Source organism: Varroa destructor, unplaced genomic scaffold (assembly GCF_002443255.2).
Source record: "Varroa destructor unplaced genomic scaffold, Vdes_3.0 BEIS01000001.1, whole genome shotgun sequence".
Lineage (NCBI taxonomy): Eukaryota > Metazoa > Arthropoda > Arachnida > Mesostigmata > Varroidae > Varroa > Varroa destructor.
Genome location: NW_019211454.1, coordinates 21,130,205 through 21,202,293, shown reverse-complemented (window position 1 = coordinate 21,202,293; position 72,089 = coordinate 21,130,205). Strand labels below are relative to the sequence as shown.

At 40.4% G+C, this 72,089-nt stretch overlaps 5 protein-coding genes across 10 annotated transcripts in view; 2 read left to right on the top strand and 3 right to left on the bottom strand.

Annotated features, from left to right (window-relative positions):
* Positions 1-28,094: 28,094 nt before the first annotated feature.
* LOC111243429 (uncharacterized) lies at positions 28,095-37,635 on the bottom strand. 5 transcript variants are annotated; one of them, XM_086992896.1, is made up of 7 exons: positions 37,212-37,484; positions 34,615-34,864; positions 32,765-32,842; positions 31,731-32,037; positions 31,125-31,528; positions 30,427-30,637; positions 28,095-29,503 (listed from the first exon to the last, which is right to left on the bottom strand). In XM_086992896.1, exons 3-7 carry the CDS (start codon positions 32,786-32,788, stop codon positions 29,262-29,264), a joined length of 1,188 nt encoding a protein of 395 aa, XP_086849022.1. In that variant the 5' UTR covers positions 32,789-32,842; positions 34,615-34,864; positions 37,212-37,484; the 3' UTR covers positions 28,095-29,261. The 5 variants fall into 5 exon arrangements, with proteins under 5 accessions (XP_086849022.1, XP_022644713.1, XP_022644714.1 ...); XM_022788978.2 differs by lacking the exons at positions 34,615-34,864; positions 37,212-37,484 and adding an exon at positions 37,495-37,635; XM_022788979.2 differs by lacking the exon at positions 34,615-34,864.
* A 97-nt stretch (positions 37,636-37,732) lies between these two features.
* timeout (circadian regulator timeout) lies at positions 37,733-43,905 on the top strand. 2 transcript variants are annotated; one of them, XM_022788968.2, is made up of 5 exons: positions 37,733-38,183; positions 38,672-38,886; positions 39,293-39,563; positions 39,828-40,088; positions 40,459-43,905. In XM_022788968.2, the coding sequence occupies exons 1-5, from the start codon at positions 38,067-38,069 to the stop codon at positions 43,672-43,674; spliced, it is 4,080 nt and encodes a 1,359-aa protein (XP_022644703.1). In that variant the 5' UTR covers positions 37,733-38,066; the 3' UTR covers positions 43,675-43,905. The 2 variants fall into 2 exon arrangements, with proteins under 2 accessions (XP_022644703.1, XP_022644704.1); XM_022788969.2 differs by lacking the exon at positions 37,733-38,183 and having other exon boundaries at positions 38,700-38,839.
* LOC111243425 (copper-transporting ATPase 2-like) lies at positions 43,888-66,676 on the bottom strand. Its single transcript, XM_086992820.1, has 22 exons — positions 66,661-66,676; positions 62,987-63,148; positions 62,218-62,349; positions 61,805-62,028; positions 61,275-61,486; positions 58,074-58,239; positions 57,556-57,838; positions 54,901-54,961; positions 52,452-52,594; positions 51,987-52,157; positions 51,119-51,280; positions 49,765-50,019; positions 49,282-49,493; positions 48,811-48,961; positions 48,126-48,335; positions 47,407-47,754; positions 46,314-46,611; positions 45,760-45,965; positions 45,244-45,426; positions 44,835-44,984; positions 44,360-44,580; positions 43,888-44,167 (listed from the first exon to the last, which is right to left on the bottom strand). Exons 2-22 carry the CDS (start codon positions 63,077-63,079, stop codon positions 44,122-44,124), a joined length of 3,927 nt encoding a protein of 1,308 aa, XP_086848946.1. The 5' UTR covers positions 63,080-63,148; positions 66,661-66,676; the 3' UTR covers positions 43,888-44,121.
* Positions 66,677-68,556: 1,880 nt separating this feature from the next.
* Positions 68,557-72,089, bottom strand: part of LOC111243572 (uncharacterized) — a 9,899-nt gene continuing 6,366 nt past the window's right edge. The window contains exon 3 of the mRNA XM_086992922.1: positions 68,557-70,539. Within this exon, the coding sequence (XP_086849048.1) occupies positions 70,353-70,539 (187 nt within the window). The 3' untranslated portion in view covers positions 68,557-70,352. The remainder of the gene's footprint in view (positions 70,540-72,089) is intronic.
* Positions 70,529-72,089, top strand: part of sdt (MAGUK p55 family member stardust) — a 38,247-nt gene continuing 36,686 nt past the window's right edge. The window contains exon 1 of the mRNA XM_022789382.2: positions 70,529-70,817. Coding sequence (XP_022645117.1) covers positions 70,751-70,817 — 67 coding nt within the window. The 5' untranslated portion in view covers positions 70,529-70,750. The remainder of the gene's footprint in view (positions 70,818-72,089) is intronic.

The window sequence follows — 72,089 nt, the reverse complement described above, 5'->3', positions numbered from 1 at the left end:
TTTGGTTTTATTACGTGCACATTAGTATATGCCTTCGAAAGAATTTTCAGTCGAGTCTATGGTAGGCTTGCTTGCAATAGATACGAGATTGTTTCAATAAAGGTTACTTGCAATGGAAAGGCGGAATCAGCTTAGGAATCTTGGATGACTATTAGAACGGTACTACTTTGTTCAAAGGAACTTTACGTGCAGTGGGTATGTAGGCCAAAAAATTCACAGAAACGAACATAGACGCAAAATAGTGATTCTAAAATGACCTTTTGTAAAGCGTTTTTAAATCATAACTCATGATTTTATGGGCTGTGTTTTATCTTATCTGCTTTTGATGTGGTCTATTTTGAGGTATTTTTCGTAAGATGCGTCCAAAGTAGCACACCCTATGCTCTGACCGTACATTAGCTTAGCACCATAAGTCAAGTAAATGCAGTGGATGTATCCTGAGTATAACTGAATGGGATCAAACTTACGTAAGCAACAAAGCGTGAAGAATAAACGTGGGCCGATCGTTTTTTTTTTTTATTGAATTCCCCTCATCTTTGATGGTCCTGAAAACAATTACTTCTATCGAATAGGACGATCACGCCGTGCGTTCAATAATGTCTAAGGAAATTTGTTGATTTACTTTTGCGAATAGCACACAATGATTTTATGGCATACAAAAGTTCGCTACTTTTTATCAATCAGACACTAAAGATAAATCTGACGATATTCTGCGGGGTGTACAGGAACGAAGACGCAATGACTCAGTATTTTGCGTCTATGTTTTTTTCTGTGAATTTTTTCGCCTACATAAGTCTTTGTAAGAACATAAGCGTTTATATTAGTTGGATTTCGAAGGGTGAGTGCACTGAGCATTTCGGCGTCAACGTAGAACGGCTCGACTGTGCACAATAAGTCCTGTTCGGAAAAAGCAAGGCCCCCTCCAGAGGAATCAGTGACGTCTAGAAACGATTTCGCTTACTGAAACAAAATTTAGACGAAAATATTTAACAGGAGCAATCAAAATCAAGATTCGATAGCACCTGCCTTCCTGGCTTCTTAACCTCGTGCAAATGTCTGCTCTTGTGTAGTTCTGCATACGCCCTTACGCGGGGACCCTGCAGGGTCACGGTGCTGACCATCATATCCATGACGGGTGTACAAAACGGAAAAAAATCACGCAGGAAGGAAGAGCTTAAACGGGGCCTTGCTGCTGCTGCTGCTGCTGTTACTTGTCGCCCGAACTGCACAAGCTTGATTAACGACGAAGGTAACGAAATGGTATTATTTTTCTAATCACTTCTATAGACCAATAGGTACGCTGATTGTTGCGTAATTTTCAACGGCAGCCACGATAACTGTTGCAGGTTACCATCGTATCGAAGGCGCTAAAAGCAATAGAGATAACAATTGAACCCACTCAGTCATTAGTTGAGTTATTCAGTTAATAGGAAGTAGAACAGTTATACTTATATTACACAATAAAATAATGACCGGAATAAAGTTACTATTCTACCAAAGCAGTTAATAGATAAAGTAAGAACAGCTCAAGATATGGATAGCTGCATATATATTGTTATTGTTCGGTATATATGTGGAGCTAATTTCTGGTACCGAAAATGGAACGGTATTTTAACGTTTCGCTGCCATCGGTCCAAAGCTGACAAACATCATTTTCACTAGGGCGGTCAGTGAAAACGAAGCTTGGTTGGATTATAACACATCCGGCGTTCAGAATACCATTATCACCGCCACCGTTCGTCTATTGTAGCGTAGAAATAATACAAACATGTCATCTGTATGTACACATATAAAACATGTATTTGTTATATGTCTTCCGATGTACGTTAGCCGTTCGCAAAAGCTTCGGCAATATCTTTTGTGCCATCGATTTGTGCTAGCAGGAGTTGTACAAAGGTATCAGGTTATGACAGCATATACAAATAGTTCGATAGAACTATTTATTATGGGAAGATAGACACTCCATAAAGAGAAATAACGCCCTGCAACACATTCCAACATGAAGGCAAATGTATGGGTCTGCGAGCGCTGCGTTACTGATCCGACGAGCTTCTGCAATATGTCAAACGAATCGATTAGATAATATTAAATAAGCTTCATTTGTTCCTAGACATGTGTTTTCTATGAGTTGAATAAGACCGTTTCGTGCACTATATAGTTCCCGCATGAAATATGTACGGGAAACACACTTTGTCTGGACTATTGTTTCAGTGGAAGCATAGCTAGCGTAAACGTCTAATAACAAGGGCAAGCCTCTTTAGATAGCCGACACCTTTTTCTAAGCCTGCAAATTATACTAAGCAACAATACCAAGGTTATGAAGCCGAGTCGTTGAGTTGATTTTTTTAAAATACATTTTCTAGTTTTATTTTTCTAAGATGCCACAATACTCACTATGTGTTCACTGTATAGTCATTGCTAGACGACCGAGAGGCGAGAAAGCAGCAACGGCCTTCGAGAAGAGTTACTCTATTCATGGCGACCACAAGCAAAACTATAACAGGAACGGCGGCAGCTTTAAAGCATCGCTGCAAATCAGGCCGGATGCAGTTTGGACTCGGAAGACTTCCGCAGCAGCCGACTTACGGCCTCTTGCGAGCCTTTTCCGTAGTCAAGCCGTTCCATTGTACTTTTAACATGGATTAAAGGCTAATAAGTGCCTATGTATGGTTGGGTCTGTGCAAAAACGGGCTGCCACTGGTATGTATGGGTCTGGGAAGAACCGGTTGTTCAATATGTGAAATAATGTGCATAAATAAAAGCAGCATGAAATCACATAACAGGCAAAGCTAGCGAAAAGCGTCGCGAGTACAGGAAAGTTCCTGGCAGCTGGATTTTATCTGCTTTTTTGGTTTTACTGAAGAGAGCGGGCGTCTTATGCATTGGAAATCACACAGCGAAGAAGTTACAATGCCCTTATTGTATGCCAGCTAAGTACAACATAACGCAATGGAACTTAAGGGTCTTTCGCTTACGCTTTTTGTTCCTTATTAGTTTCCGACAGAACCAAGGGCGACACAGTGCCACTGAACCACGTTACGTCGATCCAACGGTAAAAACAATGTCAACGATGGGTCGCATCAGCAGTCAAAGAGCTAGAACCATCGATTTTGTGTCCATTATTAGATTTGATTGGTAATACAAGGACCATTCATCTATCGCTGTTGTCACATTGAGAGTCAACAGTAGTCATATAAACAAATAACAACAATCAAATTTTGTGATGTTCCGCTCAGGCCGCAGCAAGGACTCTGGCTGTAGTTGCCGTGCGGGTACGCAGGCAAGGAAGTGTCGTCGGCGTAGTCTAACAATCCTTCCCTTACTTTTGCCAATTGAATCTAGGACGGTCACTACTCATTCCCCACACACCTCTCTGAATACCCCCACCCGCCCGTACTAGCGTTGTTAATGCCGTGTGCATCGGGTCAGACTCGGACCCAGTTGCTATGTAAGTAGCATCATTGCAGTATTTCCGCGGCATTAGTGGATATGTAAGAGCTTTGACAAATTCTGTAAGAGAATTTGTTCGATTGGCTTGGATAGCTGACACAAAGGCTAAGGTGCCGTTTACCTTACTCAAATATTTTGTTTGTCCGTCCGTTAATAACCGTTCTGATAAACAACGGAACTGGTTTTAATTAGCACTACGCATTGTTAATAAGTCAGAGATGCGCTGTACGATGGTCCGTCTCATTAGTCTTTATTCTAGGTTATAAGTAAGCGCATTAAACTGGGATAGAGGATGATGATGATGATACTCGAACGCCGTTTTGTAAATAAAAAAAAGGGGAGAGGGCGCTGGATTATGGCGCTGTCTGTCTGTCTATGCGCGAAAAAGCAAAAACTAGATTATGTGAAACGATCGGAAGAAGACAAATGATTGAACTATGGCAATGGCTTGAAACTTCGATCTGTTTGGTCGTAAAATGAAGGATAGCCCCCTTACACTGATCAAAGACATTAATTCCGCATCGACGACGTATCAGCTACCTTTTCGTTGTTGCGCGGACGGTAACCGGAAAACGAGTCATCTCTAATTCGATGTCCTTATCGACGGACCATCCGTCCGTTTGATCATTTAGTTAGCAGAGATAAATTATCCAACGAGACGAATCGAAGATGCTTCGAATACAAAGAGCTATTTTAACGTTTTTTACAATATTAAATTATATAAACTTGATCACAATCACTGAACTGTGAACGAGGAAAATAGATTAAGGTGCACACCATGGCAATGTACAACATTGTAACATAACAACAATTGTAATCTATCCTCTTTCAGAGTAGGGACCAGATAACATCGTCCGCGAAAACTTGCGTAGACAAAATAACATTTTATGCTATATTTTTATACAGGACTGAGATTAAATCAACAAAAATCCAGAAGACAACTGAGATTTGTATAACACCACATTACAGGCTAGATTATGTCTCTAACATTATGAGCTTCACACGGCGACATGGGAGGCTACGTTTCCTATGGGTCTACCCATACAACTGTTTATTGTCGACAGTTTAACGTGGCCATGCTGGATCTGGAGCGAGTCCGTCAAAAATGGCCTGGTTTTGCTAGTTTTCAATGAATCGTTCCTATACCATTGCCCTTTTGGAGCCCGAACGAGCGTCTTTCGCTATGTTGATCTTCTTGTATTTCGTTTATAATAGATAAATATTTATCGTTATATAAACGTTGCCACCGGCAACTAAATTGCGGATTTAATTGCTTTGCTCTACGTTTGATAAACGGTACTCTATGCTTTATTGCGCAATTTTCTACGTAATCATTGATGCTGTGTTATGTTAGGTAGGACCCCCGTGAACGCCCCTTTGAGAACTCTCGCAATATGCTTTACCTGTGTTTCATTATTTTATATATAATATATTTTATTATTTAGTTTTATTAATGTTATGTTAATTATATAAATTCTGCATACACACTCCTGCGCGTACAACAGATCAGCCGCTGTCCTGTTGTGTCAATTTCGAAAGAATTTGAGTAAATGATATTCCTTTGTCGAATATGCGCACAATATTAAGATCGTATATTTTGTTCTCATTTTTAAATGTTACATCGCTCAGGCGACCGTTTGTCATCGCTTTACATGCTCAAAAGGAAGCACCTAAACTTCAATAACCCTTCCACAGGAACTGGGCGTAATTGCCGGCATATTTTGTCGGACACGCTGTATCCCAGGGCCAGTAGCTTCGTCCATGGTAGGTCCTCTAACGTCACCTGTCTGGAACGATGACCACTACAGAACAGTTGAGTAAAAAAGAAAGGCCTGATATCCGACATGTCCTGCTTAGCAGCACGGACGTTATTCTGGCTCCATAAAACTTGTGAATGACACGAGGAGTCTCATAGGTCTTTATTTTTCAGTTTTGCTTGTTGGTCGGTCCCGTGAGGTCTTCGCGAATTGTGTTTTTTTTTTAGGAACATGATTTTCGATACAAAATTAGTATCGCACTCCTGCTATTCTTCGGCTAGTACGCTACAAGCAGACGACGCTGCGCATGCGCCTTCGCGGCACTGGCCTAAGCCTGAATTTGCGAACATTCAGCATTTTTCCGGCCGGACCCTTCATAAGCGCCTCAGACATAGGGCAACATATACAAATTCGGTCGCTTTAAACCCATTCACAGGACAGTGTGAAAAAAATCCTGGAAGGTACAGCTTATTCTCAAAACAACAATCGCTTTTGTAGGAAACCTGATGAGGCCTAGACGTCAAGTGCGGTCCTTGATAGAACGGTGCTCGTTGTCGATATTTGGGAACAGTATTCTGCTTCTATTTATTGCTCCGTTGTAGTTCAAACAGTTTAATCTAACCGGTAATATTAGAACTTCGGGTGGCCGCAAGTAAAACAAATTGCTAGTGTAATGCCATTCATTGCTTCTCACTACAGATTATGATATACGAATTTGGGTCCTATGGGTGGTGCCGATGTATTGCTCTTCAAGCGCCATTGCTGTTAACTATTGTAGCAGGAGTAGTAAGGATTTGTAGATGATTATAGATAGATAGATAGATAGATAGATAGGTATAATGGATCAATTCGATAGAAAATCGGATTTTTCGTTCGTAGCTTTTGGATCGGCTGGCTGACGAGCGGTCAGCGTCGATTATGGGCGGCTCCTCGAGGTTACTCCAGCGAAGAGTGCTTATTTAAAATCTACGTAGATAGGGGAATCCAAAGAGCAAACGAGATCGAAAGAAAGAGCATAGGAGGAAGTCAAGCATCACGAAATGCCCTACTGCTCTAGTGAAAATAAAGGGGACGCTGACAGCCGGGCAGACTGCGATCGATATAAACTGCGAGTTGTGTCTATTGCAGCGAGTTGCGGCAGCTGAATCAGCGGCGTTGTTACCGTAACAGATTGGAAAGAAAGTCACTATTCCATGTACTAGTATTACCATGGACAACTTAATGTATGTACGGATGTGCCTTTTTTTTTATCTGAGGCCCGCAGGAATCTTGAAGAACCGGAATGGCAATAGAAGGCAGCTTCCAGCACAGCCTCTCCTTCTCGAAAATCGATTAGTATGGTGACTGCTATTTATTATACGTCATCGATACGATGTTGCAGTGAATGCATCGGTATAACGGCTCAATCGGTTGAGCTGGGTCGTTACTCTGAATGAATATATCGAGCGTCATCACCACAAACTGAGTTTAGCCATAGAGCACATTTGACCGAAATCTTGGTTCGATCTTTCCGAATCGCCAAAAAAAAAACACACGTATCCCCTTTACGTACATTTTCACCCTTTTCTCATGCTTTCCAACGCACGTTCTGTCCCACTTCCTTTTTTTTTTTGCTTCGTTGTTTTCATGCTACGACTGCAAAAATAACAACAAAGGCTGTACTTGTCTCGATACGATTTTTTTCATCACAGACATTATCATTATAATTATTGTTGCTGCTTCCTTTCTTGTTACTATTACAAGCATGGTAACAATGATAACCTTCGACGCTTACGGATGGTAATCTGCCCGTTGTTGTTCAGTATGATGTGCTTTTATCGGCATGGACGCGACGACAAACGGGCCGAAAAAAGCTGGTCGAAGAGGAACAAAGAAGGTATAGAGAAATAGCAAATCGCATAAGACACCCAATTAGTTGGTCTGTCGAGAATGGTTCCGTCTGTCTTCTGATGCTGATAATCATCATCATATGTAAAATAACAACGTTGTTCGAACGCTGCGTAAGCGGCCCCCAACGCCAGACAAACTGAACTAACCACAAAGGAAGGTTGACGATGCCACGCTATGCGATCATACCCCGTGCGGTCGTCTATGACAATAATTACAAACATTTCCACACGGACAGACGTCCGCCAGTTTTTCTGTAGGACAGCGTCTTTGAATACCTGTCTATTTATTATTACGTGACAAGAACCGTGTCTTTTCTTGTCGAATAAACAAAAATAGCCCGCTATGCCACGTGGGCAACCGCGGACAGCCTGTGAAGTCTTCATAGTCTTTTCGGATGTCACAAGGTATCTGCATAGTGCCAACCCTTTATCCTGAGCAAATCAACAAGCACCCTTCTACGCCTTTCGAGAACAAACAGTGGACAGAACTGTATCAAAAAGAATTATATATACTCTATTCAAGCTTTTTGAGAAAGTTTTATCGAGTGATCATTGTTTTCCTATTTGAGCGATGTCGTTACTTCTACTAAATGAACGATTAAATAAACACCTTCGAAAGTTAGCGAGCCCACTAGAATGTCCAAAGCTACGAGAACAAGCCGATCTTCCTTTGAGGCTCATTAAATGAGGTCAATTAACCGGAGTTTGGTGAACTACTATAGTTTCAATTGGATAATATATAATAACAAGTACTGTTGACAGTAATGAAACTTCTAATTGGTTCAAACAGTTACTTGTAAAGCTTGTATATACACGGTCATCAATGCGTCAACTATCATGGTTTTTTCTGACAGAATCAAAATGGGCAAATATCCGTTAGGCAAGCTCAATGCGTCGAACACATTTGTTTGTTGTTTGCCTTTTGCGGCTACTCGATATCGGTCCTCGAGGTTTCCTGTTGAACGTAGTGTTTTGTCATCCGTTTTTGTTCGAAATACTATGATTACGGACCTCGTGTGCCGCCACTGGCTGAAGGTCCGGCCAACTCTTTAACTACATTTTAACTTACGATGCCCGAAATCAAAGCAGTTGCATCACAAAGCTTTACTAAAGAAACGAAAACTATGGAAATATCTTCGACGAGGAAAGGAGTACGGGAATGGACGGCGAGTGCTCGGAGTTGAAACACATCATAGAAACCATTGACCATTGCGACAGTCCTCATGGTAATACTGATAGGATTGATGATCTGGTTCCAACTAACGCCTAGCTACTTCCTGAGATTGACCCCACGAACTGAGACTATAAATTGCCTTGCCGGAGGTACAGCAAGGGGACGCTTGCATGCAATTGCTGACTCACGAATGGACACTTTGCAACATTGAGCGCAATTGTTCGCTCTGTTCTCTACCGAAGTCGAACGAAGACCGTATGGTAGCAAGGAGAAATCGATGGGTAAAAAAAAGATGATTGTTATCAGTGGGTATAGTACAGATAGGAACGCATTATGTGGGCCAAGTGAAATACAATAGACGACCTATGAAACGGTAATTGTTGAAAAGATTTCTATGACCGATCGCTTTTTCGAAACAAAAGATGGCTTCTTTACTACGATTTGACGCTAATTAAGTTGAAGCGACGCGTTCAGTTGTGAGCGATAATCCAGCTATTGTCTAGACAACTTCTGTTGTCGTTTTAGAACTTCTGGACATCCTCTCCGAATTAGCCGACGCCAGAAACATGTTTTTTTTTTTCGCACTATCGCCATTGTCATTAATGGCGTCTACTTATTTTCATTGTTTTAATTTGCATCACTTTGATAGCTGCCACGATGACGCTACCTTTGTCCTGTGATGACATATTTGCCGATGGCGAAGCTGTTCCAAAAAATATAATAGAATAGCAATAGATCAGATTTTGTGGACGTACCGACATATCGTTCACTCTCTATTTTTATTACTGGCGGGATTTTTTAAAGCAGCAACGCTAATGACACCAGCAGAACGGCAATTCAGATGCGACCATCAGAAACGGCAGCGTATTTGGAACTGTGGCGGAAGCTATGGGTCATCAGCAACAACCTGGAAATAAATGCACTTCGTCTCAGACCGCAATTAAAGGAAGAGACGTTGAGGTAAATACGATCTCAGTGGGAAGGCAGCAACTGAATTGGACCCGAAATTGGGTCATTCTACGGCCCTAAACAAGACTAGCTAAAGCGCTATTTACTTTATTACTCCAAGGTCAGTGAAAACAAGCCGAAATTGAATAGTGAATGAGACCATATCTTGAAAGTCTGCGAGGTAAGGCTAAAAAGTCACAAGCGCTCGACTATAGTTCGTTTACGGGACCGAACACCGGCAGGGGACGAGTAGTCGTATATCCAAGTAGTTATATGCAGATAGATAAGTAACCGGCGCCGATCCAACACAGCGGAAGGTATGAATTTGGCGAAGGATTTTGTTGCACAGTTAGAAGCCGCTAGCTGAAGCCCCGCACTATCGTGGCAAACATCAACCTAAAAGTGGGGCTCGGTGTCTGCGGGCGAGATTTGCATATGAACTTCTTATGAAAACAAAAACAAACGTTAGTTGAAACGATGTTTGACTTACTTGCAAAACACTAAAACGCACCGCCCGCAGCCTAGCAAGCATTACCTCTACTTTCCCGTAACGCTAACTCGCTTAATATTGCTCAGCGTATAATTTTATATTTGTTGGTGTTGCCTCGCTGATTTTGCATCACTTTATTCATCATTTGCATCATTAGAATAATATCATCTGGGCAGACGCAGGCACTGACACTTCGGTAGCGAATATAATTTAGAAAAAAATACGTATCAGACGTAAAAAGCCGGAAAAAGCTCATCAAAAGACCAAATATGATACAACGACAGAATGGATTTCCTTATTAGCTGCAACAGCAGTAGCAGGTGTCTGTATGGCTGCATAATTGTACGTACATACTGTTTTGACAGCTGTAACGGCTTGTGGCATACCCTGGTAATGGGAGAAAAGGCGCAGGCAAGATTTGAATGAGACGACAGTGAATAACTTTTGTGTCTCTATTCTCAGCCTGCGGATGAACAGACGCGAGAACTGTCGAATGTTCACGACATGGACAACAAAATACAGCCCTTCAAGTAACGCTTGACGTCGCCGTAAGAATCCGATATACGCTCCGTTATAGCTGAGTTTGATTCTTCGAATGAATGGATTTCAGCAAAGGATCAAACGACGTTACATTCCCTTTATTCTAGTGTCAAATTCAATTATGTAACACTAACGTATTTCTCTTAGGGGAAGTGGATAGAATTGAAACATATGTATTAAAATGGGAAATGGACGGTAAGGCTGTTGTTCGTCAGGGAATGGGCTAGTAGGCCCTTTTTGCGCAGAGGCTAATAACAGGCATCTGTGAAGGTACGTGGGGGGAATAGCCGAAAGAAAAACTGCACTGAAAACGATCGACGAAAGAAGCTTATTAAGCTGTGCAAGAATGCGTTTGTTTATTATTGAGTTGGGTCAGCCTCACGTCGAAGGCAATCGATTTGAGATCTTATATAAAACTGTTTAAGAAAAACCTAGCACTATGCCTAACACGCCTTGACCTACACTGTTCTGTGGATCAGTCGATGTGTTAATTCGATCTTATTCTGTTTCGACATCTTTTTCGAAATTGTGCAATGGTTTCGCAATTTTAAAAAAGAGCTTTGTTCATCCGCGTTGAACCATCCGCGTCATCTTGTCGTTTGAACCATAGCAGCAATGACTCGTTAGACGGAGGCCGATTCCAACATGGATGCTTGAAACTGGACATAAGTAACAATAATCCATTATTGCTAAATGGCCCTATATGTAGTTTATTTTGACTTGTTGCGCCTTTGTGAGCGTGCGTCACGCATAAATTTTCTTGAATTCCAAATTTGTAAAGTAACCACCTGTGTTGTCAGCGCACTTTTTTGCCAAGCTTTCTATGCAGCTACCTAAATGGAGCTATTCTGGGGATTCGTGCTCAGATCGATTCATCGAGAACAAACTCTAATCTATTTTCGCAAAGATACAACACTACGTGTACATCGACGATTTCATAATCACTAGAAGTTCTATGCGACGAGAACAAGAAATTGGAGTTGTAAAAGAATATTAGTTTTTTCAATATGGACAACACAAAAGATATATGCCGTTCCTGGATGTTCCGAACTTAAATTGATAGATGCAATGATGTGTTTTCAAACCGTCATGCAAGGTGTCGAAATGTGCTAATAGGAATAATAAAGAAGTTTCGCAGTTACATTGGAGCCTTCCATGAAGCTTACCACGCATCTCGTAGAAACAGCCGATACAGCAACCCGTGCGCGTAACTCAGTCTTCAAGATCCCTAAAGGCTACCTTGCAACCGAACAATCATTGACTATTTTATGACATGGCCTTATAATTTCCAGTATAAGAGCTCATTGAAGGTTTAAGAATAGCTTTCAATAGCATTACGAATAATGCTGCTGTTTGAGATTCAACCCGTCTCGCTTACGATTACGATCGTTATCTTCGTTGTTAAGTCCATCTTGTTAGCCCGTTTTGTTAAGAACCTGAAGCGGCGTTTCCTTTCTCTCGCCCGACATGCCACGCTGTTCTTTAGCATGTACGAGCTCCTCCCTTCGATTATCTTGTTTAGGCAAGGGTCCATTCTCTGCGGCCTGCAAACATTGTCCAGCACGAGGGTACCGGCGACACAGCCAGACGCGATACAGCACTCGCGCTGGCATTTGCGAAGCTCTTGTAATTGAGACAATCTCGAAAACGGACTTCGTAAATTTAAAGCTCATACGCTAGCTTTAAGAAAAAATTGTTTCCGCTTTAGGTACGTTAGCGCCATTCTGCTAGTAATGAGCTTAAAGTGTCGCCCATATGTGCCAGAATTTCTTGACGGCCCACAGTATCGCTAAGCGCTCAGTGTCGGAGGACTAGCGTATAGTTCCGGTGTCAGTCGAATGGTGGCTAACGTATGCAACAACCCCTCTGTTTGGGCCAGCATTGCCTCTAGCTCAGTTTCGCTAGGTCCGTTGGTGTTCTCTTTTTTAGATCCTGCTGAAAGTTGCACACGGGCTTCTCCGTGACCTTGGATTGCAGCAGTCGGCAGACCTTGTCGTCGTTGATGTTCCAAACAACGTCCTTCTTATTGACGACAACGTACGGCGGCCTTACGACCCACGCAAGAACACACATGAACTTCCGATAACAGGAAGCTGGACATAGCAAGCTGTTAAACTCATTAACTGAAGTGGGACTTAGACAGCTGTCCCTCTCATAAACTCTGCAGAGAAGACGGGTGCCTTGTTTTAGAAATATAAGTTCATCGCGCTCCTTCACACAAAATATAATTAAATCAATGTGGGTGGAAAGAGCAAGGGATTTTAGATATTTTTTTTAGATCTAAAAGCGAGAAACTGGACTACATAAAGAAGGGTCAATAATAAATACACTAACCTCAACTAGTTTGAAGTAAACTCTAAGACCAAATCTACGTAGAACAGACCTAAAATGAAGATAGAGATTTTTCAAAAAAAATTGGCAAGTTTATACTACCGATAAGTTTCAATCACCTGCCACACCTTTGTGGGACAAAACATCAAGTTATCCGTCATCGTCTTTTTTAAGAATGCAGCAATGATCGATGATTTAGTTGATGCTTCATGAGCGGAAGCCGCATTTGTGCCACAAAATTATTATTCAACAGACTACTACTATATAATACAAAGGTCAGACAATTCAGAACGTTTCTGATACACTACAAATACGATTATAATTACTAACAATTATCAAACGCTTACAACAACAACAACAACATTACAATATTAGTTTACCTATAGAAGTTTCTGCTGATAACCCTAGTCGCCGGACAACAGCAACATTGTCTCCTTCAGGGAAGCAGGACGATGCGATAAAAGGAGGCATATATCAACTTAAGGACGAACGAACAGACGGATAGAAACAGGGATAGACTGACAGAGAGGACACAAGCGAACAAACGACGCATAGAACAAAATAGAATGTTAAATAGGTCCGGATGCAGGAGCGACAAAAAAAAGAATATCGAACAGCTCGTTGAATCTGAGTTTCGGTTCGACTGGAATTTCGCCACCGTCTCCGTGGGCGAATGTATTAATTAACCTTAAGCTACGAGCATTTCTACAAGACTTTACAGCGGACGCTTACCGCATTGGCAGACAAAGTCCTGCACGTGCACGGACATGCATACCCATAAAACGTGTACTTATAGAATGTTAACAATAACAGTGTAACACGGAGACCACGCGTAATGACAGCAGTTCACTGGGAGAAGCATGTTCCTCCCAATGAATAAAAATGATGTTTCCGTACACATATACTGTGCATTAGAAGCGGTGTTCCACATCGGAATCGGTTCCATCAGTACTACCCGATGAATAGTAAAGTATGCAAACGGAGAGATAGACAGGAGCCGAGATATTGGAGGACGATGATTATGATGACAACAAGTACGAACACATTATCAGTTGTTGAACCATAATAATCGGAATAGTGCGGATCTTGGAACGCAATTGGAAAATAAAAACCACTAACTAGTAATGCTTCTTTTCAGCCAAGCCAAATCAAAGTAACTTGACGTTTCCTACCAAGTTGTCATATGTGTACTGCCAGTTAACAATGACTGCAATAGGCATGAAACTAATAAAAAGTACGAAATCTTCGGTGCTTACCCCTTTGTAAGGCTAGAATTTAGCATAAATGTCAGAGTTTTAAGGATTAGCAGAAGTAGATCTAAAAGATCCAAAAAAAAAGGCCATAACACATATTAGGGAGTGTCTGTGGATTAGAAACGGTGACTTTGCCCCCCCCCCCCCCTCAATGCCATTAGATTAGCGCGGGCAGAACGCCATCTGAATGACATGGCGAACCTGATGGATTCTTAGCTTTAGGTTGTCATATCCAAACTTTGTCCACTACTAGCCCAGTTATCTCTTAGTAAAGAAACTACCCAGAGGAAATGGTAGCACTAGTTCAGTAACTTAATGAAGGAACAATATTTTTTTTTATAAATATATAAACGGGAAGTCGATACGTGCTCAGCATTGGCGGTATTGTATTGGTAAAATTAAGAGAAAACAGTATCCGAATAATTTATGTCATTCTGAGGGTGACCGCTCGGCTGTGTGGGCAAAATGTTCATGTCCCAGTGTCTTCAACGCTCGCCTTTAAAGCAGCGTGCGTTCGTTCGGCCGTATGACAGTGGATATAAAGGTAGGAAGCCAATTCATAGATAGTAATTCTTGGCCATCTTCTTCCCTTCTCACCTGATTGCTTTGGCGGCATCTTACGGTTCGATTTATGCTTCCTGAGTGCTGCCTCATAAGCAGCACCCAATTCTACTAGAAGGATTGGCAGTATTAAGGCAAAAGATGAGCAGATAAATTAGTGGGTGGGACAATTTGACTGTTCGCAAGTACTTCAAATCTACAAGGGAAACGAAGTCACAGTCGGTTCGCTCACTCTGGCCGGACATAATGCTATATTGTATGTTACGCGGTGTGTGTTCAACTTAATGGTACTCTCTCTCGTCGTTTTCCTCTCCTGTCGTGCGTACAGCGCGCCTCCTGTCCCCTCTAAAGAAGACAGAAGGAACCGCCCCTACATCACGTTATCTACCTTCATGCTGACTAATCGCATGGCTATTGGCTTTTAGGGTCGCTGGCGGTTTTTCAAGTTTTCTTTCACTCCGTTGTCGTTTCCATTGTTGTTTATCAGAGATACTTCATATGCTTACGAGTGGCCCGGGAACCGCACCGCAAAGTCCAACGTTAGCGGTACCGAACGGCAGCTCATCTTCTTTAGCAACTCCTGTTCACGCTTACGACTAAAGTGGGGCCATTCCGGTATCTGTCGATTCCCCCACCATCACCCCTCCCCGTCAGCGACTCCCTCGCCTTTCTTTACGAATAGTTATTTGTGCTACTGGTTGTTCTAAAAAGCTATTCAAAAGGGCTGCTTGAAAAGTGCTGCCACTGCCACCGCTGCACTGTGAAGTAACGGCAACGAATCTTCGACTTATTAGTTATCGTCATGCTATATATATGTCGTCTTCTTCCAACGATGACGACAACATTGGCTAGGAGAGTGCCGAACCCAGTTCTGTTGTGTTATTGTTGGCAGTGGCATCCATTCGTGGCCCCTGTATCGACCCGAAGGGCCAAAATCCTGCTTTCCTGTTAAATTGAGTCTTAAGTGTGGTCTGCCTTTTGATAGGGTATGGTATTCACACGGCGATTAAATCGATAGAAGGAGTCGGCGAAAGACAAAATCCCCTTCATTTGGCCAGCTCAAACTGCTGGCAAAGGGAGACAAAGTCATGGCACGCACGATTATTGTGTGACACACACACACAGATATTAGCATTTTTATCGAGATAGATAGTCGTTTTTGAACGACTTTAAAATAAACCATAGTAACTTACTTTATTAACAATTTGCAAGTGTAAGACCGCATTACTTTGCATGCGTTCGACCAGATTAGAATCGGAGACCTTTTGGCCCCGAGTTTTCATTGCTAGCGCCTAGTCTACCCCACAGGCTTTTTTTGGATCTTGCATTCTCTGCCACTTCGATGGTGGCCATTGAATAGCAGATTTTACCCCCTTCAGCAACCCACTACAGGCGTGTTCAAAGGAAACTCGTCGTTTACAATACGTAGAGATGAGTAGATTTTGCACAAACGAGATTCCGTGCTCGACTGCAGGAACTAGTTGCACACGTTTATAACAAAGGTATAGGATATTGAAACCTATGAAATTAGCGCTCCTAAGCGAGGTATATTAGTTAGGTGTTAATGCCTGTCAACTAGCTGAATATTGTAGCTATGTTATATTTAACAGTAAAAACAAGCATCGGTTTTTACTATACTTCCTATAGTGCTCAAGGAACGAAGACAGAGCAATGGTTCGTATTGTCAAGCTGCTTTCATTCAGACTAAGCATAACTTCATTTTTATGAACTCTTCGAATGCAAACTGGCACTATACCCGATAGACCGCGATAGCAACATAATTAATTGCAGTGTTTTTGTATGCATGGCTTCAGTGTTCCATACGTATCGCAACAAGGTGACATATACAATTCAACCTAAACCTAAACTATGAAATGTAAAAAAAATCAAATGTCGGAAAGAGTTGATTAGTCAATTCTACCAGGCCAGATACGCTTGTTTGCAGGTTAGGTCTAAACATAGGAAGTTCTGTAAGGTAGCATCTTTACTGACTTTTGAAAAAATATTTCAAGTTAGGCAATGCTATATAACAGTAATACCGGCAGAGTATAATGTAAATAAAGCAAGGGGCATGAAATAGCGAATTTGCTGTTGATTACTAATTGCAAATCTAGCCTGGCTACAGAAGTATTCGAAGAAAATGCCTCTAACTCTGTTTTTGCAGTCAGCACACGTGAGTATACACTTAGACTGACGCACGAATGAGAACCTATAGCGATGCAAAGTCAGTAGAGTGCTCTGCCACCTGAATCAGCCTAGTACTGGCGTGGATTGGATGGCGTTGGCGCTGAGGGCCAAAGCGATCTTCTATATTATGACACTTGGTATGGTAGTGGCGCGAGCGTCACCATCATGAATCCATATATAATGACTGAAATGGGCTAGATAGCTAGCAATCGGTCGAGAGGAACGTGGCATATAGTATCTCACATTATAGCGAACACTCTGGTCGCTCTTCACGGTTGTCGAGGGAGCTGTTATGTTGTTCCGTGGACCCCTCCTGAATGATGCCCGTAGTAATATTTCATGATACGATCCGAAGTTAGTAACAAAAATAAAACTAAAAAAAAAATAAATAAATAAGTAGTAGAAACTGATTGTCAGCCACGGAATAGGTAGGAATTAGCAACGGGAAACAACATAGCTTTGCTACCGACGACCAGCAAAGAGTTCAGGAGCGGAACGTTAACGTACATCTCCACATCAGTAGGTAGATAATGGGTCTTCGGTTTGAGGGTGCTATTGTGTATTCTACTCTACGAACAGGTGTTCTTCGTTTTTAAAGACCGTCTGTATTATCTTAACCAAGGTCCTTTTTTCATCAAGAGTTCTTTTCTTTTCAAGAGTTCTTCCAGACATGCAATGCGCTTCATTAACGGGAACGGAAAGATTTCTAAAAATTGTCACCTTTTACCATTTGGGCACCATTATCTCAAACCAAAAAAAAGGGCGGCAGTGATACAGCCGTTCCCGGCTAAGCAGGTCTCGGAAATTCACAGATACCGCTTAACCACTTCAATGAATGATAAAGTCGACGAAACGTGACGTGTGTAAGATACAGTTGAAATCCAATGTAGCTAGACCAGGCCTCGTTGATGACATTATCTTGGTGCCAGACGCAGAATATTTCTAACTAACGGAATAACTTTGTACCGCATTTTATGCCGTTTTTCGATCAACAGCTCGAAGCTCGATGTGGTACATCATTTCTATTTCTGTAACCTTATGTATAGAACCGATGTACATAGCTTAACTATTAAACAGGTAATTTTGAATAACCAAATAAACACGACCTCGGCTGCTAAAACTGAACGGATGAATATTCACAAACGAACGATAGAAATATTCATCACATCAAAATATCAATAACTATCTTTTTTTATCAGTGAACCTTGGTGGTGTCCCGTAAAAGCAAAGCACGATGTTTTAGTTGGAATCATATTTTTCTTTAAGAAATTAGACCTATTTAATCAGGGCTGGAAAAGGCTAATAAAATGTAATTTAAGTCCTTTTCCATATTTGCCCCTGCTAACCTATAGTGGGGTTTTTAAGTTCGTTTAGAAATTCCGAGCTAATTATACATAAAGTAACATAATAATACTATACACTAGTAGACTGGCCGCTGGTTTAGGATCTATGTAGCCTAGACGTTATCGTCACCCGCTACATAAGCCCTCAAAGCAGGTGATTCGAAAGTACTTTCCGAGCCGTCGTTTGCGTCGATACGTGTTTCGCAATGGCGGAGGTCCTTAATTAGGACAAGTAATAGGAATGACGCATATTTCAGGTAGCATTGACCTCTGGCTATTCTGCATCCTTAAGTAAATCGTTCGACCTAAGGACATACCATCGTTAAGAGTCAGTTAAGCCAGGCTCTGAAAGCGGGTGATGGCTGCATCACATTGAACTGCTGCACCGGCCACCATCGTAACCGTCTGCAACAGTTGCCATCGTTGATATTTTAATTTTGTAAAACGCGGCCAAGATTAGCCGAAAAGTTAGCCTGGAAAGTCTCAAACTGCTCCTTAATTGCCTTTTCCCATATGCCAATTGTTTAATCAACATTCTGATGTCTTATAAAATCTGTGGATTTAATAACCTGGGCCACTATTATGGTCAGGCCCAAGCTACCAGGCTGAATGTGTAGTAGCTAACTTTGACAATAGTTCGAGCGCGTACTTACTGATGTTTAAAATGGCTAAACATAACTGTACGGTAAACTTGAATCAGAGCATTTGAACGAGAGAATAGCTGAGTAGCTTATGAGTTACTTGTAGAAGCTACGGTTGCGGATTCGGTGTCTTATTGATCGGGCCAACCAATGCTGGATCTGAAAACTTATCACGAGAGCACATTTGAGATTTGATAGAAATGGTATGGAGATTCTTTATGTCTGGGGCTAATAGAAGGGCTAATAAAAGTAAGCCAGCCCGATGTTCACAGCCACTAATATTCAACATACATAGGAGTAAATACCAGTGCCTAGATAATTGGCTCCATCTCTATATAAATCATTATGCTAGCTATGAGGCAATTGTGGCCTGCTCTCAGTTGGAGGGCCTTTATGAAGCTCGGGACCAAGTGAACCTGTGCAGTATAACATTACTTATACGTGTTTATTGTACATGTCTCATTTTCACTATACAATCGAGTACAAATTTTACTTCACGAAGATAATCGGCATCGTAAGTTCTGTGTCATTCAAAATGTTGGGGTTTCGTATGACTATATTTCGATTTATTATGTTTTAATCTGATTATCTCATAGTGACGCTCACAACCGTGCTGCTGTCATAATACATCTCAATAGGAACTGTAACAGTGAAGTTCCATGGCGCTCTAAGTAATCGTACTTAACCTGCAAGCCTAAACTGAGCATTCAAGCAAATATATGAAATGCACAAAAGTAAGGCTTTTGTTTCCGAACCTCCCGTTGGAGTGATTACTTTACCTACAAACAAACGGTAAGAGCTAAAAAAAAGCTTAAGTTAGACAATAGATACTCGTTATTGTAGGTCGCACCTAGTATGCTTAATCAACTGTCGGCGGCAACGACGTCCCCATAGCTATTCGGCCCAGCTAAATCGTCGTTGGCAGACTAGTTTCTTGAATTTTTTTAAAGGTGAAAAAACAGACATCTCCTGCTCGGTAATAATAATAATGAAAGCAAAGAATCGTAATGGCGGCTGGATCGAGGTCCGTAAGTCCGAAATATCTTTAAACAGCTGAAGCGTCACCTGAAAGCATAAAACTAAGAAATTTTATCTTTTAGCTTATATAATCGTTCGCTCAGGGGCTATTTCGTAGTACTTGAGTTCGTGACGTTTGTAGCGAGCAGAGACCGCCCTCCTTAGTTTCTGCTTGACGTGTGTATGTGTGTGCGTGCGTGCGTGCATGCATTAGTTGACGGGAGCGCCTTTAAGACATTGCTGCGGCACGATGATTTACTAAATCAGAAATACACTCAAGAGATTATTATTACGTATTTCCTTTACGACAACCCTATCTAGAGCTATCTCTTATGTACCTAGTGTAAAAAGAATCTCGTGTTAGGCTGCCCGTCAGACACCGACACATATCGGCTATAGGTTCTATAGCCTAATTACGTCCGAACTGGCAGATGGTTATTGTTTATATTTTGGCCGTATGAATATGTATCTGTATTTTTTCTCTCTAACCTTCCTTCGAATAGCCCATCTCTTACCGTTCGAATGTGTTGGCCGTGTGAATGTTATCCTCTGGGCTATAGACGCTTGCTGCATCTTCCGCCACCCCCATTACTATTTTTGCTTCTTTTTCTCTATCCGCTTGGTATTGGTGTTCCCGGCGAACGGTAAAAGCTTTCCATTGACAGCCAGCCAGCCAGCCATATGACGTGCCAATGCGATTTTCTTGTTGGCCACTGCCTTCGCCTCATGATCGCTGATGACGATTGTCGACGCTGCTCACTAGCTTCTGTCCGCGCTTCTTGCGTTCTCTTCGTTTTGGCGCGTCGGATTTCCTTTCTTCGTTACACTCACTTGAACGACCAATGAAGTGATGGTAATCACTCGCTGAATAGAACAGAACCTGACTAATGTTCGACGGACGGACGAACGGACGGACTGACCGATTGTTACTACAACGGCAAGCGACGGTCACACGGTGCGTGCAATAGTACTAGCACCTCTTCGTGCCGTCGTTAGTTTTAATTCGCAGTAGCGATCCTAGTTGGGATAGCCAGTCAATCGCTCTCGCTCCGCGTTGTTTGTCACAATATCGGTCGTGCATCTCGCAGCGCCACTGACGCGATTGAACTGCCACTGACTGACGGAAACCACCATTGCCGGTGCTGTTAGCTAGTACTATAACGGTGGCAATCACCGCTACTGAGATGTTTACCAAGTGCCCATACCGCAGCACCGTCATTTTCACTTCTCACTGCCATTGTCGTCGTCGTCGTCAATAGGCGCTTGCCTCGACTCGTTTTCGTCATTTAGTGTCCGTCGCCTAATTCTGCAGTAACTCGCTATCGCCTATAGAGGTCAGTGACAACGTCGGGTTTCGGGCGAGTGAATTGGCACGCAGCAACAGCAGCACGCGACGTTGGATAGAAAAAAGACAAAAAGGGACTGATCTGCTGTCAGCGGCACTTGTGTCGCGTTTAGCTAAAGCGCCACTCATACATGTTTTCCACAAAAGTTGTCACCATCGCAATGATCAAAGGCTTGTTACAACAACAATAATGATTTGATCTACATACATAAGAGGCTACTGATTACGTAGAACAGAAGCATCACACTGCATGAGAATGTTCGTTAGCTTTCTGCACGGAGCATAGATATGTGAGATTTCGGAACTCATCAACAGGGTACACTGATCACGTACGTGGAAAATGTTTGTTCCTGTTAAATACAATAAGCTTCCGCTAAGTCGCAGATGTTTGTCGTATACCTACAAGATACGTGATTCACATTGTATCTTGATAAAGTAAATTGTGTAATTTTTGCGGCACTGTATAAAATGTGTGCTTTTATTAGATTAGAGCTAGTTCGTTTGGTACGTGATCAGCTTGTACAACAAGGGGGTGCTCTGTCTAAAGGTAACGGTAGGCCATTCTGGCCCTGGCAGGATGAGTTGCACTATAGTAGCTGCAAGGCCCTAAATAGATGAAGTTCCAGCCCCTAGCCTAAGTAACGTGTTTGTCCGTTAAGAGTTTCAAATTCAAGCATTACATTGTATGTGTGTAGTACTCCTGTGAAAAACAGAGCATGATTACGAGCTGTGAAACAGTTGGCAGTTGACGCTCGCAAGCACATAGTTTATCTAAACTGGCTGGATCGAATGGGAACGGCACGTTTCCGCCACTATAAATGTACGTACATCATTCTGCCAAAATCAGAGTGTCTTTGACCTGAGTGGAGTAGATGCAGTATTAGTTACAGGTTGCTACCATAAAACATCACGGTTTGTAAAGACTTTCGAAAGGGAAAATCGATCATATGCACATTCTGGAAGCGTCGTGCAGAAGCACCGCGCGATGCTTCTCGTTGCCGAAGAAGACATTGTGGCGGCCGATTGGAATATACGAAGAGACTAGCGCAAATAAAATCAAGCCACGAACAATAGCATTGTAGTGTAATATGACGTGGACGCTGTTCCAACATCCACAGCCTCGCGTGCATCGGCTGTATTTGTAAGCACTTTGCTAGAGCTCATTTGAAGCAAGAGTTGCATCTTTATTTTTACAGGGTACAATTATATTTATTGTAAGCAGAATTATTCTCAAGAGCTCGAGGAAGGTGCTAGCGGTCTGGGAGATGAGACTCAACACTTCACTCACAAAAAAGTTCGCAGCTTACAGGGAGAGAGTGTGATTCGGTGATCTTGTTTGAAATAACGATAGCATCACTTAATGGTAAGCTCTATTAAAACATCTTGCGAAATTCCCGTGGATCAAATCGGATCCAAACAATCCTTATTAATAACAAAACATCCGGGAGGCACACACTTAGGCAAACTAACTGATTTGGCGATATCGACAACCCTCTAAACTTGCGCCGTAATTAACTCACCACCTGCATTCGTGAGATGATGGCTAAAATTGATGCCGCACGTAATTGCAAGGGTGTGAGCCGAAATTACGCGCAGCAGATCGGCTCAGGCGTTCGTTCCCTAGTAGAGCATGCGGCAAATGTAGTTTTCCGTGTACAGATTAAGACTGTGTTAAGCCTCCTGCGCTGAGCTGGACTAACGTAAACATAAAAACGCGTAAGAAAATTCGTTTTTTTTACCGTTCCGAGGGCATTGAAATAGACTCAGCGCTAAACTAGTTCAGCTTATATAGACGTCATGCGCATAGCAAATGCTATTACGTGATAATGACAACCCAGTCATTTGTTCTATATGTAAAGACAATCAATAACGTAATGGTTCTTCCTTTAACATGTTCTGCACATAAACCAGCTTTATAGTTAGAGCTGGTGTACACGCCAGCAAATATTCGTTGAAGACTGAGTAAAAAAACGCTATCGTTTATGTTGCTTCGTCAGTTCCCAGTTTGAAGTTTGACAGATTCAGACCGCGTATACGAATGCTGAATCAAACTGAAATAAGGTTTTCAATGTCCCCTTCGCAAGAAATATGTAGATATTTTTTCTTGATATAGTCTTCATCATCATTTCCAACAATTGTCAGAAAGGACAACAATTCAGATCGATTGCACCTATGCCAGATTTGCATCGGAAGATTTATTACCTCAGCAAAGTGACCGCTATCGATCCACGAGAGGCGTACCTCAAAACTGATTGTGGTCCCTTGCAGTCTCGGTTATCATTTACTATCTACTCTAATACGCGTAACACTTATACCAGGCGGTCACAACCAAGACAAAACGATATATTCCATGTCCTCATAGTCACTTGGTAGTAATATTAGCCATTTAAAGGGCGTCGTAGCACTCATAGTCACTCGGATTCACGAAATACTTTTTCTTTCTTTTTCTTATAAATCCTTTCTCTGTACTGCTACTGACAGATCTATAAATTAAACCTTCAGTGTTGCCTAAAACATTTGCCAGTGAACGATCGAGCCCTGTCAATAGTTAATTCAGATTTTCAACTAGAATCCGAAACGTCCACACTACACTCCCACTCTTGCACCCAAACTCGCGTTCTATTCGGTTTGTATGCTATTCGTGTTAGTGTGTGCAGGACAACGAAAAGATAGGTTTGTCGTTCGTTTAAATTTCCCGGTTCGCCTTTGCGATCGTTCATCGACGTCTCCTGCACTCGCCTGCTGTTGTTCGTGTCGCTGTTATTAGTATCAAAATCCATTGTTCCGATGAGGACCGGATACCATCTAAAATTCTGATCAGGAGGTACTAAAGAAGCCTATATTTATTTCGTTATTTGCGCACAGACCCACTAGCTGCGTGCCTTTGAATGATGACTGTGTGTGTATGTGTGTGTGTGTGTGTGTGTGTGTGTGCGTGCGCGTGTGTGCGCGCGCGCGCCCGCACGTGTCGTAACTGTTCTGTAAACGCCACAAGAACGGACAAATGTTTATGGCCGCAGGCTATGCACAAGGATGGTAGAAAGTAGTGCTGCATGATCGACAACCTCCGGAAAAGCAAGAGCTGAAGAAACTTCAAAGACAACAGTGTTTTATCATGCTAGATACAGAATGGCCGGTCGTTGTTCGAGAAGACCGAGGTGATAATGGGTCACGCTGGTGAAGCTCAAACGAAGCCGTTTAGTCTCTGTTGGGTCCACTTTCAGTTTCGAGTAAATGGCTTCATTGAACAATCGCCTGACACCATCAATTGCGTATACTAGAAATAACCACCAATGCATTCACGTGTATGGATGGTCAACAGATGCCACTACAGAAAGTTCCTGAACTGCCGTTCGGGAGAACAAGGCAGAAAAGCAAAGGGAGACGAGGTGGAGACGGAGAGAACGTCGGTGACTCTCGGTGACCCGTGTATTGTGAATCGGGCGGGAAAAACGGGGTACGAAGGGGCTGAAGGTGGTAGACACAAAAAGCAGGAAGACGGGTCAGCAGTATTGGCTAAAGCCGCGAACGAAACACACAACGACAACGGAGGATATCAAGGGAAAAGAGAAAGCTTCAAAGGCCAACGAGCTTGCTGCAGAATTGTTTCCCTGGAGAAATAATATGGCGGACGTTTTTGCTATCGCTTCAGCGTGCGAGCAGCGAACGGGCCCATGGATGGCCCGATACGCAGCGAGAGATTTGTTGCCATTGCTGTCATCAAAGGGTTGAACGAAAGAGCAAAAGCGGCAAATCACTGCAACTTCACTGTAGGAATAACCGTAGACGACATTGTCAGCACCTCTGACAAAATCAACTGCCGTGGCTTTTGCAGCAACGTAAGTATTCTATTAGGGGGAAAGAGACAATGACGAATTGAGAACGGTCATCCAGCGGGAGTCAGAAAACGAGCAAAGAATATAACAGGTACGTGGCGCTACGTGCGGCTTCAGCTTTAACAGCCATAGGTTAAATTCCGACAATTCCGTAAAATCAACGGTATCGGTGTGTGAAAGTGAACAAATGAATGAAAGGACGAATGTAAAAAGCAGAACAGAATTTTATACAGACGTTCTAAACCCAGACAGGCTGAAAGAGTTGGGACGGATGAAATAGGCAAAGGCAAAAAGCAGACGAAGACAGCGCAAAATGACGACGACGACAACGACAACAACAGAAAAACCCCAGATAAACCGCCACCAGAAGTGGCATCAGCGAAGAAATCAGGGGGAGGGAGTGTGAGGACGCTCGTAGAAAGAAAGTTCAGTTAGCTAGATAAGTGAGAGAAATGAGCACTCTACGAAGATGATGGACAAGTAGCGCAGGTGGCATCCGGCGACGCGTCTTCCATAGCTGCTACTACTGCTGCCGGCTCCTGCCACAATGGCCCCAGCTTTGCCTGTTGTATCGGCGGCTGTTTGCGTTACTAAAAGGAACGTATCCGTCAGCCATTGAAATCAGACCATTATGTTATATAGGTATTTTATTATAGGTAGAACATTCTTCGCTTTTTTGCCAGACCACCAGTCCAGTTCTGGCGTAACACAACTGCTCGGCCGGAGTAGCAAAAATGCTTGTGAAGTAGAATGGACTTGTGTTGAGGCCTTGAATGACAGAAACCCCTCTGTGTGTCATACACCCACCCTAAAATAAAGATGTCATACAGAAAGATAAAGATCAACATCTAAATCATCCAAAACGACTGTATTTTATTTATTGCGTTTATACTGAACGGACTGGCTTGACTTTGTGACCGGTTGGTGAAAACCTGCTGTCGCCAGGCTGGTCGCGATAGAACTGAGGTTCTACATGATACGGTAAAGGCTCTTATAGCAAACAACCTGATGCTCATCTTAACAAAACTACCCTATAAAAAAATCACGCTTATCGTCGCCGCTCTCCGAGAACAGACGCGCCGTTATCGATACGGTGTGAGATTAACGCTGTTCACGGCGGGCCACGGGTTAGCGCATCCGCTTGTCATGTCACATTCCTGCTTGAGGCTCACAATGCTGCCAACACAGCTGTTGGCAACAATGACATACCTGTTTGCACGTGTTTCACAAACGAATTTAGTTCTCTGTTGGCGCGTTTCCGAAAGCTATGTCAGACTTCTCCGCCTTATAATCTAGAGACACTTGAAGCGACTCCCGCTGTTTTGGCGGAATGAGCGGTAGTAACTGATTTTACTCTTAATGTTGGCTAAAAACCACCTGAATTTGTGCTTGGTCTTTGACTTATCTAGTAGAGATCGGTAAGAATGCGTAAATTGCCAGAATATTTCGCCGTTCCGTAGAACAAGAGCTCAGACGAGCCGGCTGTGTTTGTTGGAAAGCATAAAGCGTAATGTTCTATTGTTTCATATAAGTGTCACTTCTCCCGCCCCCCGAATCGCGTCTCTCAGTATCACCAAACTGCTCGGCTTGCTACCACTAAAATACTATTCTTCTTACTGCCCTCAAATCGTTTGACCTATATATATATATATATATATATATATATATATATATATATATATATATATCCACAATTGGTCAATCAATTAAGGCCACCTAGAAATTTTACTCATTCTCGAGTTTGACAATAAATACCCGTGAACGGTTTTTAATGTGGAAGCTACTTCCCGTTCCTTTCCAATGATTGCTAGAAGGCATCTTTGAGTCGCTGTGGAGGGAAAAACAGTTAGGTGTCTCCCTCACCTCTCGCCACAATGACTCTGCACTTCGGTTCGGCATACTCCGAATGCACTTTCGCACTACCTCCGTGACGCCTAGTCCACACTTGGAACGCCGTATTCTTAAGCTTTCTGAGCTCCTGCCCTTTGACACAATTACACACGTTTCCGATTATATTCAGGTCCGATGAATTTCGAGCCTATGGCAGAACCCCAGCACTATTAACAGTAAATATCGCAGAAATACACTTGGCCATATGGGACAGTGACTTGTATCAAATGAACACCACTCTCCTACACTGGGTAGAATTTTTGTCCTGAATTGTCATTGTTCTGCAGCACTGTTGACGCACTACAGAGCTTGTGCACTGTTAATGCAAACTACGGCCCATACCATTATATTGTTTGAATGTTTTATCTACAGGATTACACAGGACTCCTGGGATCTTGTCGGAACGTGCTGTTGAGCGTCACTATACGAAATCTCAAATCTGCGATTTACCTAAAAAACAGGCTAGTGTTCAAGTATCCACCTTTGGAACCGTTCGGCTTATTTGAAACTCGCATATTTGCGCAGAGAGTTTAGCAGAGGTTTTTCGGCTGGTTTACAACAGCCGAAGCCGCTTATTTCAATGCGATGTCGGGACGCCCCTATAGACGAAGTGATTCCGCGCTTTGCCACCCTTTAACGCGGTAGAAAAACCGTTACATATCGGTTTCTTCGTAGATCCTGTCCTCTGCCTGCGTTGTGCGTCGTTCTGGATGCTTGCTTCCTATTTTTCCTGATGACAGAGGAATCTCATCATTCGCCTCCCGGGATATTCTGTCAATTATACATTTCGATATCCTAGCCCATTCAGCAGTTTCTGTTCGCAACCGTTTTCCCTGTATGGGTCTAACTATTAAAGTCCGCTGTTCCTCCATGAGGACTTTTCCTATTCCTTTGCCGAGCTCACGTTTAGTCACAAAAAGTGGTCAAATTAATTTTAATCAATGGTCGCATCATCGTCGAATAGATGAGGGTAACGATAATTGCTATGCTACATGTCGAATCACCTACGTCTCTCCCTGAACAGAAAAAGAGGAAATCGAATGAATTGTGCGCAATAGCTTGAACTTTCATACATATTGTGATGAACGGTCATTGTGCCATATATCTCAACAGGTACCTCCCTTCACAGCAGTTGTAAGATGGGTTTTTAGGGGCGGTGTCATCATATGGAAAGCACAGGGAGGCAGCTTTCATACAGAAAAAAAACCGCATACACGCATGTAGCTTGGGTGAGGAGATATCTTCGATCAAATTCGACAGTGTCTGAATATCTTTTTAGGTGGTCTTATTTGATTGGTTAATGAGTATATATATATAGTAGTAAAGGGCAAAAAGCAAACATTTGGGCAAACTTACAAAAATGCTGTTCAGCTTGATGAAGCGAAGTAGCGGGCGAGAGAGAGAGAGAGAGAGAGAGAGAGACAATGAATACTCTAAAATGGTTCCTCTTTACATTGCCATTTTTATTGACATTTACTTATTCACTATGTTTGTGATTCATTCGTTTGATCCTACTACAACATGTGTACAAAAAATATATTAGGCAACATTGAGCATAAAGTTGATTACATTAATGGGTCATATTAACACGGCGCTGTAAGTTAAGTGTTTTTCGAACATAGGCTCAGTTTGAAGAACTTATTTTGAAAATCGCTATATCACACCCTTATCACATACTAATAATTGATATGTTCATCATTTTTCGAAATGAAAAATTGCTTCAGATTTTTAATAGGCTGTATTGGACGACAAGTTAGGCATATAACGACTAAGGCATTATAGTCCGTAGCTTTAGAATACTAAACATGTTAATTTAGGCTGTTACGGACTGGTCGATAACTACTGATTGTAAAATAAAAAAAAAAAGAAAAAGTAACGAAAGAGCGAGAACAACTGAATATCTATGCCATACGTCTAATTTTACCACTTACTATAAAAAGTGTTTGTTATTATGTTCGGAGGAGTCTGTTATGTGTAAAATCTTTATTAGGATATTTTCAATTCCGTGTCAAAGCACTACCGTCTACGACACAATGTTTAGCTATGATTGTTGAAGGTGAAAGATTTTCAAGTATCAGAGGGCCTTTGGGTATACGAAATTTGGCAAATACCGACAACCAATGTATAATATTATCGTATGCGTGAGCACTTAGTCGATCATGCGACATTTTAAGATTAGGTTTAAGCATGCACCGTTTGAAGAATGGGTGCGTAATAATCAGAAATACATTGCAGCTCCGTCAGATCACAACCTTATCGAAAACTCCTCGACTAAGTTGCCTTCAATAAACAGGAATGCGGCTGACAGTATTAAACATTGTGTGAGATCCTACCTGAATCTAATATTAGATCCTGTGACATATATATATATATATAACTAGGTCACAAGGTCTGATATTCTATCTATATATATGTATATACTTTGTCCTCTCGAAACACTATCCTCCTATGTAGTCCGTTAGATATTCATCTATTTGATTTTTTGTTTACTAGCTTCAGCGTTAGCTTTACTTATTGATGTAGAAGATTTGTGTATCCAGCGCCAGTCATACTCGTACTGCCGTAAAGCTATAATTGTGCGGTTGCTTTTCCAGATGGCTGACTATAGCTCATTTTCCCGATGTAGCTTGAATTCGTCGTCGGTACTCCTCTACTGTTCTTAGTAGATTTCCGGTATTAGCTTCAAGTTGCTCCGCAATTCGGCTAGCAATTTCCAGAGCGCGAGCCAGTTTACGGCGCGACGCGCTAGATCTTCGCGAAGCTTTAACGTTATGTCGTGGAGATTGTTTGAGAGCTGGCGTTGAAGTAGCTCTTCGTAGACCATCGTATTCCAGCTTGTCCCAAAATAGATCTACAAAAAGCCATGTATAAGAAACAAGTAATGATGATGGTGACAGCAGGTCATAAATATTTAGATAAGAACAGTGAGATGCATGCCTTTCGCTTTGGCAGTTTTCTCTTAGCGAATCCAGAGAGTCGCACAAAGGGATTAAGTGGGACAAGTAAAAACGAAACAATAGCAACGTATCAATGAAACGGTACACAATACTCGGATGTGTCAGTTACGCTATAGTACGAGTGCATTTAACAGACAATCGAAACAGGAGACGGCATCAGGCCGTCGTAGGGAGTCTATAATGCTTGACAGTACAGTAGAGTAGAACATATCACGGTAAACAGATAGATGTCCGTATTGAATTGAGAGATTTATTCTGGAATGTCGAACACAACTAAAAATTGAGGGGGAATTTCGGTGTTCTAAATCTTTTTGCCCTTGATATGTATCAAGGCTGAAAAAAAATATTAGCTTTTCGATTTAATGCTGCGTTAATTTTACGGCTAGCCTGTACGGCTATATTGTAGATAAAGTGTCGGAAAAGGAATTACGCGAAATTTCAACGTAAGCGAATACGAAAACTAACGCATGTATAAGTAGAGGGTTTGACGGCAAAATCGGTCGTTTTCACAGTAGAGATAAAAAAAAACGTTTGTTTTACAATTTTTCGTATTTATTAACCGGCCAGTTTTTCACGGCGATATTTAGGTGCAGCTATGATTCAGTGCTAACGATCTATCATAGATATGCCGTGTTATAGTTTGTGTTGTATGTGCTCATCTGAACTTCAAGCAACGTTACGAGCTTCCGGAAAAATGGTAAAAAATAAATCATTTTGAACACAAGCAGTTTTCTTCATCTAGCTTAGTATGTACATACGTAACTATCTGCATCACTATTAATGCATGCCTAGTTAAGGCTTCTGTTTGCTGTCTCACCGCGGCCATCCACTCCATGTAGCTCTTCGATTGCAGGTATCACAGTGCAGTTGGATGGCGGGTATCCACTATCTGTCGGCGTGGGAAGACCAGAAGAAAACGGTGCGCAATTCCCACCATTTTCCTGCCTAATTAAGCAGTCTTCGTAATTTGTTCGAGGATGTTTGAGGAACTCACTGGAGCAATCCTCTAATGTACCCATTAAGTAAAGCTGTACATGGAACAAAAATCCAAAAAGAATCACTTCATTATAGAAAAACCATGCACTACCGATAGTATGGACAAACATCTGAGAATTAATAAAACGATATTTCCTGAAGATATCCACCGTAGCAGACGGTCTCAGTGTCCAATTTGCAAGGATCGTGAGAAGGGACTTGCAATAGACGAACTATCGGTGAACTGAGGTCTGTCGTTTGAGGCCATGACGTCCTTGAACGTTCGTGTCCGAATTTTATCGAACGAATACTGTCAGCATTAAGTATCGAGACTGACTTTTGGGAGATGCTGACTAAAATAACCGTATAACATGCATCGAATTGAAACTACACTTGCCACGATATGAGGTGGCCCTTTAACATAGCAAATGTTTTTATGAGCGGTTCTACCCCACAACTGTATTATAGATGAAAGCAAGCAAGCATAGGTTTTTTTGCAACAAGCAGGCCAACAACAATAATACTAATGATAAAAAAGACCTTTTGCAATCTCGGGATACGGGACCGGAATCTTGCAGAAGTAGATGGCTTTTGCTGAACTTCCAAGTCTACTCTTTGAGCAAGAGGAGGCTCTCCATAACGGACTGGTATCGCGTCAACTTTTTGCATGGGCTTGCCAACTTCGATGCTTTCCGGAAACTTCAGCGCTGGTGATTCACTTAAACGAGATGGAGAGTTTAAACTCTTGGATGTGCTTGGTGATTTGGGGGTTGAACATTTTGACTTTTTGTTGTTGCTAAAGAAGCCACTGTCCAGCCATTCATCATCGAGGCGAAGTGCATCTCGAGTCTGTGTGAGTCGGCGGCCGGCAGAATTCAGTCCACGTAGAGGGGCATCCGGGAATGCAATTGTAGGGCTGGTTTGGTGGCTGCTCGACGCTAAATCTTCTCAAAGTAACAGTATTTTTGAACCATGATGTTGGTTAAATAGAAAGAGACATAGGAAAGAGCAGTTGCAAAGTCTAGATGTGTTTATTAGCATATACTTCTATATTATTATCTATATATTAATCTATTGTTCTGGTTTTACTAACGGACCAATACAAATTAGACAATACTTTCAGAAGAAGAAGTAAACTACGCTTACGCAAATCATCGAGACTACTTCCCAAAGAACGTATACTAAGCTTTGATTGTTTTGTAGTGGCTTCTTTACAAAGCAATTGTTTAAACTTTTCGTTGAGTTCGACAGGCTGGCTTTTGGGCCACAACTCTTCCGGAGGACCAATTTTATTTTGCAGACTCTGTGGAATGGGTTCTCCGTAAATATGGTAACCACGAAGCTCATCAATAAGGTTTAGAGCGCGTGCATGTTTGAGTGTCAGTTCCCAATAGCTTTCATGAAGTGAATATAACTGTAGTTCAGCCTCGGATGCTTGAGTATAAGGGACCACCTGTAACAACATCACAATAACTATACATGTAAGCTTTATCGTGAAAACGGCTATTCATTATTAAGCCTCTTTTTCTACCATTGAAAAACTCGACTGTTCAGTGTTCACTGAGTACCGTACATATATGTAACAGTGTGTGTGTGTGTGCGTGTGATGAACCTCATAGTAAGCCGTATGAGCTCCAGTTCACATTTCACTAGCCAAAAAATAGACCTTCAAGTTAGCCCATTGATGACAAAAGACACAACTTTCATAATAACCATTTTCTCCGCTGCTGTCTATCTACTTGTTATGATCTACTACTTCTGGGCCGTGCTATCGGCGAAACAATGTCTCGCGACCACTTTTGTTCGTCACGACGCCGCTTTCAAGGAAGTTAACTTCCTAGGAAGACTTCCATTGCGAACCTCGTAGCATTGCGTAGCGCAGAGTTAACAACTCCTTTCACCAATGTTCAACATATACCGACATATTGCTTAATATTTATTATAGACCGTTGTTAAATTTTTAAAATTAGATTAATAATTCGGTTAGAATATGAAGTGCTTCGTGATGGCAGTTACTGGTGTAGAAAGATGAAAAGACCCACTGTTTTTATCACTTGATTTTAAAAGGACATACTAAAATGTTAGTAAAATATTCAGCCGATCCGACACATTTCTACGTCATTTAAAAATATATTAAAGTCAAGCCAGACGTACTATTAATGCAGGGGTAGCTTACTTACATTACTGTCGTCTACTGACTCCATGTTAGAAGATCAAGGAAGCATCACAATCTCTCATGATTACAGCAGTGCTTCTATCTATAAACAAACACAACGTGAAGTTTTTGTAGTACTGTTAGTAATACGCAACGTTGATAAGCTAGCATTATTTCACACGTCAATTTTTGTTCGACTTTCGTTTTTCTAAAACAACCTATCTGGTATCTTCACGACAACGGAAGCCCAACAGAAGATCTCAGTTGTCAGCTACTTTAGGCGAGCGTTAATTAGCGAAAACATCAATCGTACCACTCGTTCATACAGATGATAACAGAAAAATAAAATGTGTTTACAGCTACCTACGAAAAATGTATACCACGAGATCAGCAGAAAGAAAGCTCGGTGGCGAGGCATAGGGTCAAGACGGAGCGATTGATATGTAAGTATATTACGACTGGGACAGAAACCTAAGCTTCAGACACTCAGGTCGTCCATTCTGACATTCCGTGGAGCGTCAGCTCTGGTTTTCGGAGGGCAGATTCAATTGACCAAGTAGTTGCGTATAACTAGTTTGCAGCAACAACGAATCAAGCTACTCGGGCAGGTCGGGTCGGGTCGGCTAGATGCGCCATTTATTACTCGGCAAGGGGGTGCACGAATTAAAGAGAGCACGGCTGAAATATAGCTCATGCACGGCTAGATCCAACTAGAGCACCTTATTAGCCAGCTGGTTGGCGCCCTGCAATTTGGCCTGCACGGGATCGAGCTCTCTCACATTAACCTAAAGAGGAAAGATAGAGCGATACTCAAAACATACGGGTGAAATATACAGACTGTCTTTGAGGCCCCATTTTGAGCAGATGCTTACGTCAAATATGCATTAAGCTAAATGTATGACGCTCTATACTAATCCGAGCAGCATTAAAGCGTTGAAAGGGACTAGAAATACAGAGTGGTATGACTTGTAACATCTATTAACATTGTTAGGTTTCCCTAAGACTCTAAGGTAATGTAATTGTTAACGTCATTATTAATGCAACTCTGAGGAACCTTACACTATTCTCTAGTTATAATTAATTATAATATATAAAACGTCCGTGAGTAACCTTAGAACATTTAACTGTAAACGATAGCTTTTTACGTTCATACGCATAGAAGAACAAAAATTTTCAGTTTAGAGATAATTTCTATTAACTACATGTACACAGAACTTGATTACAAACAAAGATCAAAGTTTTATGTGATGAGAATAAGCAAAAGCCTACTCTTTGCGTTGCTTTATAAGAACAATTTCGTAGTGCGATGTCAAACTTACTCACAAGCTAATATTGTTATCAAGGCGAGAATAGGAGTTCGGTGATTTCAAAATTTAAGTATTCATGGGTATGAACGCTTTTTTCAGTACTTGCCCTATTCCATTCTTAGAACTATCACTGGATCGGAGTTGGAAACCTGGCCCTGTTATTACAAGCATACGGTACGCTTTGCAATACATTTATTTATTCCATAGACAAAATGTTCATTAAAACCGAACACACGCTGTCGGCTTTGGCCGAAGGGAGCACTAAGCTATGAAGTCGTGAGTAACGCATTAGCTGATAACTCGGCCCTCCTGAATGTATCAAAAAAGGTATAGGAGTGCAGGATCGTTTACTGAGCCGCTCATAGAACTGAAACACACAAAATGAAGATCGTGGGAAGGTATCGCTTCCGTAGGCATAATAAGATCGTTCTAAGACATGGATATCTCTACCGACAATGATTCACGGAGTCGAGTGTGCTATACCTGGTTCGATATTATAATCGCTAGTAGATGCCTGTTCATAGAAGAAAGCAAAAGTTACAACTAGAGACAAATGGTCAAAGCTTACCGTAAAGATATCACGCCAATAGATCGTTGAAAGATACTGGACAAGTGCCCGCCTATTGAGGCACCGCGACAAGGTGACACTGCCATAATACAACATCACTAGGCCAGAAAATATACGATGTATTCCGTCGGAGGTTTTCCCGTGTTTTTCGGTCTTATGATTTAAGCTTGAGGAGGTTGATATTTAGTATGAACGTATGGTTGATAGAATAAAATATTCCTGGTCACACCATAATGCCTTGATGATTGTTCTATTAAAAAAGATACGGTGTTTATTATCTGTTACTTTCAGTGAGCTAGAGAATTACATTGCAGCTGCAGTCGTAACCGTAGATAAACCATCGTCACTTCTGGGATAATGGACACGATTAATAAATATACGCTTCGTTAAGGTTTTACACTTGCTTTCCAGCTAGAGGGGTCAAAATTTAACTTCGGAAAAGGCCGTGTTATGTGATATAATGCATATATGCATACATTGTGTGACATAAAAAAAAACTTTATTTAATTGTAATGAATGATTGGCCTAGATTTTCAGCAGATTTTTTCCACACATGATTAATTTAATGTTCGAATTTTCGCGGTGAAACTTTGGAGCCGATTATAGTGTGCGATTTGAGTCATGAGTGTCAAGCATATTTTTCTGTTAAATGTATTCCTTTTAGCACTATCTCTAAGCGCGTAGATCGCGCACATAATACCGAGAAATATGCATAGAACAGAAAAAAAAAACAAGTTATCACAATTTATAACTTGCATCCGTTGCATCACTAGTAATAGTGAATGATATAATCTTAAAGTAAGTTGCCGTACTCCTCGTTCGTTCACCGCTTGGGATCGGCAAATAGTAGACGTCATTTACGTAACCAGAACTTACGGATCATGAAAATTGGGGTCAACGATCGATGAGTTACCGCTATTTCTTCCACTAGGGTTAACGGCAAGAAATATTTATTGAAGTGTTATTAGCTAAAAGTTCTTATTAGCTTAGTCCCACTTAATGACCAGTACTGCTTTCTACACACATGTAAGGGCCCACATATTTTAATTGTATATACACAATATGAATGAAGCTGTGCACGTTATTGTGATCAATTAAATTTAAGCCAATTATAGTTTATCGAATATACATGTTTCGAATTCTACGTTCGATATCACCATTAGGTGTTCCGTCACATTGCTGGTCCCTAATACGAAACATGTGTCCATGCCAAATTCGAATCTAGAGCATCACATCTCCTGAAGATTAAGGAGCATATAACCCACTGACCTCTCGCGGCAATATCAAAGCGCCTTTAATAGTTGTGAGGAAATGTGATCAGTATTAATTAGGAAATGTAGTTATTATTAATAATTAAGTTTATAAATAAACTTCAAATCAATTCTCAAATACGAAGGAAATTGAGTGAATCATTTGGACCGTTTCGTGCCGCAAAGAGTTATCCACATTTGCCATTAATTGATGTGAATCTATATACCAAAAATATTAATAGACGCTTTTAGATAGTCATCAAATGGTATGAAATAGAAAAACCCACTACCTCTACATTTAAGGTTTAACACGAAACGCCAGCTATCATTTATAATTTTCTAAATGCGAGTTTTATTCCATAAACGTTTTTTATTCCACCATGACAAACGGTAACATGCAAAACCGGTCTTGGAATTATTGTAATATAGAATGAATTGCAACAGTAACATCCTAACTTACTAACTTCGTCAAACAATGAGAATGACATTATTGTTTTATCTTTATTGGTTGAAGATTGTTTCAGTTTTAGTTAGGTAAGCTTGTATACACTTGCATCTGGCTTTTTTTCCTTCTATTTTGGTACAGAATTTGAGATGGGAAACATTACGACGATACTATTTTTTCGTTTCTCCTATGTCTCGGTATATATATGAAAAACAGCCCATATCTCTCGCAAACTAAACCCTTATCATTGTTCTCTTCTATTAAAAATATCGCGTATAGTGCCCTGTTTCTAACGCAACGAGTGAGTTATGAGAACACGCTGTTCCTTCATAGTTGTCTCCCAGATTATTGTGTAGTGTAGAAAATTTCTTTTCCATTATCCAATAACTCAGAATCGAATGAAACGTGGTTATTCGATCGGTGTAAAATATTATAGCAGCTTACGGCGACTACTGCAGGGGAACAGCAAATCGAGCCTGTGTAGTTTAAGACAAAACTTAAATTTATGCGAATTTTTGTGTAGCTTAGTAAGCTGAATCAATGCGATGAAGGTTTTTCGCGATAAACAACCTTTCTTCTGCCAAAGAGTACTGAGATAAGTTTTTAAGATAATATTAAGATAACGTTGAACTCAATGCATATGTTTTGTATGCATCAGACAGCGAAGCACGTACTTCCGGGATAGCTCAAAAACTATATATACTAATGATGTATAGTTTTTGGTGTAATTTAGTCTCCTGAGATCGATTTATCTAGGATTTAACTTCACTACTTATAAACACATTTCCATGCCGAGATACAGCTTTAAGGAATACACGAAGAAGCCATGTTAAATACTACCTGACCTCACTCATTTTTACCCCATTTAACAAACTTCTCTGGGCTGAAAGACATCCTCTTACCTGAACCCACTGCACCCTTGACTATTTTCGCGCTTAAATGGGCCATCGAATATGTTCATTGGTTACACGCTTCACATGATGACACATTAACAAAAGCAGTGGGTTGATCACACCAGCCGTAGAAGTGAAAGTTACAGTGGATGCTCATGATATACATACTACCTCTTCAATGCTGCTTTGTTTACTCGCCGTTCTCCTGACAACCCCTCGTTAGCTACCATTAAAATTTCCCAACCTCTGATGGTTGTCCGCCTGTAGCATGGTCAACAAGGCCGTCACTTACCTCATTGCTCACCGCGAGAACTTTCCAAAGGTCGGCCCTTTCCACTCGCGCAACCATTCATCGAAATTGATTCTATAGATACGAAGAACCTTTAATATACAGACGCGCTCGCACCAAGGCAGTAGAAGAGGCCTCCCTTTCGCGCCGCAGATTCAAATACGACACCGCCGTAAAAAATGCAGGTGTCTGGGTAATCGATGAATTGGCGCGCGCGGAATCTACTGCTGTTTTCAGTGTTGCAAAAAACAGTCATGAACGCCTATCGGACTTCAATGGTGTTTGACCAAATGAGTGGTGCAAAACCTGAATAAGTTTGCAAGATACAGTGCGTCAACTTGTTTGGAACCGGGGAAATTTTTGTGCTTAAAGTGAGATGTCAGTGTATTCTATGACTTACTTTTGCGAAAAATTTATTAGCCTGGAAAATAGGATTCTATTATTAGAACGCATTTGAAACTCAATTTAAGTGCGTATATATTTAGGGTTTGGTTATTTGTTACGACAGTTTTGTTAGTGGTGTGGGTAGCTGGTGACTATATCCTGAAGAATATAAAAGCGCATCTGAAAGGGGCATGGACGACTGGAGGACTTCCCTGATCCTATCCGATCTTCAAGCTGCCTGTAACGCTCTTGGCGGGTGGGACGAAGGCGTGTATGTAAAAGAAAATGATTGTGTCGAAAGTTTGAAGGTACGTTTTACGCACACCTGTGGTTGCTTCACTCGAAATATATCGTCGAACATTTACAACGTAATTACCTTTATTTTAGGAATCTAAATTACATATACATAGATTTATAAAGTTGCCTACTGCTCACACAAACGTTATTTTCAGAAAAGTTTGTTTTGGCAGATTTGTTGTATGTTCATATGTTTCATATACGTCTTAAGTAGACAAAAATCGTAAGTGTCGAGACTTTATCGGCATCTTGAGTTCTCAATACATTCGTTCAAATCAAATAAATACTTATAATCAAATAAATACAAGTAATTTAGAAAGTTTGCATGTAGTGTCGATAACGATACAATATTTTCAAGGCTTCAAGTAATTCGAAAGTATTCGAAAAACCAGTTTTCAGAATAACCTTAAAGTTACACCGCTTTACTTTTGGAAAGCTAGATGGTTTCTTTTGTCTGAGATTAAACTGACCTTAGCTTCTTGTTTGCAAAAAAAAACAGGATTTGTTGCGGTATCTGCGTCGTGATGACGAATCGTTCGCAATTCGTCGTGCGCTGGGTCAGATCAATGTGATTAAAACCGATCTTATTCCACTATTGCGATTTCACCACAAAGACGCGGAGCTCTTCGATATCACCACGAAGCTCGTCGTCAACCTCAGTACACCGGTTGTACTTCTCTATAAGGAAGAGCTTCCCATTGAAAAAAATGCTCGGTAGAGTAGTTGCAGGATTACTAAAGTGATAACAATTATGATATTTTGGGAACATGGTTATGTGATCCGTCAGTAGACTGCATGTTTCTTTGTTTTGTTTTTTACATTCCTATCTACTTCGCCTTCATGTTTGTGCTAAATCTTTACTTTGTTGTACATTACATATTAATTTTATTGATTAATTTAATGAGTGCTAGTCGTTATAAGCAAATCAAATAGAATATGTATGTTAGGGAGTATGTTCATTATAACAAAAGTTAGTAGGAGAATAGGGTTTCTAATATTATATCAATAAATATTATTACAATAAAAAAATGTTTTATTTTCTTTTATTTTTATAAATTAAAGTTACATTTATGAGTTTAAATATAATTGATTAGAGAACAATTATTGTTATCTGCCACAGAAATATCTACATGACATTGGAGGCAGCACTCTGTGCCTATAAAGACGCGTTTTTAGAGAAAGAAGTATGGTCAGCCTTAGCCGAGAAACTGGAGCAGCTAATAAGCCTCAATCAGCATGAGCGAACTGAAGATGACACGGACATAATAACTCGCATTTTGACCATTTTGCGAAATGTTCTTCATCCAATCCACCGGGACGAGTTCAACTTTAAAACTGATGGAGATGTTTCTAGCCACGATCGACTGCTTTGGGCACTGCATCTTTCTGGTGTGCGTAGATAAAATAGTCGCGTGTGTGTGTGTGTGTCAGTGCTGCAAAGTTCACTCTAGATGCTTTTAGGTAGACCCATCAATCTACGGGTTTCTATTACTAGATTCAAAGACTAGAACAAAGAGATTTGTTGTTTTCAGCCCACTATGACGCATCAAATATTATTGGACATAAATTGCTGTTATAATTTTTTTCGACTAGTGGCTTCTGTAAAATCGAATTTAATGTGCTTCAACCATTTTTCACTCTTGTTATGTGTTTAGATGGATGATCTCCTTATCTACATGTGCGCTGCACAGATAGAGCAGTCGCACACACTGTACCTCATAGAGATCCTTCGCCTGATGCTTCGCGAGCAAGATGCCGCATTTCTAGCCTCTACAGGAGAGCAGCGGCCTCGGGGAGAAGTTCAGAAAAATGGCGAAGAATTAATGAAACTATGCGAAATCGAGCGAAGGAAAAAAAAATTGGACCTTAAAGGTGTCATACACAATCGTTTCGCTCGCTTCAGCTCTACCTATCAGGTGAAAGTTCTAGACTCTCAAGATTTTGCAGAAAAACATTTATACTCCACTGCATAATTTTAATGAATAATTTGATAGGTACATTCTCTTGCTCAATATGGATATATTTAGGTTTACTAGAAATAAAGTTAAAGTTTATTTTAAGCTGCCTTTTTGTATATACTACTAATTTATTTAAATACTAAGTGAAATTATGTTCTATTTCTTCTGTCCCTTACGGAAATAATTTTTGTGGCCAAAGGGAAAAACGGTAGAATCTTTTAAATAACGAGTTTCGTTCGCATTTTTGGCCAATAAAAGCAAAGCAGTCTAATGTATTGCCACTGGTATGGAAAATGATAATTGGTATAGATTTTCATTTTGACCGCAGGCACGCAATATAAAGTCCCTCGGCGATGAGACTAGAGATTTAATCGTAGTTGGCGACCCGGCTAAAGTACTTCAATCAATAAATAATATGGACTTCGACCAGAAAAAAAAGTTTCGCGCTAGAGCAAAAAATCGTCGCCCCGAGGAATGTGCTTCACTTAAACGGCATACAACGCTAAACATCCGCATCTTTTTAAAAGAGTTTTGCTCGGATCTACTTAGTTCATCGTTCAATGCTCTGCTCCCTCAGGTGCGAAAGGCCATGACGAATGCTGGAGACACTGGAGATGAAGGCCACTACTTTTGGTTATTGGATTTCTTTCTTAAGTTTAACCGACTCACTGGATTCGACATTGCCCTAGTTTCCGAAGCAATTTCTAAAGAGACCTTTCATTTTGTGCAAACTCAAATGGAAAAATGTCACGAGATGATGACCACCGACAAAAGGAGAATTCATTTGTGGATGAGAAGGCTTCACGTCAATTTAAAGACCTTTTACCAGCTGCTAATGACAGTTCATGCTATGAATCGTCACAGCGATTCTCAAGTCCAGGAAGCTGCCAAAGTATTGCAGCAGCACTTGTTTTATCTTCCAGAGTACCGAGATATAGCTCTACATCTGTTACTCAACTTTAATGAGAGTGTAGCTCCGATAAGCTTCCTGCGTGATTTGGCTGTAACGGTACACATTTACTTACGTATGCTTCAGATGTATTGTGATGGAGGTAAATTAAAAGTTCAGAATATCAAGAAGAAAAAATCGAAGCCGAAACTCCCGACATTCGCTGACTTCACTGAGGAAGAACTCGACCAAAAGTGGCTAGATCTATCCCGGAAACTGACAACCCTATTGGATGTTAAAGATTCTATATTTGATTACGATATCCATGCGCTTCTTGAAGGATTTCATCAAGATGAAAAAACGTTTCATATTCACGTGTGCAAACATAAAATCGTGGACCTATTGCGACTAGGAGATGCATCTCAAGCTATTGGGTTGCTTAGAGCATCGAGAGCTCACTTTCTAGAAGAAAAGTGCTTTGGCAATGTATCAATGTCTATTGAAGCCGAATTTATGCTTTTGAAAAGCTTATTCTATGCCGAGAACTTTGTAAACATCAATCTAAACGATGAGTTTAACGATGAGAATGATGAGATAGACCGTATGCGTGATTTCGACTTTGAGGACTTTCTTAAACGCTTTGCTAATCCTAAGGTAATAAAGGTGTATGGCTTACTACTTTCGCACTACTCCGCAAATTCAACTGAGGTGAACAAAGTGTGCGTAAAAATGCTGCACCGGATTGCCTTCGACCTAAAGATGTCAGCCATGCTCTTCCAAGCGCATATTTTCGTCGTTTTCGATAAGATCCTTGAGGATTATTCAATAATACCAGAGGTTAATGATCTTAAAGAATTAGCTCGGTTCGCTAAATATATTGTGCAACAGTTTGTAGAGGTTGCTAAAATTAATGACCTAGCATTAGTTGAACTGCTGTTCTGGAAAACTTCTGTGGAGGCATACCAAGTTCAATACGGGTACAACGAAACAGAAAAACCCAAAACGCGTCCGTGGACAGAGGAAGAGGAGCTGGAGCTGAAACGTCTTTATGAGGAAAGCAACGGTAATATAGAGCCTGGCCAAGATATTATTGAAGTCATTCAAAAACAGTTTTCCAACCAGATGCGTACTAGAAGACAGATTATTATGCACCTTCGTATCTTGGGTCTTGTTGAAAAGGGTACGCGCTTCAAATCATCAGGCACCTCATCTGTTCAGCCCTGGAGTGGTGAGGAAGAACAGGAATTGCAAGAACTTTATCACAATTTTGCGACTTCAATTGATCCTCTTTCTCAAATAATGCTAAACATGACAGTTAAGAGGCCGAAGTTTAGGGTCATCGAAAAACTTCTTGAACTCGGTATTATACACGACCGAGCTGAAGTTCGCAAAAGACGCGTACGAAAGAACGGAGAGGTGATAATGCCACGCTCTATCAGGAATGAGCATGAAAGCGAGGAAAGAAACCCTGAATCTATAAGCAAAGAATCGATTAGTTCCTCTGATAACTTGAGTTCAGAGGATGAAGCTGGAGATATGTACGCAGGAACGATTGCTGAAGTGGTGCAGGAAAATACTGAGTGCCTTCAGACTGTGAAGGGCAACCGTAAGGCCGACGGCGAGAGTAGTAGTAGACCCCGGAGAAGACACAAAGTTCTAAAACAACCAAGAAGTATGACACGCAAAATTGAGAAAGTTGTAAATATAAAAGAGCTAAAGGACCTCCTAAGTAAGATGGTTCAGCAAAGACGAGCTGCAATCGACTGGGTCTTAGAATCCATACAGGGCGCTCTAGAAGAATGGAAAGACATAGGGAATGAAGCTGTGCCATTGGTGCCACTTGCCGAAGCAGAGCATGAAAGCCTTGAGGACGAAGAATTCTGCAAGCTTTTGTCGACTTTTGGGCTCGTTCCGCCGCAGGAGGGTTTCGAGCAATATTGGCGAATAGGAGGAGAATTCAGCCGAAGTATGCTCCTGTCAAGGCTTGAAGTCCTTAAGAAAGCTACGCAAGGTTATTTTGAAGATGGCATTCTTGTCACTACTGATGAAGAAGTTCCTGAAGAAATTCTTTCTGGACGAAGCTCTGAAGATTCAAGTAGGTCAAAGGATGGTAGTGAAGACGACACCGGAAACAGTGTTTCTTGCATCAAAGATGTACAACGATCATATGAACAAGTAAGAGAAGCCAAAACGTACAATAGGAAAAAAAACATGAGGCCAACAGCCGCAGAAAAAAAAACTGTCAAGGATTTGCATTCAATAGAGTTTATGCAAGATTCTAACGATCAAAATACTGACACAGGCCGCCAATCGTTTAGCAAACTAAAGGAAAAGCTACTTGACAATAACAAAAAAGAGTTATTGACTGCCAGCGAGGACTCTTCCACAGCATCCGTGTCGGATTCTGGAAACGGCATTCGAAACAACCAGGGGACTAAACGCAACTTCTCGAGTCAAAATTTTAGTCCTCAAAAAAGTGGCAAAAAACGACGGGTAGCAATTGTAAGTGATAGTGAACCTGAAGACATAGGAGAGGAGAGTGAGTCCAAACAAAAGCCCTCTCCTGTACATGAAAGTGGTAATCGTAAGCGTCAATCCTCACGGAAAATTAAAAAAAAAGTAGCAATCCTTGAAAGCGATGAAGATGATAATTAGCTAACAACAAATTTACGCTTAAACATAACCATCGAAGCCTCTAATCACTTGTACAGTCAACATGTTCCAGGTCAACAAACAAAGGACGCATTTATTAGATAAGCACTAAATCTACATGTGTGAGGCAAATTCCTTTATACTGTGCATAAAAAAGACATATACCAATGGCGTAGTTATGTGTCAAGACAAAATCTAGAAATAAAGAATATATAATTATATGTAAAATGGCAATGTTAGTTTTTATTTTTTACTTACATAGTAACTTGTAGAAAGGTAGTTGCATTTATACAGCGAAACTTGTAAACTTTGCGACAGTAAATCTTTACCCTTACATCTCTATTTAGTTCTTTTAAATTGACTATAAAATACAACGAAGTTAGAAAATGGGGAATTGTTTTGGACGCCCGCAAGTTGAATAACGCTATTGAAATTTAAATGTTTACCAGTTTATGCGTGTTTCGTGACTGGCTCACGAGGTCTTTCGAGAACGGCACTGAAACAAAGCGTGGGAGTCATTATTAATTTCACACTTGATTTTTTTACACTTGAAAGTTTTCAAAATGTTTTCAGTTCTTCTAAAAAAATCTGTCACGAAACAAAATTGTCCTTACATAAAGCAAATAGCCTTAAAAAAGATATTCATACAGGTGACTCGCGATAATATTACATTGGCTTTTACACTTACCTCCGGAGAGTAAGCGATGACAAAAGGACACTAAGGGACGAAGCCGCCATTGCACCTGCACCTACCCACGGTAACAATACCAAGCCAAGTGGCAAAAGCATTCCTGCTGCGAGGGGGATGCTTACTATGTTGTAGACTGATGCAAGCACAAAGTTAATCCGAATTCGATGGACCGTCTTCCGCGACAGGTCTATTGCGGATATAAGGTCTCGCAAGTCGTTCTTTGAAAACAAAAAGTAATTAATTTGTTAAGTAGGTAATCGTTGCATCTGGCGGGATTTCACAACAAACAAAATATTAGATTGGAAATAACAGGTGTCTCAGTAAATAGTCATGGTAAGCCACGTATCAGAAAATATAAATACTACATAACAAGCTAAGCACATAATCAGCGGGAAAGGCTTGTTTACATTATTTTGCCAACATCTTATACTCCTACTTTATACTCCGTTTTACGACTTCCTTAAAGTCTTACCCGGATAAGCACGACCTGTGCAGCATCAATAGCCACCTCTGTTGCATTACCCAATGCAATGCCAACATCGGCCGCTATAAGGGCAGGGCTGTCATTGATTCCATCTCCAACCATCGCCACTTTCACTCCTGAACGCCTTAATTCTTTTATCTGAAAACGTAAACAGCTATTTATCTGTAAACCCATACGACAACGTCCTCTACGCAAATCATATTAACGGTACAAGCAGAAACTGACTGTAATTTACTAATTGGTATCATATCTTTGCGATTATGAACAGCGAGCACACAACCTCAAAATACTTCAGAGTATGTGCATTTTTTAATCTAAAACTTTGAAGCGTGGGAATAGACAGAACTAGTCAAAAAAGGTACGATTTCTTTAAGGCACTTCAGCGAATCACCCTTACCTTCTCTGCTTTGTGTCTAGGTAAAACTTGGGCAATTACGTCGCGAATACCAACTTTCTTTGCAATTGCGTTTGCTGTACGTTTGTTATCTCCTGTTAATAGGACTACCTTAAAAAGTTTTTCCTTAAGGTGCGTCACTACAGCCCTAGATTCAGGCCTTACTCGATCGGACACTGAAACAACCTGATATTCAAAAGAAAAACAGGATATAAAGATTTAATTAAGTACATTAATTAAGCCCTATACTTGAATAGCGATTAGTATTTGGTCCTGAAGAGTTAGCTCATTCGTATTAAGAATCGAGGGAATCACTTAGATCCTAGCAGTCCTCTATATAATTTACATTAGCGCTTTTGATAGAGAAAATCTCTTTGTTTTAGAGAACAAGCTTTCATATTATACAGGCAAATTTCGAATCAGTTCGGTTAATACCAACCGATGAGCAGTAGAGTCTAGTTACTATAATCATTGAACCTTTGGCAGCATAGCAATCAAATTCCGATGAACTTTACGTACCGCTAATGCTACTCCATTTATCGCGCAAACAACAGCAGTTTCTCCTTCAAGTTCGCAGGTTTCGAGGGCCTTGTCCTGCGAACCACTGATCTTCACTCCGTGGTTCAACATCCACATGCGATTACCAACTAATACTCGATTAACTTTTCCCAGTCCCGTTTTTAACGGATTTCTTAGCACAGAGCCATCATCCTTAACAATAATATCTGATCCGAATCGGTAGTGTTCAAGGAAAATACAAAGAACAGGAAAAAAGTTAAGCGTTAAGTAAGTTAAGTAAATTAAGCATTTTTTAAAAGCAAACACTTCTTAAAAGCATTTTTGCGATATGCCGATGCTTGTTCAAAAACGACTGGGCTTAGTTTTTTAACACCATGGCCAAGGGAGCACCGTCGTCAACAAGATGGCACTACTATGCTAATGATGCTGGAATAATACTACACATATTGATCTGATGAATGCTTTGCAACGGAACCAAAAGTGAATGTAATCATTAACACGTATACCGAGCATCTTCCAACTAGCTCCAACTTTATGGAAAATCGAGTACCTACCTTTGGTTTCGTTTGGATATATTGTGTACGAATCATAGACGATTTCACACTGCAGGCCATAGCCTGGGGTTGCTTCAAAATTCTCACATCTCGGAAGCTCTTTTTCTTCTTCACTAAGTTGATCTACGGCAAAGGCAAAGATCGCCTTTCCGATCGGGTGCTCGGAGTTAGATTCGGCGGCTCCAATAAGGGCTACTAAAGGGCCAGATGGGACCACGGCAGAGAAATTGGTGAAGCTTGTGACTGATGCTTTGCCCTCGGTAATGGTACCCGTTTTGTCAAAAGCAATAATTTTTACCTGAATCGCGTTGCATGAACAACAGATAAATATGGGCAGAAAAGTCAAGTCGAATTATATATATATATATATATATATATATATATATATATATATAAGGGGCATTACTCAAATCATATGGAACTTTTTTAAAAGGGGTACAAGAAACCTCGAGGGCGGTGTTTTCGGACGACCAGTTATGTAGCACCACATGGTGAGAAATGGCACAAAGTGAAAACGTTTCGTAGGCCTCAGAAAGAAAAACAGAATAGAGCGCACAGACCTATAAATCTTTATGTTATGTGAATGCTTGTCAGGTGGGAACGTCGGCGCATCAACATCTATGCATTAAAGATGCTTATCATAGCGATAAATAATCAAGTCGAATTAGAAAATAATCCCCGAAAATACCAGTAATGTTGCTCATAATTTTACTGTCGTGAATTTCGACGAATTCATCTCCTTGTCTTCTGTGTTTATATATTAAATCATCCTAGAAAGTGGGTGGGTGACTGATTAAAAAAAGTTGACAAGACATATCTGCTGCCAGCATAAATGGGTTTACCAATATAGTAATAGCATAGCTCAATGCGCTGGATACTTTTGCATGCGGTTCGTTTTTAAACTTTGGTATTATCCGTGATAATCAATTTTACATGTTTTCACTGGAGCGCAAAAGCTCAGTAACTTTTTCGATAAAAGATTTGAAGCAGATTTCAGTATTATTGCATTCTACATTTATTGTAATGTGTTCAATTTGATTTGAAACATGCTAAATTTGAAACGAGTGAAGTTACCTCTTATGGCATACTTTACCTGTGACAACAATTCGAGCGGCTCTGCACCTTTAATGAAAATACCGTTTTTGGCTCCAAGACCAGTCCCGACCATTACAGCAGTTGGAGTTGCTAGGCCAAGTGCGCATGGACACGCAATACTCAACACAGTAATAGCACAGCGAAAGGCAAACTGCAAGGTCACCTCTAAGTCACTTCCTTCATATTTTCCAACGAACGAACGGATAATGTCAACCTTGGTGAAACCAATGAACATCCATACGCCAAGAGTTATCACACTCAACGAAAAAACGGCTGGCACGAAGTAGCCTGCTATCCTATCTGCCAACTGCTGAATAGGTGCTTTTGACGTTTGAGCTTGCTCGACCTGCAAATTATGACGAAGCTTGAGATGCTTTAAGTGATAGCTCTTTGAGCGCAATGTTCTAACATTGATATAACGTTATTAGTTCGTAATTATTAATGTGAAAATCATCGATCACCATACAATAGAGTTCTTGAATAGTACCTACATACGACATAAAAGTACTCGAAAAAGCCATACTATATATAGACATATTTGAAATTTTAATGAATTAGTTTAAGTCAATGACTAAACGGTATATTGGAATTATGATACATCTAAAATAAATGAATGCCACCAATAGTTTTAATGACTTAATTCCAACGATGGATTGCTTTTTTATAAACACTAAATTACTTAATCTAATTTATTTATATTTATATTTTCTAAGTTACCAGTTTGACTATTTGTCCGAGGGTCGTGTCCTGTCCCACGTGAGTTGCTCTGATAAGAAGCACTCCGTTAATATTCAATGAGCCTGAAAAAACTATATCATCAGGGTTTTTATCGACTGGTAAAGATTCGCCTGTGATGTGGGACTCATCCACTTGTCCATGGCCGGATACGACACAACCGTCAACCGGCACCTTTGCACCTGGTAACACCTGTAAATAAAGCGAGAATTGCTATATGTTATGTTCGCAAGGCGTTATGACGTTTAATCATAGCATACGCTAAATGTTGGATCAATTTCAATATGTACTTAAGCAAAATGAATATCCAAGCACATATAGCTTCCGTTAACGCTGAGAGATTAAAGGTTTTAATTATTTGAAAGTTTTATGAAAAATCGGCAGGACTGATGGAGTATATCGGTGAATCGTTGCAAAGCTGTTTTGAATAAGGTGTTTCAGTTTGGATCTTCCACTCATTTAGCTGATTAGGTCATGTTCATCTAAATTCACATTTAGAGCATGTAACTAGTAACGTTTGGAAGGAAAGACCCGCTTTAGGCTTTATTTGCTAACATTTGCTTTTATTCAACGAATTAGTAATCCACAAGACTGCACGTGCAACATGCTAACGACACCTTTTCGGTTCTTCGTTACAGTCAGCTTTCGTTTGACTAAAATCAATTACCTTGATTAGATCGCCACGTGCTACCAGTTGCTTGTTAATCTCTTTTTCTTCATGGTTCCCCGAACTGACCAGAAGTGCTGTAGTGGGTTCCAATTCAATGAGTTTTGTGAGCGCCTCCGTAGTGGCACCCTTTGCTACGCTCTCCATCCATCTGACGGGTACCACATTGTTAATAAGCGATTTAGCACAAACAACCGAAACGGCCATGGACTTTCTTGTTAACTATTTAAGTACACCTCCACTCTTGTAGGTCTGACAGTATACTTAAAAGCCATTTTTCTTCTAAAATTCTAAAAATCTATACGCAAACAAATTATCGTTGAAATTTAAATGGTGACGAGTTAAAAAGTGGGAAAATGAAAATGCCTTGTGTCATGAGAACATGGTTAAGCGTATAACATTAATTATTAATTATCATTGTTATTAATTAATCATCATCATAATTTCTCTTATTAAGTTGCCGTTGTACACCTTCCAAGGCAAAGGAAGACGATGAGCATCGGCACGGTGTCGAAAAATGTCATAGGACTCATAGACTGCCTTGTCGCCATCGCAATTCCGAGAACCGTAACTGAGTAGAGATATGAAATGGTTGTTGCCAACACGATAAGAACATCCATGTTGGCCGCACCATGTTGAAGCGAGCGTAGCGCAGGACAGCAGAAATGTCGTCCTCCAATAAACTGAGACAGCAATGGAAAGATGCAACGTGTGAAATGTTATGTTAAGGTAGCAATAACTATGCATTGACCAAGGGCATCAGTAATGACTAGGAAAGACAAGAACGGCCTGGCTTTATTTTTTCATCAATATATTTATATATAGATTATCTTGCGAAGCGTCATTGTATATAGATATTTATCACAACGCTAGTCTGTTTTAAATAACAAACACTACATTTCAATTATAAAGCCAACATGGTCTAACAAAGAGCCATCAAAGAGTATTCCTTACCTGAACAGGTGTAGCCAACGCAAAGAGGAGAAGGTTCTCTAGAGACAAACCTTCAGTAATCATCGTTTGCTTATGGCCACCTCCATTTTGAGGGGCTATTACCATGTAAAAAATCATGATTGCCATCGTTGGTACCCCGAATAATAACGAGACAAGGAAGGCCGACCGCCATTTCTCAATCTCGGAGCGATGGCTTAATCGATCCGCTATAGAGGTATCCGCGCTGGACGGAAGGTGGACTTCAAAACCGGCCCCCTATGAGTTAAAAGCAAAACCAAATCTACAAGTAAATTCTTGATTAGATTAAGACAACTTCAATGTAGGAATGATATCACGATATTTAACTGCACAGAATTTCGTACCCACTGAAGAGTAACGTATCCTAAGGCTTTCTCCAAAATACCATGTAAATACTTGTGTCAGAATTTTTTGCGCTGCATACATTAAAGAATGTAAAGCGCCACATAAACATTTGTTTAATATGAAGAACATTTACAGTAGCGTGTATTGGTCGAATTTATCCAACACACGAAAGACTCTTGCATCTTTCCACTGGCTAGTCTCGTCAAACTATTTTTCCTATGCTAAGATGGAGAGGTTCCCAATCGCACGATCATTCTTCACCTATCGCGTCGTACAATAGTACGAGCAGACCATTTGCCGTAACCTATCAAGCCCCACTGATGACGGAAGGTGCAGCATCAGCAAACCGAGCATCCATGTATACCAAACTGTACTCTCCTGAATATCTGTCCGATCCGTTCACGTCAGATTTGGTACAGGCCCTTCGCTTGGTCTGCACGTATGAACACCATGGCATGCAGCGATGACCTTTATTATTCGGCTTTTTTTTATGCATCCAGGTAAATAGGCAGGGCACAACATAGCAGCAGGAGTAAAAGCAGCTGTTGACGCCAGAAATTAATGGAAAGGGTGCTGACCCTTTCTCTAATGACTTTTTCGAGATATTTTTAGAGTTCAGCAGAATCGTGACCGATCATGGTCTAAGGTAAGGCATGCAAGCAGCTTGCTTGAAATGCTATTATTCTGCAACAAACACGTTGATACAGTAGTCACCTAATAATAAATCAGCACCATAGGGTATCTGTTGGAGCCGCATTTTAATGCAACCCGTTTGTGTATATGGAGCTACAACGAAAACCGCCACAAACGGAAGAGATTCATTTACTCGCATTTATTTATACATTTAAACTTCATCTTATCCATTATGATCGGAGCAGACGTTCTTTTATATGTAAATATAAACAGCCTCTATTTACGTAAGCAGACTTGGCCTGATCTACGATGTTGTGAATAGATCATGGAAGAAGAGTTTAAGTCCAATAACACTTACCTCAATGGCTTCTACAATAGCGCGTGGGCCAGCAACGTCACCATCGAACGTAAAAGTGCCCTTTTGGGTGCTCAGTACTACATTTGCGCTAGTCACTCCAGGAATACGAAATACTGCTTTTTCTATGCTGTTCACGCACGAAGCACAAGTCATTCCTTTGATCTGTATTAAGTTAATGTTGATTCTATTAATTACAACAACTACCATTACAAAAACACTTATCACGGAGACATTTTATTGTATAACGAGTAGAGAGCGTTTGGAATGGCAAGGTAAAGTAGCCCTTTCTTTCTTAATGCAATTTGAATGTATTTACTGCACGAAGCCATAAGTATGATATAATGACTGCATTTGCACATAAAAAGGCTTCGTCGACACTAACAAGAATAACTCATATGATATCTGTTATTCATACAAGATCTGCGTTCGACAAAAATCTTTTGCTTTTTAGTTGCAGTGAGTAGGAATATTATACGTTGTGTTGTTAGTTAAATTAAGGAGTTCTTGATAATATTAAGGTTTTTTGTGTTCGATAAAGAGGCGGGATTATCAGCGTAACATGGACGCTTTGACTACGTTCCTATAAAAACCTTAACTGCAATGAAAAACACTTCACCGTGGCTGCACCGTAGAGAAATATGTAGGACACTTTCTTTATAAGGACTTTCTGGGGAAATGTTTTCTGTTCTCTAACTACCGGGTTAAATGGCTGTCGACAGAGCGAGTGATCGCTTTTTTAATCCCGCCATGTAATATTATATGTCACAACACGTTTATTATTTCACTTGTCATCAACAGTTTGTTTTTTTCTTTTTAATTTTAGAAGGGAAGCAAGTTGCATAAATTAGACGTGCATCAATCGACTTACCATAACTACAAGTTGTCCTGGAGGGCACTGGGTATCGGCAAGTACTTCAGCTTCAAAACCCATTGAGTCTATGGCTCCTGCGATTGCATCTGGCGAAATCAGTTCAGGATTATATCGGACTTCGGCTTTTTCTGCCAAAAGTGCCACGAGGACGAAATGGATACCCCGAATCTAGAAATTAAATTAAATGCAGATGCAAGCACGTAGGGCATTTAGTACTTGTAGGAACTATGTTGGTAAAATCACGACAAGCACTGCATCTGACCGCAACAACTGCCCGCAAAGGAGATGCGCCTTTAATGTCCCCCTTAATCTATTGATCTTAATATGCTGACATGGTCTAACACTAAAAAAAGATTAAGGAAAGAGAAATCTATGAACCGAAACGAATAAGTGGGTAAGCTAGAGGATCTAAAAGGACGTCGTACGTTTTTTGCAGATAGCTTATCGGTCATTAAAAGTTACCTTTTTGAGGTTGTTCTCAATGGTGGACACACAGGAAGAACACGTCATCCCTTTAATGGTAAAAAAGGCTTTTTCTAGATTTGCTGCTTCGACATTGACTAGAGTATGGCGCGATGAGGCGCGGCTCGATTTGCTTAAATGCTCTGAAATAAGATATAGACGCCATTTGCTTGTTGTTTCATTACGTTTAATAGCGATCGTTGAAATGTGTACTCAGATGATACTTTCATTCATCTTGTCGTTGCAATGGGCTTCCTATGTCCAATGCAGAAATTTTAATGTCGATATACTAAGTTAACTTTGTTTTTTGATTCATGCGTTCCTATTTCTCTAAACACAGATTAAATGATAAGTTAACTTTAAATTACATTACCGTTATTATCTAATTACCACGAAATAAATAAATGGCAAAAATCCCACAGGGTTTGGATGTTTCCGCTTCTTTTGACGGTTCTAACACGAATATTAAGTGAAATTTGAGTTCATGAGAACTTGTCATTTATCGCGTAATGAATCAATAATTATTCTTACTGATTTAAAGGTTTTAATTTAAGGGTTACCCAAGGCACACCTAAGGACTTGCTCGGCTTGACGCTTGCATTCCCTCTTCAGAGAGGTCAGGTGAACCACGCCACGTGAACCATTTTGACCAGCTCTGGTATTACTCTTTTCTTTGCTTACTCTATTTAATAATAAAAATACTAATGAAAGTGCTTATGCAACTGGAATACGTACCTCCCTTATGAACAATTCAAAGGTACCGGTTAAAGGGCATGCCCGCTAGGATTAGCAAAGAAGATGCAGGACCTTTTGCAGAAAGCAATGGTCAAATTCGCATCGGCTTGGTCAAGCCTCAGGGCCGTTTTTCAAAGAAGATAGAAAAAACTTATTATGTGATCGTAAGATGAATAAGCATCAATCAAATCGCTGATGCAATTGTACCTGACTGTATTTGTCACGCAGGATTTGGCTGCAAAAATCCTTACGCTGCCTTAAATCAACACGAAGGTTTAGAACATTTAGTTAGCTTTGTCGACATCGCGTATAATTTAATTGGCGCTCAGATGGAATTTTCCGTACTCAATCGTGAGACAAAATATAGAATGCTATAAACAGAAAATGCTTCGCATGCAAGTGCCTTCCTTGCTTTGAAGTTTCAGTCTTCATATTATATGAATGCATATATGAAGGTTTTTCATGAAGTAAAGCTGGCTTACATTCGCATCATATAGTTTCGCCGTGAACCGAAAGGTCTGTGCCTCGCATGGTAAAAGACGTGCAGAATTTGCTCTTTTTGGCCACTGCGGGCGAAGTCTACCAATGGAGATAAAGAGAGCAAAGTATGTTATCCAAGCTAGGTTACGTCCATTTAAAAAGCTTTTTTACCAGTTTTGGGTAATGCTAAGTAAGCGACAATTTAAATCCTAGTTCAAATAAACAACGAATGTTAAAGAGTATTAATGGTGCTTAGTCAGCAAGTGACCCGCTACGAGTGTTGTACATTGAAGGTTGGTACAACACCAAAAGAGACATTACGTGATAAGAGCGATTTTATACATCGCACGTATCCGGGCCTTATGAGTCAACCAAATACAGCCCGTTCTCGTCGTCAAATTTTGCCCGCCTCAACACAACGCCCATTATATCCATTGCGCATGGCAGAAACTTTATACGTACTCGCATCTAGTTTATTCGGTCTCAGACGTACCAGAGTCTTGAACTTCTTGAAATTTAAAGCTGATTCTACGTCCTGTTCTCCCTTTGCCTGTCATCTTTGGTGTTTGAATCAACAAATTACCTCTTCAAAATTAGACTGTACACTATCGCAGGCTGTGCGAAATTGCCGAAGATTCTTAAAGATAACGATCGTTAAAAACGACGATGTCATATATTGTTCAAGAAACCATATCGTAGAAACGATGCCTGTTTTTGAATATGGTTATTGCATGCGTCTAACGCATAGGTTTATTGTGTACTCAAGGTTAAATCCTGTAACTAGATAGAAATCCTATCACAAATGTGGCCTTATCAGAAGAAAGGTAAAACGATGTGCTTATTTGCCCCACACGTTTTTTATCTTTTGTACCCGTGAAATATTAATTCTTATGCGCTTTTCTTTCGCCGCTTATTTCGACCATTTGCAATACGAGAAATTCTAAAATGAAACTTCGTTTAACGCAAGTCTGCTTTGAGGGTCACTTTAAAAACAGTCATTTTCATAATGAACGGTCACCTCACTTCAGTGTTAGTTCAGAACGATGTCAGTATAAAGGTGCAAGATATCTGGTATTCCATGGAAAGGCTTACAACATAATTGAAGTAATATCTATTAAAATATGAACATTACCGAATTTACGCCATTTTCTTATGGCAAATAGAAATATATAAAAGTAGGATTTATTAAATACAAAATACGTAACTAATTAGTAATATTGTTACAAGTGCTTACCTATCGATTTCTGGAGAGCCAGTTCGAGGCTCCGTTGAGATGAATATGAGCGAGTATCGTTCTGGTGAAAAAATAGGCAAACAGTGCAATCTATTTAGCATCTCCGGTGGCTACGCCTAACACCTGTTTATGAAGCCTAAGTTAAACTTCGATTAGAGAAAATAAGGTATCAAATATCATAGATAATTTATTTTCACATTGCACAAATAACCTCTGTGGATGTTGCTAGCTCGAGGCAATGCCTCGGCCTTATAGGCGTATCGGAGAACATATCTTTGAGCGGCCAATGGAACGATCAAATGTGTTTCTCTAAAAATCCTACGATCCTTTCTTGTCTATCAACTAAGATACCATGTCTTGTCAGAAATTTTCAAGTGTAATACTAAAAAACTCGCTAATCAGTTTTTGTTATGGGTTCCAATTGTCAAGGACCAGAATAGGTGTTAATTAAAAAGGAAGAAGTACAAAACAACCTCCACTAAGGTGTTTGTTTTAACGATGTTTGCCTTGTTATGGTCTAACATTGTCGCAAAGACGTATAACTTTATTAAGCCCGATAGTCCTTTCTGTTGCATAGCCTCGTTTATTTGATGCATTTGAACCTGTTTTCCTGGAGCATTCTCCGGTATAAATGGCCGTTTTAGGTGCACCAAATCCATGATCGTTTTGTTATGAAGATATGCTTATCGGAGCTTAGGCTTATCTCCCGAAGCTGCCAATTCTTTTCTCTGTTTGATTTTGACGCGGAGGTGCCATTTTCTATCACTTATGACGATTCTGCTACGAAATTGATTATGGGCGCATGTTGCTCAGTGCAGGGCGAGGTACTGGGAGCCAGTAAAAAGCCATACTTTCATGTGCTCGTTCTTTTCGGTATTCAATATTGCCGAAAGTTCTCAGCGCATCTTTTCGGCCGATTCACGGAATTATTTATCACTTGCGGTTCTCATGGGCCTCGTATGAGTGACAGGGGGTGGGTTATATTCCTCAGGCTCAGGATTCCATCCTTGAACATATCAAACCACATTCAAGCAGTCGTTTCAAGTAAGTACTTACTACGCACGAAACAAATATTCCATGTTTCTTAACTAGTTTTCTAACTTTTGCGAAAGGCAAAATAAGGTAAGTGTGGAAAATATGCCCTTTTAGCTATAAACATTCATTTTTGGAAACTAAATTTAAGGGAAAAAGATACTGCTTACCACCAGAAAATTACAACTAGTTGAAAGCAATTGTCTTTCGATGGTAAGTGAAGGTAAATAAAAGTAAACTAAAGCCCTTCTAACAACCTTATACGTAATCATTTCTAAGCAGAAGGTCAAAAGCAACTTTGGACACATAATCATATGTTTTTGGCAGCACGATTGAGCAGCAAACAGCCTTTTAGAATAGGTACCGGGTGTTTTGTAACAACACGAACTTACCTCTGAGAAGCATTTGTTTGTCTTCTTTTAGCATTATCAGTTACGACTTATTTATGGGTATAGCATCAAGAACTTGCTCGTATTAAAAGTCTAGCTGCAGCAAATCTTGCTGGGGTTTCTCTAGCATACCTATGAGACGACATGGTAACCATGCGAGCAGTGATCAGCCTTTAATAATAGGACCCTACATTTCCAAATCCATTTTGCCTTTCACCCCTAATTCCCTAAATCTAGAAATAACTTGTGCCAATTTAGAACAGCGTGGCAGCGTGCATGCTGGCTATGGTTAGCATGGCAACACGCTCAAATAGATGCACGTTAGTCAGACTTTTGAGAAATTATCTACTCCACCGTGCTGATTAATTGAACTGATTAATTGAAAATTAAAAATAAAGCAATTATTTTTCGTTTTTTTATTAATTCATGGGGCGCTCAGGGTGTTGATTGATCATATTTTTCATAATTTCTCAACATTTTCATTATTTTTCAACACGCATCCGGCACAAAACAACACAGCCAGAGTGGCCTATAGAAAAATCTTGCGGATAACAATAAGTGCTTCTACATCAACATGAAGAAGATCAAGAAATGACAGTTTAAAAAGATACCCCTCAGCCCAAAGTTAAGCATGATCCTTTAGAAGAAAAAAAATTCGCGTTTACTGGGATAGAAAGTCGTATACTTTGGGAAGTGCTTGAGAGAAGCCTTGAAAAAAGTCTCAACAAGTATCATTGTATGACCCAGCTGCACTGAATTAACAATATTGTCTATGAGAAGGAGATCCAATAAACAGAACAAAAGCCATCTTTAGATGACCCAGTTACACCGAGTTAACGATACTGTCTATCGGAAGGAGATCCAATAAACAGAACAAAAGCCGTCTTTGGATAAGTTTCAGTAGCACACTCTTCCGCATATATGATATTTTTCAACCTTGCGCGCGCACAGCGTGATCATCTTTTCTGATCACTATAAAACGAAATTTTTGTCAATAACCTTTGCGATGAAGGAAGTCGAGTTACAATGAGACTAACTGTACAAACTTTTCGATAGCAACCCTGAGAAATTCGAGCGGGATTGGGTAAACTAGTGAGAGAAAGGAGAAGGCCGTAGAAAGTTACGGCAAATACACAATACAATAAACTGTAAAAATTTAAATGAAGTACTGCATTTTTGTTAGATATAAAAACGTTATTATTTTGAAACATACCAATAAATTATTACTACTAACCTTGGCTTTTAATAGAGGGCTTGTTTCATTATTATCTGGCGTTACTTTTTCAGTTTCGCTAGCAAGATCGTCGTTTTTTTCGCCAAGATCTTCAATTAGAGAACAGTTGTATCCCAGGTGTTCGACAGCTTCACGAATATCTTCGGCTTCTGTCTCTTGTGACAGAAAAACAACGGCGGCGGTGTTCAGCTCAAGTGATACCTTTATGCCCACTACACCCTTGTGATAGGCCAGTTGTTCCTCAATGTGACCTACGCACGACTGAGATGACATTCCGATGACACTAAGTTTATCAAACAATAAATATTTATGCCACACAGCAGAACAGAGTTAGGGCCGTACAAATACGCATAGTAACATAATAAAACGTATATAATACAAATGACCAAAGACCAAAAGCTTCAAATACATAAAAAGCAGTGTTTCTAATGAAAATGATTGTAAATCTATATAGCTATTAAAACAATGCTACGATAGCTACTTGAAGGTATGTAGCAGTTTAGTTTATGAGCGCTTACCGGAAAAGAGCTGACTTAAGCTGGGGTGGGATTTCCAGAGTGATTAATTCGCAGCTATAACCCGTTGCCTCAATATACTCTTGAATTTGCAACGGCTTCAGTTTATAGTCGAAGAACGATACCGAACAGCTTTTCTCACTGAGGGACACTTCTACGTGGTGCACACCTATTTAGTTAAATAAAATATCAACAAAATGAGCGAACATCAAAACAAACAAAACGAATGCCAAAATTTACATTTGAACTTGATATTCACCTGCACCAATTGTACCCTATATAATGATATTTTAATTGCACGACAACTTGAACCACCTTTGTATAAGATCGGCCTTATGCGCTACGCAATCAAAAGGACGAATTACCGCCATTAAAGAATCGTCGATAGAGACAGCAGTATTAGACCGAACAGTTGCACCACGGCCAACGATCAAACACTTTGTTAAATAATTTCTAGCAGCATAGACCCTGAAAGGCCAACGCCGCCCGCGAGAATGACCAAGGAGCTTGCCGCAAGGCTGGAGAAACTAACAGTTGTGCTATGAGAAGACGGCAATTCAGGCACATTCCTTCATTGAAGAACTCAACAATAGTCTTCGTGTTAACGAAGATCTGAGCAACTAGTCCAGTGTTTCTGTGCATTGTTTTACAGTGAAGAGCAACAAACCTTGTTGCCCTAGTAGAGGCAATCTGTTTGCTAAAATCATAAGATAGGCGAACTCACGCTGTGCTTCGAAACAGTTAGCGACGAAGTCTCGCAGCAGCAGATATGTTCAGCCGGCTGCTTCGGAGTTAATGTACGTGTTAGTGAAGAAGATTGTTAGTGAACTGGAAGCACTATCTTCTTATTCTGTCCCTCCTCTGATCATTGCTGGCGGCGTCAACGCCCGTCTCGACTGAGCAGACTTGACCGTACTACGACCCTTGCTTACGACGTGGTTGCAGACCATAGTTGCTGGGTAGTTAATCGACACCGACTTCCCTAGGACATTCAGAAAGTTGATATATTTACGACGAACCTAACCACGTATAGGATAAAGCTTCAGAATGACAATCATTCACTGTCAAACGGCGTAAGCATTCGGCTCATATACCTATGGCGATTGACTTCGCTCTCTAAGTCGCATTTGCGCCGACCGTCACACGTCAAGCTCCTGACACCCAAATATAGACAAGCTCTTGGAATGTACCCACGAAATTCTCCTTGTACGTTACAAGGTAGATACCGAATCTTTTGCACAGCGGGCACTTTAAATTTTTTAATATACAGTATAGCCCTTCTGTCCTCCACGGCACACGCAGTAGTTCAACCAACGTTGTAGCCTTACGCTAAAAGTTTAGATGGCGATCAAACTTATGGTGGAGGTACGGTCTGATTCCTTTGCTTCCTGTTTTAAAACGATCTGTCGAAAGATGTATGCATCATACAAACAATATCTTAAACGGCTGGACACTCACTTTATCGCCGCTAACGCATTAGGGCAGCTCGGCGGCTTGCCTGATTAGTTCTATGGTCCTCATAAATCACCTCTGCAGCCGTGCTGGACGGCTCTGTTCAATAAATGATTACATACTTATACACTCCCACCCCAGAGGATAGATGCTATTCAGCTAAAGATTGCCTGAGGCATGGGCGATCGAATCACGCCGATACCTTAGCGAGGGATAGCGAACAAAATTGTTATGGGGTGCTACCTGGCCTTCTCGCTTTGAGACTGGACAACAAGTTAGAACGCATATACGTTATTACAACCGAACAATACCGGCTCCAAAGAGAGCCCTCCACGAAGTAATGTGAAGCATCCTAATGGCTAACGTCAAGAGGGTACTGACCACGTCGCGTTATTAGCTATACGCGGTGTTCGTCGACTTCAGTGCATTCGACTCGGTGCCCAGGTGGTCACAGTGACCGAGATGGCTGTCTCTATGAATGTGCTTAGCCTTCTCGAATGGACAATAGGAAAATTGACGACGAAGTGGCCGAACTCCCACCTTTTACACAGACTAGGTTTGACTAAAAAGTACAACCTAATTTCACTCCATTTCGCTGCAGAGCCTTTCTGATTAAATAAGAGGAGCCAAAAAGTTAAATGAAGTTATCCTGTATTTAGGCGACTTATTGATATAAAGGTTGAAAAGGTTCCAAGCGCAGGTAGCTCTAGCCCGACTCCACGAGACGGTGATGGATTTGGAGCTTTGTGATGACAACGAAGGGAAGGTAGCACAGCTTAACATTTCGCCAGGATGCCTCTTGTCTATATAAACAAGTTTTCGTTGCTGGAATTGCTCCTCTCCACAAACGGTAAAAGTTTTTCTGGATAGATCAGTGTAGAAAGGCAGTATTGGCCGGATAAGCGATCAAGGCGCCTCATCGCTTGTCCCTTGCAACCGTTCTCAAGCTTGTTCGAAGGTAAGTCTACTTTGAATGGATGAGATACGCAAGACGGTCCTACAATAAAGAAGCTTGAACAATTAAACCGCGTCAAAACCTCCCTTTTCAAAAACCTCACTATACATAGTGACCCGAAATCGTCTCGCGTCTTTGCTAGCCGACGCGTCACTGTCGTCCGTTAATTTACGTCGTCATTTTGAACTCCAAGCAACGAAAACGTTAGAGATTGACCCTAAAAACTAAAAGCTAAAGTTTGCGGAGATCGATGGAGACTTCTTTGTTTCGGGTGCGATGAAGAACACCGAATGGCCATGTATGAGTTCTGCCTTAGACTCTGTAGGAAACCGGGTTCCCACGAGCTTAATGATGATTGCAAATGCTCCATATGCTAAAGAAACTGTGATAAATATCATGCCGTTCATTGCCCTGGTATCATTTTTAAAACATTTGGCACACATCTTATTTTTATAAACTTAATAAAACCTGTAAAACCATATGACGCAAAGTGTTTTTAATGGTTTTAAATGTTTCTAGATACATTAATATTGGCATACTGTGTCGTTGACATGTATATATGAAGTTCTAGACTACTACTAACAGAGATGAATAAACGAAAATTTTATCTAATTTGATTAAAGCAATGAAATGAGAAAGATGAGGCGCCGAAGAGAAATAGGTTCTACGTTTTCCTCACCGATAGCATCAAAAGGCCTATAGAATAAATAAATATGTCATAGTACTATCTCTGTCAAAATAAATGGCATCAAACACATGCTGTTATATAACGTTACATCCTATTTAGCTTATCCTACCTTCCTTATCGACGAGTACCCGCTCAATCGACGTAGCACATATTTCACAGGAGAGGTCTTTGAGATGGTAGGTGACCTGCGAAAGGGGGACGTTGTCAGGTAAATTAACAACAAAACCCAACTCCCCAACGGCCACAAGAAGCTGCTCAACAGATGCAAGAGTCACCTCGTACGAGACCGATGCCTGATTCTCCGTCAATGAAACCTCCACCCTACGCCACCATCGATCAAAAATGTCATTAGCGCGCGCACATTTAAGCATATATTATTAACGCAGACATTATTTCTCGAACAATTGGTTCGGTTTCAAGCTCCAAAATAAACACAACCGGTTCATTAGAACAACACAACCATCAATTTATAGTAATACTCTTAATTACAGTACTTAAAATTAGGACTAAGTGCACACTAATAACATGGAACGGATTCTAGATTACGTATGATAGAGTTTATTTATATTTTCTTCACATTTTCTACAAATATCATAAGATTGATACTTCTGTTTGGACAGCTATCGTATAAATGCGTACTTGTAAACTCCATTGATGGCGCGTAATTTTTCGTTTACTTTTCGAACACAATCGTTGCACATCATCCCTCCAATGAGTAATGTTACATCTCGGATTCCGGCCCCCGTTGGGTTCATCACCGGCTTAGCACTGAACCCAAGATTGCATACGGTACGTACAATCTCGGACATGGACAGCTTGTAGAAATCATACTCCACCGACGCCAATTGAGTCTCGAGGCATATCTGTGCAACAAAGCTTAGTAAAACACGCATTCTGAAGCCTGAACTAGCTGATTTTTAGAAAAAAAAAGCGGCTTTGTAGCACACGCTCTACGTGTTTAGTATAACAATAACTAGTTCGCCTAAAAACGAATTGAAAGTAAGATCTAACATCCCAGGACTGCATATTTTTATCAATGTAGAGAAACCCACTTGGACATTTTTGACTCCATGGAGGTCGAGTAGCCGATTCTCAATAATTCTAACGCATGTATCACATGTCAAACCGCCTAGTAAAAAAGAGCTCTTTGTCGTGTGATTACCGTCGCCGTGCTCTCCACCCATCTGAAAATGCAATTACGTAAAAGAAAAAGGATAATAAGCAGAACTATGTGGGACAAGGGGCTATAAAAGCAATTCTTTTTCTTTTATAGCACGGAAACGTTCGTTATAAGTTTCGATACTGTCAAGCTTTCAAAATAGTTTACATACAGGCAGGTCAGAAATTTTGTGCTATTCGCGTAAGTGTATTTTTAGCTATGACCTTTCGATCACAGTTTCGCCTATCTCGAATAAGTTATATAAAAGCAAAATGATAGCAAGTTACATCTTAGGGAAGTTATTATACTGAGCTACATGACATGATCATAGTGAGCAGGGGTTCAATGGCTCCTACGTTTAGAAACCGGGTGCCGTCAGTTCTAACTTGAGAAGAAATTGACAGAATTAGGTGGTCTCGGAGTACAACTTAGCTCGGTAAGAATACGTACATGCAGCAAGTTAAATTACGACATCGTAGTTGTTGTAGCGTACGCGGTTGTTGTCAACACTAGGTAACACGTAGTTGGATTTAAATGTTTACGATTTTATCGTTGAATGGATCGTCCGGACAATACATTGCTATCAACATATATACCGCATCGCAAATAATCATTAGAATTAATTAGGAACAATTATTAATGCCAGAATAATGCATACCCACGATAGTTATAAGGGCTCCTGTGCAGTCGTCTTTGGAGAATGGTGTACACATTGCTACTTTTTCTCCTTTCTTCATGCACAAAATTGAACTCATTGATGTACTAGTAACTTGAGCACCTTTTAAAATCCGACTTGACGATGCCCAACAAACCTTTATGTGGACCTATGGCAGACGAACCATAACGTTTAAACTGTTCTACTTGCTAGTAAATGGTTATTGGCTTCTCTAATCATTCATCCTCTGAGCTTAGTCTAAGAAGAACAGCATTTTCCCATCAGATTTACTTATTCGCACGATACCATTAGTTGCCCATATACTCCCACCTTGAAGTCATATTAGGGCTATCGATATTGCTACTTCTAATTGGCCCTTCTTCCAAAACACCAATGGGTTGTAGTAAATTCATTTTGTCTATAAAACAAATCATTCTTTGACGAATGGAGTGGCATCATTTGAACACGTAATTCTTTTTTGTGATACGAATTGCTTCCAACGATAACGTTAAGCAAATTTAGCCTATACAGATCAGCTTCTATATCAGCGTATTTGTCAAGACGGCCCGCACAGACTCGAAACTACGTGAAATGAATTAATCTTTGAGAATGTATCCACGGAAGACATCTATATCCTGGCCCATATAACCGCGCAAGGTGTTGAATAATTATTTACAGTTTATTTTCATCCAGGATCGCGCTTGTATTATTTTACATATTGCTTAGTCCGGAAACTGAACATTTGTCTTTAGAACAATAACAGGTACAACGTGAGGCCATCCAACGACAATGCGGTGCCCTAGCTTAACTTGAAACAAGCTAAATTGTATTGTAAAGCCGCTTAGTCATCTTCGTTTCTCTGTGAATGGGCATTTGACAACATCCGGTTCCATTCGTAGACGTGGAGACAAAGAAGCTAATAAAATATATACACATATCCAGGTAGGAGCTTTTATGTCAAACGTTATTACAGAGTTGGTCGTTTGTTTAATCTGATTCACTAACCCTAAGAGAACACTTATGTGGACCCAAATCATTACTTACCTATGTAGCGTGTATTGAAAACTCGATAATAAGCATATCGTAGACTGATTCAGGCTAGTTTGAATTGAGTTAGATACATCTACATGTGCTAATGTTAGGCGACAGTCGTTTCGAGGTTCGCTCCTGTCGACCATTGATATATAGCGAGATGGCCTAACAACTGAACTAACCCAATTGAAATGCCAATTAAATAGCACGTGTAGACCATATAACTGTCTTGTAAGCATTCATGATCTCTCTCTGAATTTCACAGAATCACAGATGTAAAGAACTAGTTATAAACAAAAGACCATTGATTAGCTTCGTTCTATAACAATAAGTCAAATCTTTTCCATTTCGCAAATGCATAGGCAGTGAAGGCACTTGAATTCTACCATGATAAACGCTATGTACCTATCTATGCAGTGAGTACAACTGTGCCATTTATCTAGCCAGTTGTCACTGTCACCTGCTGAATTCTTGAATTTTCCAATCAGCATGATATATTTACCAAGATTTTGTATATTTAAAAAATACTAAATGTTTATTTGGTTATTTCTGGGCTTCATTTATCAACACTACACCCCCGAGCTTAGAGATGATGAGTCTTGCATGAAGCCGCTCGATGTTTTCTAGTAAAATAAAAAAGAAAAACGTATATTAATTATAGCCGGCAGCTTATGTCGGTGTTTAACTCTACGATGATCTTGGGGCATCGATCAAATCAATTGGCGACTCTCCCTTTAGCTGCAAGAATAACACTATGTTGTGTCATGTTCAGCACGCACATAGGGAAAATTACTTCATTTCGGACACGGATCAACGCAAAAATAAAGAATACAACAAAACCGGCTTCGGAGGCAAATAACATGTTTCGAAATTACACCAGCTTGAGCCAGTGACACGAATACACCTCACGTGTAGCACGGAACTCCATATTATTACTATTAGATTGTCGCAGAGAAGACTGATGGCGGCAGATATCCTATATGTTAATATTTTTTCAACAAACATTGAAAACATTTTCCGCTTCGACTCGTCTGGACAATTCAATCCGTTTTATAGAATAAGACACGTCTCATAGAAATTACCGCAAGCAATATCTTAGTATATAATAATCTTCGCTTACTAAACTGAAGCTAACCAAGGGCAAAAAGCTTGATGTAGTATGGGAACTGTAACAAACGTACGTAACTTGAATTTTAAACAAATTAACAAGTCGATGAATGCATTCTATTACAGCTGACAAACAACATACAAACATTTCTTTTTGCTTCACATTGTATCCATGAATCTACCGCATTTATTGTGAAACCCACAGATTAGGGGCGTATTCTAGTGCGCATAATGGGCTAAAAGACGTCAAAAGCCTAAGCCGACAAATAATAAAGAGCTGCTTCAATATTGTAATCGATACTCAACAATAATAAAGGCTTTGGTTTATGATAACTTCCTATAGATTTACCCGCTAAAAAAAGAGGTGCATTTTTTGGGAATAACTACAGCCACGAACGGGGGAGGCAATAAAAGGACGAACTTGGTTAAACAAAGAATCTACTTCACGACTACTTAAAATCACTTTAAATCTTGTTCAAGGCGTATCTAAAGTCACATGTTCGACGAGGCTGATTTCGGACTGCATCCGGCGTTTATCGCACCCGTTTGGGTGTGGGTGCCTCTATCACCAAGGGCATAATACTTAAAATTTGTATGATGTGTTCATTGCTATATTCTTGTCGTATTAAGTTTAAAAACAATATAGATTCATAAACGATCGTCCACGATTTTTTCAAGTACCCCTAAAAAGGATTTGTGTTCCACGTGGACAGTTGTTTTAAATTTACGACTGTACAAGGAATCTCTACGAAGGGACATCAGTGGTAATAATCACGTAGCTCTGCGTACAGACAAAACACTTGGGTTTTCCTATTGAATACCTGGCAGTACAAAGATTTTACGCAGAATGTCAAGCGGTACTCTAGAATGAGTGATTCTCCGTTTTTCTACCGAAGTTATCGTATCTATTCACATAAGTAAGTAGTGCATTGATATTTTCACGGATCATTGCGCCGCTACTAGTGGTGTCGTAATTTTTAAGGTCAACAACGATCTTTATCTAGGGCAACATGTACCATTAATAGATAGCACTCGTGGACATATACCAAAAAACTACTCTTGTTAGTTCAGCAAATGTAAACGGGACAGAAAATTAACGTCTTAGCTAACTACGTGCGCACGAACAATGCTGTCATATGATTTAAGACTCTTCGATTTCGCCTGTAAAAGAGCTGATAATTCGGATTATTATCCATCTACACCATTCCTTCTATACAAAACAATTACTTTTCTAGAAGAGATTACTAAACATGATGTAGTTGCACGCGCCCTCTTAATTGATTTCCAATTTATATTACTCTTATGAGTCATTAAACGGATGTCAAAAAGCTACTCGGGACAAAAATAAGCGCTCCACGACGGTACAAACTAACGCCGACTTTCGATGCAGGTACGACATGCTAAGTCCGAGCACGAAAAGCCCCGCTATAAAATCACCGCTAAAAAGACATCCCGTCAAACCGTTACCATCTTTCATTGTATATATGTATATATATATATATATACATATATGTATGTATGTATGTATGTATGTATACACACATATATTCCAGTTTTTACAGAAATGCACGTTTCACGTACTTTGTCGGCTGCTGTAAAAGCTAAACTTCTTTTCGCCTAAAAGAACGCAGAGTATTTACAGCACTGGCACAGGTTACACAATTAAAAAAAATTGACACTTCATCGGCGCAGTAGTCATTTCACAGCGCTTACTGCTCTGCGCAACGCGGTGAATTCGCAGTGCTCCAACAGCTGATATTCGCGTGACGTCATTGGGGAGGGTAGAGCGCGCGAGAATTTAAATCTAAAGTCGAGAGAGTAACACACAGCTCCCTGTGCCAGATGTAAACACAAAACACGAACAAAGCGGTACAGAGTGATGCAAACAGCTCAGCAAAACAGTCTAAGGATATCACGTGATTAAGTCGATTTAATGGTTTTACGTTCATTCGAGCAATGGATCATGCTGGAATATTGTGTCGAATCCCAATCAGCAGACATATATAAGTCCCTTTATTATACTGACTTTTTATTTCATAATGTGCTGCAATTCTTAACGATAAGAATAGTTTCGTACCATTTAGTGCATGAGTATCATATTATTATCATATTCCGGCCTAATCATCAATTCCAGTTGAATTTAATTACTCTGAATGCCATCACATTCTCTCGCCACAATGGACTGCGCAGCAGATCCGCGAGCTTTACATATCTATGAAAAAAATCAAAATGCTCTTAATAACATTGTGTTTTACATACTCCCTTCCTTCGAGTAGTGTTCTTTCGTCCAATTTAGCTTGTTACAGCTACACCATTATAGTTAATACCACCTAAGCTTAACAACTTTCCAACAATACAAAATCAAAAGATCATATTTTTTTTTAGAACGTGAGAGCTACACAGAGAAAAAGCGTTGGAAAAGTAATTTGCCATAATCAAGTAACATAGTGAGCGGAATGGAAAAAAGCGAAGTGATATAAAAAAACAAAAAAGGAAATAGAATACCGTAAGAGCAACTGTTTCAGACACGATCACAAAAAGTAACGAAAGTTGGTCAAAATGGCGGTGACAACTCGAGGAAAGGGTAGCAGAAAAGAACGGTGTATCCGTAAAGTACATAGAGGTTGATATATATATGAAATGCTGTACTCACTTCTGGTCCACATTGAACTCAATCAAAGGGAAAATCCTGTGCATGTATCGCATCGATTCACACACTCAGACGTTTTCCGGGTGACATCGTCTCCGATATCTCGAGACCAATTTCTTTTCGTTTGCCATGTAATGCTGCTTTGAAACAGTTCAATTGGTAAATTGCTCCATTTTAAACAGAGAACGTTACTACACATTTTTTCCTCAGGGTCATTGATACTTTTTTTTACCAGATTCGATTTTTCAATTAATGGTGGGGCATATATGCTTCGAGCTTCCATGTTCTGTATTGCCATCAAGTTTCAGACGGGTAGCCATTAGATATGAAATGAAGTCCATTTTCGATCCCAGATCACTCATATTTTTAAATTTACTGGACAAATCCATTACCACTGCACCATGAGGTTGACTAATGATCAACCGTAATTATCTTAAACCATACTTATAACAATTGTGTTCGATAGGTCTTTCGACACTTAAAAATGTTATACATGTGTTCATAAGATATATGGAAATGGAGAACGTTTGAAAGTAGTCAATAGTGTTGGAAATTTCGATTTCCCTTGAAAATTGAAAAATGAAAAAAAAAAATATTTAGCAAAATGAATTATATTGTAATTGGCAAGCAAAATGCTAAACGTGAAAAATCCATCTTTTAAACTACTATTTACCAAAAAGCTACGGCAAATAAAAAAATTACGCAAATAAATGTTAAAACATAATTTGCATAGTCTCTAGGAACATTCTCTAACGTTTCTATTTTAATTAAATAATAATTACTGCAAATTAAATAGAAATTACTCGAACATAATTACTTTATTAACTGAAAAATAAATTCGGAGAAATAATTTATTATCACTTTAATACGAAATAATATTTGCCTCTAGTAGGTAGCATTTCGACATAAAACTCAATCGTTTACCAAACTGAAACAAAAAAAGCTCCGAACGATTGTGTCAAAAAGTAAACCAATGAGTAACGGTGAGCTTTGGGTAGTGTTACGCGTCGTCCCTCTCTATGTTATGGGCGTTGTCTAACGTTTTCGTCGTTAAATCGGCAAGATACGTGAGATACGCGCCTTTGTTGTAATCCATACAAATCCTGAAGGTTTATATAAGCGTCAGTAGTTCAGCGGTAGATATTGAATGTTCAGAACAACGCAAATTACTTTAGTTAATAATATCTACAAAAATATATGTGTTTATAAATATATCTAATAATATTATTATTGCATGATACAATATAGCGCTAGCAACGACTCGTGCGAAGTACGGCAGCAATTAAGAAAAAAATGTATGCACAGCTGATTTCCGTAAACATGTACCAATTTCCTGGATCAAATCTACCTGTTTTGTTTCATAGAAATACTTGAGATATTGTTTAGCCTTGAAGAAAGTTAAGCCTTCGCTGATCCGTAGAATCTGAGAACCCTGTAGCATGGGCTGCGATGCTCCAAAAAAAACGTACATAATCATTCCAAAAAGCCGGAAGAAAGGAAGCGTGCTGCCATAGTAACGGTAGCAGTTGTGGTGGTAGTCATAATAATAAGTAATTTTACCTTACCGTATGTGGGTTTAAAAATGTCAAACAGTAGAATCTGTCGTCTGAGTCGGCGATATACTGTCATAATCAAAACGAAGTAATGCTTTGAAAAATTGCCCGTGGCTGTATTTATAAAATGTTCCACCTTTACCTATAGCTGCCGAGAGCGATGAACAAGCGGTACCCACAAATTTGTGGTTGTATGAGCTGTTCCCTTGATATAATAAGAATGTGTAGTCACACGGGTTTTAGCATCGACGAACTAAGCAAGGATTGCAATAGTTTGACCACAACTCACAACGAGGCGATGAAAAGCTTTTTGTCCTCTATTGAAACGTCTTAAACTAGGGAACTCGCATTAATTTAATGAACGATTTTTATCGGTGTACGATCGCCTCACTCAAGCTCAGTCAACAACGCTTACATTTAAATATATCTACAAATCAATATGAGTACTTTTCAATTCAAAAACTCTGGCATTTTACAATCATATTCATGATTTGTATTTCGTAGTTTCAAATCAATATACATTCCGTTCTTAATTTTTAGTACAGAAAATAAATTTCGCATTTAATTGAGCGTTTTGGGTTTGGCTCTTCGAGTAATACTGAAAATTCTATCTACGTATTTATTATATCGCTTAGCTGTTCTGTCTAAAGTAAATCTGCAGTCTGTCGTCTTCCTCATTGCCGCTTGTTGCATTCGTGATGATAATGGTCGCGTGAAGAGCGCGCAATAACAAAGAAACAACTAGGAATCACAGGGCTAACCGGCCGGCAGCTAGCCAGCGCAGAGCCGAAAGACAGTGGAGAAGACATTGCCAATTCGTTAAGCTCGAGGCGTCGGCACGAAACTTCTTTTCAAAGCAGTCGTCACGCTGCACACCAGTGATGGGCCTCGCTCCTGGTCTTACCGACTGGACAAGCAGTTACCGCTAGTGGAACAGCTGCTGGCTAACTTCCAGTTAGTTCTTAAAATGTGCCACCCATTAACTGCTGCTGTCGGTGTTGCTCCCAATCCTGCGCATTATCGTTGCTTTTTCACTCTGTCTTATACTGACTTTTGCCTCGACTATCCGTACTCCTGGGTGGTACGGCGCCAGTCTCGGGTTGGTTGGCTGCAGTATCCTGCCAGCAGCTGTGGCTCCGCCTGGTGGCTGTTCGAAGCGCTGGTTGGAGCACGACTCCTGTCGCTCCTCTCGGCTTTTCCTGGCAAGATGGCCGCGACCTGTTAGGTGGATTGGGGACAAGTTTATTGAACTGGTTAGCCGTGGTTCGCGCCACCGCTAGTAGTGAGTGTGTGCCACGGCTACTAATGCTAATTGGTGCTTGAGTGGAAAACCAACTTGTGAATGTCGTGCATGGAGCTTCAGTCAGTTGCCGTTGTCGCTTCGCGTTCGAAGGCAACGGGCTGAGCGGCTGAGCGGAGGAAGAAAGAAATGGTGGACCTGGGAGGTTACGTGATCATTCTCGTCGAGACCAAGGACCACAAGATCAGGCTCTATGGTTAGTAGTAGTGCTCAAAACCTAACTCAGCAAAAGATCGTCGGCGCACCACTGATATAGTACGAAGGCCGACTGACATCTTACCTTGCTGCTGTTGCTGCTCTCTGTATCATCCGAAACTTATCAATGGGAACTATCGTTTCTGACCGCCTGTCAGCCGACTATCAAAGCCACCCGTCAGCGCGCTATGTTCTTGTAATATTTTGCAGTGTTGTTTGAGGTTACGGAAAGAAAAGCCGTGACTCCCTCGTGTTTGCTTAATAGATAAACTTGGCTTACGTACAGAGAGTAGGACCGTGTCAAGCCGACAGACAATCAAACTATTTGTTTGATGACCGTCGCGTGGTCGAGATAATAAGAGATGATGATGTCTTTATCTCTCAGATTACATTATTCCGTTCTCGTTAATTTTTTACCGAAAGAGTCATCGGAAGGTTCCACTGATGATGTGCGAACAGATTTAATGTCTCCGCGGAAAGCCTTACATCGTTCCGGATCCCGGAATAGATTCGGTGACTCCTTGTGCCCTGGTTGGCTGGCTGGCTGGCTGGCCGATCACAGAAAGGCCCCTTCCAGCTACTTCGCCAGAAAGCGGGCGCAAGAACCCGATTTAGAGTAAGCAGGGAACAAATTCGTCGTCACCTGACGGTGAAACGAATATTTATAAGCACACTAGTAATACAACGAGAGTTACGCTATTCCCTACAACGAGGTAACAGCGAAAGTGCCACTTCAGCACTAACTACCCTAATTATAACACTGTGCCTGTCTTGACTCGCTATTCCATTCTATCGATTAAGCAGGCAGATACCTCACATTAAGGTTGTATATGTACGCCTAAGCTTCCAGCATTTGAGCGAATAGATTTATTGTTAAGAAGGCAGTTAGTATGTTACGGCTAAGTTGTTGAGGTCGTGGATAAGCCGCCGTTAGGCCAGGGTAAATTTTCCTAATGTGATAATCGAGAAATGTAAAGTATTAGTGCTTTGAATCCCAGGCCAGATTTGTTTCTCTTTCTATCTCTTTTCTGACTAATAACATGGTTAAATCAGATTTTCATGCCTTGATAGTCCCGTAACAGACGACGATGCTTCAGTCTATTTGCATGGTCTACTCAAACAGTTGCCCCGACGTCTTTATTTCAAAGCCACAATTTTCTCAGTATGTAAAGTAATTGGGCGCCGTGAGAGGGGGCATGTATAGCCCGCTTTGACTTTTCCCGTTGCTGCTTATTTACTTTAGAAACCCGATTTGCCTTTAGCTGGGGAAGGA

What these genes read in the sequence shown, in the direction of transcription:
- LOC111243429 (XM_022788978.2), bottom strand. Translation starts at nt 32,788, where the DNA reads ATGGAGTCAGTAGACGACAGTAAT. An exon ending in AGTCAGTAGACGACAGTAAT is followed by an intron (nt 32,038 to 32,764) that starts GTAAGTAAGCTA and finishes ATGTTGTTACAG; the next exon opens with GTGGTCCCTTATACTCAAGC. An exon ending in AAGTAGTCTCGATGATTTGC is followed by an intron (nt 31,529 to 31,730) that starts GTAAGCGTAGTT and finishes TACTTTGAGAAG; the next exon opens with ATTTAGCGTCGAGCAGCCAC.
- timeout (XM_022788968.2), top strand. Translation starts at nt 38,067, where the DNA reads ATGGACGACTGGAGGACTTCCCTGATCCTATCCGATCTTCAAGCTGCC. An exon ending in ATTGTGTCGAAAGTTTGAAG is followed by an intron (nt 38,184 to 38,671) that starts GTACGTTTTACG and finishes AAAAAAAAACAG; the next exon opens with GATTTGTTGCGGTATCTGCG. An exon ending in GGGCACTGCATCTTTCTGGT is followed by an intron (nt 39,564 to 39,827) that starts GTGCGTAGATAA and finishes TTATGTGTTTAG; the next exon opens with ATGGATGATCTCCTTATCTA.
- LOC111243425 (XM_086992820.1), bottom strand. Translation starts at nt 63,079, where the DNA reads ATGAGTTCAATTTTGTGCATGAAGAAAGGAGAAAAAGTAGCAATGTGT. An exon ending in ATGGAGTCAAAAATGTCCAA is followed by an intron (nt 62,029 to 62,217) that starts GTGGGTTTCTCT and finishes TTTGTTGCACAG; the next exon opens with ATATGCCTCGAGACTCAATT. An exon ending in TTGAGAACAACCTCAAAAAG is followed by an intron (nt 52,158 to 52,451) that starts GTAACTTTTAAT and finishes TTTAATTTCTAG; the next exon opens with ATTCGGGGTATCCATTTCGT.